Here is a 72089-nt window from a genome sequence, read left to right on the forward strand (position 1 = left end):
GGTATCCTCTCAATGAGCACTAAGCCTTGAGAGTGTGGTCAGCCAAACAAATAATGTTTTAAATCAATTAATATATCAATCAAAAATAAAATGAACTTAGGTAATTTTTTAGTTTTCAAATGTTGTACTTTAGAGAGTTCAAAATAGAGATTTCATACACAAGTTTTCAGTGACGGTGCCAAGTCTTCTGATACCTCTTGAAAAGTCCTACTAAATTTGTGTATTGCACCCAGTCAGTGCTCACGTGCATACCCTAGCATGCCTTTTTTAATTCATGCCACAAATTGTCACATAAATCTATAACAAAATAAGCTAGTACATCTATCAAAGTCGCAACAAAGGGACCATATATAGCAACAGAAAGTTCAAGTTATTTCCCAAACTCAACAAAAACTTAAGTGTACCTGCTCAGATCTTCAAGCCAACTGAACAACACAAAGTTCAAGTTACTTCCCAAACTTAACAAAAACTAAAATGCATCTACTTCGATCTGCAAGCCATGGACTCCATCATACATGGCATAGACTACGTGCTATGAGATCCCCACACATCATCCGCACACAAGAGTAGGTGGAGATTCATGCATAAAAATATATCACCTTAGCACACAAGCCTTAACAGATAAAACCATCAAACTGAATTTCTCTCACACCTCCAAAGGTGAAGGGCAGACTCAACTTTGACAAAGGCTAGCACCAAAGAGAACGCCCACACCAAAAGGAGATGCAAACCATTGACAACTAGAACGTCAAAGTTGGTGAGAGAACCCTTAAGTACATATTCATTAACAAGTTCAGCTAGAATACCTATGAAGTTGCAAGAAGCGGGACCAAGCCTCATAGAGTTAATATACAAGGAGTTAAGTTTCACAAAACCCTAATTAACTAGACCCCCCATTACATTCTGCTTCCAATTTTAACTGTGGTCCAATGTCTCACTCAAATACTTAAAATGGAGACTGCTCCTATGCTTCTCAAAAGCTTCACCTTACTTGAAAAGAGGAGAGACATAGGCGTGGACCATTCAGCTTCACATTACTGATTGGATTCATTCCTCTCCAGAGCTGCAATGTTCATCAAATCAGAAAGAGAGTTAAATATTGCTTTTCGATAATAAAAGGTAAATCTTAATGTAAATTAACAAGCACGGACAAGGATTCCAAGACTTGTGAAATGATCTAAAGACGTCAAAAGATGTTGGATAGCATGCTATGCAACAGGCTGGCTCTGCAGCATGAATGCTTGGGCAGAGATTGTAGAGATGCCAGAGGGTGAATTTGTGTATGTGCACATCTTCACCCCTCATCAGACTCTTTTGGCTTCTGAGAGAGAGAGAGAGAGAGAGATGAATTCAGGAATCAACTCTTGTGCCTCTAGCTGCCCAGCCATGCACAGGCTGTTGCTGCCCCTCCATATGTAAGTAATTTGTATCCATGCCTCCTCATGTGGGCATGGGGGACCGTGGCCGGATGACAGCAATGGTCTTCGGCCGTGGGACTCTTATTAGAGTCCATACTGGGATGGCGCCAGCCTGGTCCTCTGTTCAGTAAGGACAAAGCCACCCAGTGCCTTTTTATCCTCATGTCTTTTTTTGAATGGGAGGGCTTCTGCAACACAAAAGCTCACAAGGAGTTGTTGCCTTGTTGACCTACCAGCTACATCACAATGCGAAGGTGCTTTCGTTTACTTGCTTGCTTTGCTACACAGTTAAGAGCACCTGATAACTGCTGCATTTATGCATGTGATGAATTCCTGTCACATTTGTGATTTATTCCTTGTTGATCCTGCCCTACAAATAGGCTGTGTGAACTACATCTTGCTATACAAAGTCTTCTTTTGCTAGCGCAGAGGGGTAGTTTTAGGAAAGTAAAGCTTTTCTTTGGTCACCTACCTAATCAATTCCAAAATTAGATCTGATGGATTTCTTAATTTTGTAGGGCTGTCCAAAAAATTCTGCACCAATGCATTTGCGTAGCAATGCATGCATGAAAACACTTGGACTAAGAACCTCTTTCACAACAGAGGATCATAGAAAGTAGAAGCATCATCAAGAGCATAGATGAAGTGTCGTAATCTATGTTTTTCCCTTATGATCATGTTATTTTATGCAAATATACTAAAATGTGTCCACGGATACTTCTTATGGAGATGTTCCTACAGCGAAGGATAGTGGGCTAGTTTCGCTCACTGCATCTTAGGAGTTTGTTTCTCCTGTTGCCTTGCCTTCAGTTTCTGTGCATACTTCTCCTTGTCAGGTTGATATCTCGGGTAATGTTTTTGAGGAAGACAGTGGGCTATCTTTGTTCAAAGCTTCTGAGGGAGATTTGTCTCCTATTGCTTCGCTTTTGCTACTCATCCTTCTCTAAGATCCTCCCATAGATCAACCCTAATATATAGCCCAAAACAAGATTAGTACAAACCAAATAGAAGGGGTGCAGGCAAGCTCACCACCAAACAATAGGTTCGCGAGTCACCCCAAAGCCAGGAGCTGAGGTTCTAGTACCATAGATCCATGCCACTCAGCCCAGGCGTCCCCTACCACCAAAGCCTATCAATAGGGACCCTTGGCAAGACTACCCATGAGCCGCCATGTCCATGACACGAGTAAGCCTCTTGGTCCAGGTCTAGACCATAATGAATCAATAATAACCCAAGACTGAGGGCAAGCCAGGTCCTAATACAAGCACACCAGTATCGTGTGTGGACCTGGAACACTAGGGACGCATTTGCTTCTCTCCAATGAGCGACAAGGAATTGTTGGAAGTCTATCCACGGGAGGGTTGTCATCCCGAATGCACAACTTGATCCATGATTTAGCTTCTCATCAGCTGCACCGGATGTACACATCCCATTCCAGCATTGCATAATTGCCCTCATGGTGTGGATTCTCCTTACGTAAGGATTTCAAATCTAAACTATACGACACTCTTGCTATTTGTACAATGGTTGCAAATGGAAAATCACTAGTGAGGATTAGTGGGAGGTGATCTCCATAAAAGTGTGGCCATGAATTATGGATAGATTTTACAAGTTCACACGCTTCAACGCCCCTTTGCTCTAACAAAGGGTGAAAGCCATAGCACATTAACACCTCATTAGAGTATACCAAAGAATTATATAGTAAACATCTAAGAGGGTGATGTTCCCCTCCCAAAAAGCCATAGCTGCGGATTCTGCTTACATTGTGAAGGATTTCAAATTTAATCTACAATAATCCTCACTACAGGAAACACACTTGTTATTTCTACTATGGTTGCTTATGGAAATCATGAGTAAAGATTAGTAGGAGGTGATCCCCATTGAACTGTGGCCATGAATCATGTATATGTTTTACAAGTTCACCAGCTGCACGTGACACAACATGGCCTTGGAAGTATTAGTGCATGGTGCAGTAAAGCAACTTAGCATTGTGTAGGGTGGGCATGATGCCACATTTCTTGGGTTTGAAAGTATTGGTGCGTGAAGCAACATGGTATTGCAAGTATTGCTGCATAACGCAACATGGCTTTGAAGTATCTGGGGGGCAAGATGCAACATAAAACTTGAACTTACTGTTGTACTGCAGTAGCTTCTCGATAAGGTCAACATGAGTCATGAGCATTCTCCTGCAGCAGTACCGAACAAGCCCCAACGCATCCAGGGCATCCCTGTTCTTGGCAGAAAAAACACAGAAACCAATTGGCTCAAATATTGCTTGCTGATTCTGCCATTTTCCAAAATGTCATCTAACAATGTATTGACTACATACCGTTCACAAAACCCTGAAATGCAGAGCTTTCCCCCAAGTTCATAACAAACGGGACTGCCCTATAAAACCCTAACCCTTCAATAATCCTAAAACCCTAACGGTAGAATGTTTTGAACGAAAGGTTACCCTTCAGAGTAATCAGCTTGGAGAAGATCCAGGTATGTGTCCCATTTATTCCCAATCACCTGCAACGAACAGAAGACACAATTTGGTTTTGATTCTAAAAGCTCATAACCAGGCTAAGAAGGGCACACAGCTTCGGAGGGAAACCCTAAAACCTTCCGGCATAAACGAAACATGAAAAAAAAACTAAAAACTTGTAAGAAAAGCAAGCAAGACATCATTCTGATACTGGTTCTAATTCTGGAAAGTTACCTTGCCGCAGGTGAAACAGCGCACGGGTATAATCATGGCTGGCTGGCTGGCTCGCGCGCTCTCTCTCTCTCTCCAAACAGAAAGACCTAACAATACAATGCTCCCTTTTGTACGTGGGCGACCGACCTCATGTAATGGGTGGGCTCTTGATTCAGATCAAAGCCCAAATGAGAATTCAGGGCATCATAAAAGGTTTAGGGTAGAGGGGCCAATTTCGAGAACATTTCCAAGCATAAAGGCAACATCTCGGCTTTTTTTTTTATAAATCTGTGCACTAATTCCTAGTTGATGAGAGGACTCCTCTCACGGCCCCGCATGCCCTTTTACAAACCGTAACCTCGAGCATATCAATCAAACACCTTAACAACTGAGCTACCACCCGATGATGCAAACTTGTAATGTTGCTCGGGGGTGTGGTGTTTGTAACATCTTGGCTAAAGTAGTTTAACAACAAGTGGATGCTCAAGAGAATGAAAGACCCAATGAGTCATCGGGTCCGAAGCATGAGAAGCAATGAAGGAAGGAAAGAGTAAGTCCTCGCATCTCAACATTGATGTGACTGGAGAACAGGTAAGTCTCAGGCCATGATACCACCGACAAGTACTACCAACAACGGGAGGCTACTAAAGCATGCCTTAAAGGTTTGGGTACCTCTCACCTTGGTAGCAGTGGCACTAAGTGCTTTCGTACATACTTTATAACTTTCCATCTCTTTCTTTATATAATATACTTAATAATGTATGTATGAATTATGATCTAGATCTATCATATATATTAAATATTCTTCCTTGATTGTTTGTAGAGGGAGGTAGTGGAGCGTGGCGATATCCAAGAAAAGTGTGACTTCGCATGGTCTTATGAAACTACATCATTGTTTAAGAAGATGAAGCGAGAAGGACACGAGCTCAATTGGACCCATATCATCAACTATATAAGTATATAACATTGTCAAGCATATAACTTATGGTTTTTTAGCACAAAACTCATGGCTTCATTTATGCACGAAGTTCCAAAGAGGATGCACTAGGCATGATGATCATGACGAGTAGCTAGTATATAGGCTCTCTTTTTTTTTGTCTTTGCTCCTCTTTTTTTTTTGTCTTTGCTCCTCTTTTTTGTAAGAGCTATTCCCATATTTCTTATAAAAGTGCTATATTTTTTTGTAAGAGATCAGCTCATGTTTTTTTGTAAGACAATGATGTAAAAACTTTGCACACATATTAGTAATAAAATTGATAATCTTTTGTACATTCTTTATCTTTTTTATGTTAAACTATCTATTTTTAACCTGATGTGTCTATATCTAAAGTACTTGGCTAGGTATTGTGGGGAGAATGGGACAGGTTGGGCCAACCTGTTTCATTCTACCTAAATGGTTTTTCTTCTAATGTCAGTATATGTGTTGTATTAACCACCATTGATATATGCATTAGTATATGCATTGGTATGTACTAATGTGTATACCGATGCTTTGATATAAACCAGAGCTAGTATATGTGTCGATATGTACGTACATCATTGTGCACTAAATATATTAATATTTATAATGGAATCACCCACGATATTAACATAATTTGTCATAATGTAAAGGCAATCTAGGCATCCTTGAATGATCAAGCAAAGAGGGTAGAATAATACTTTTAAGAGGGCTTAAAACATATTCTCATAATAGAGGAACCTACAACTATAAAGCAAGATAAGTTTTAATTTGGGTGGAAGCCACATGAACATTTCATAGTCAAGAAAGATAGGGGGCTAGTAAACCTTACGAGATTCCCCTTCCATATTATAAATGTAACAAAGGTAGAGGGCTAGTAGTGTAGGGTTATTAGTGCATGCCACCAGTTGGTTTAGGGTTTAACCAAGCCTCAAATTCATGGGATAGAGGAACCTACAACTATAAAGCAAGATAAGTTTTAATTTGGGTGGAAGCCACATGAACATTTCATAGTCAAGAAAGATAGGGGGCTAGTAAACCTTACGAGATTCCCCTTCCATATTATAAATGTAACAAAGGTAGAGGGCTAGTAGTGTAGGGTTATTAGTGCATGCCACCAGTTGGTTTAGGGTTTAACCAAGCCTCAAATTCATGGGATAGATTACTCAATGGTTGCTCTCTTTAATCAAGGAATACGGTCTTTCTTGTTGAGCCTCATGGAGCCGCTTAATAGATCCACTTGTTGAGAATTAACAAGAGAAAATGATTGAGTAGTGTTGTGAATTAGTCATCTAGATGAATCAACTACATTTCTTTTCTAGGGGATTTTTTGACTAATCCTTGGGGAGCCGCCAGGATAGCCAAATGGTAGAGATAATTGTAAGAGAGACCATGTATATGAAGAATTACTTGCCTCCTTAGAAAAGACTTTCATTGACCATTTAGTTTAAAAGGATGGGGTAGGGGTTTTACACGTGTAGGGCCATAATTGGGCATGATAAGAGTGTGGTCTATAGGTCCTTAAACTTCCTGAATTGTATAGCTCTCACGTGATTTTATGACAACACTATCTGCATGTGTGTAAGGAACTCTATGTTAGACAACGGGTTATTGATATCTTCTTTTATGTACGAGTGATTGAGTCCTCTCATTATGTTAGGATTTGGTATCTCAATTTTAGGTTGTGTAACTATCCCTACATAGAGCCTTCCAAAATTGGGCTCTAAGGGCATACCCTCTTAAGCAAGTTCCTAGGCTTATGTAATTGCATTCTTAAATATTTTGCTATAATTTTGTTAGTTCTAGAGATCATAATCTTTCATTGTTTCTCCATTCAGCATTGACTAGCCTTGCTTTGCAAAGTGAGAATTTACGTTCGTAGCTTTGTCTCCCTGATTTTATCTTCTAACTCCATTTCCATCGTGGTCCTAAGAGCACTGGCATCGTCCCTCCTAATGTGTGGAGTGAAAATGCATTTGTTTAGAGGTACTTACAAGTGTCTATCCTTGCACCAATATGGTTAGACCATAGTTAGATGATCCTCATATTTAGCTTCTTCACTCATTATTCATTAATCTATTTCTTATTTCTCGACCATAGTTAGATGATCCTCTTATTTAGCTTCTTCTGGTTGTAAGCCAAATAAAACCTTTTGGCATAGTTCAAAAGACTATTAGATCTTATCCATTTACTCCTCATTTTTTAGAGTGTTCTCTATGGATTCCTTGCTTATAGTTTCAATAGCTTCTAGTTATCTCCAAGAAAACACACTCAATTAGGTGCTTGTTGTTGCTACAAAGAGTGATCAAATCGGACACACTGTTGATAGGAGGATCTTGGGTGGTTCAATGCACAATCTTTCGAAGTGAGATCACCACCAATCACCCTCCCAAATTTTGAGCGCATAAGAATTGGTCTCCAGGCCAAAGTCCAATCCACACTTTTTTAAGGCTTTAATATTTTTTGATTTTCACTCTTTTAAGGTTTTTATGGGCACTTTATTATTTTTTTAATTTTCACTCTTTTAAGTTTTTCATGGGTGTGAAAAACTATTTGGCTTTTCAAGGGCATGAAAATTTGTCTGGTTTTTAAATGGGGGTGATAATCTTATGACTTTTTCACGGTGTAAACTTAAGCTTGAAAATTTTATTTTCTCAATGTAAGAAGTATGCACTCCCACAATCCAAATATGATCCTAAAATTTTATTTTCTCAATGTAAGAAGTATGCACTCCCACGATCCAAATATGATCCTTAAATTGAGTTTTTCATGATGCAAAAAATGATAAATTTTTAAGATTTAATTTGGATATTTAAAATGATACACACTAATGTTCTTGGATTCACACCGATGGTTTTGGTGTCAAAGTTTCCTTAAAGATATTAATTTTTTCACAAATGTGACAAATTGTAAGTTTTCTCATGGATGTGAAAAAACAGTCTTCTAGTTTTTCACGAGCTTAAGTATCTTAGATTCCTTTAAGATAAGGATAAAAGGGTAAGATGAGATAAAAGTGGTTTTGGTGAAGTGAGTGTTTTTTTAGCTCCAAGAGAGGTGGTTCTCCACCCTTATTTACCTTGGTACCGAGGACTAAAAACAGAGTAAAAACGCTCATAGTCTTTAAGCTTGTGAATAAAATGCTCATAGTCTTTAAGCTTGTGAATAAAACCTTCAATTTTCCTTTCTTCCTTTGATTTCTTCCACAAATTAATATAGCATGTGCTCTAAACGACTAGCATAAGAATTTGCATCTAGGTAATTGTGGAATCAATTTCTCAAGCTTATGAATTAATCAACCATTTAATATAATGTAGTTTCAACAAATTCAACATAAATAAAAATACTTAGCTCTATACCACCACACTATTAATGGGTGCAATCTTCCCCCCTCACGTGTGTGGCCTATCCCCAGACACGAGTATTTTTGTATTTTTTATTCTAATAATAAGCCACATCCTCTAAAATATACAAAAAGTGTGCTTTTCTTTGCACGGCACTCTCTTTTGCCCAAAATAGAGAGTTTTGTCTCAATATCAATCACTTGTTGAGGGTATGATAAAAGATTTTCATGCTTTACAAAATATACAAGGTTAAATGTTTCCCAAAGTCCATGCTTTTAGAATGAATAAAGAGGTGTGCATAAGCTTGCACATATTTATAAAGCTTATTCAAGCTTTTTTTAAATTGTTCCAAAATAATAATTTATACGCATCCACCTCAATCTTCCACGTCCTCATCTACAAAATATCCAACACATAATTTGGTAGAGTGAACGATAAGATAAAATAATAACAGGTAAGATTTAAAGAAAGTAATACCTGCTCACATTAAATTATGGTAGTACAAATGTATCCCATAGATCTACCCACAACTTAGTGGAGTTCACTATGACAAAACCACTATTATCTCTTCTCATAGTTGTGTTTAGACCATTGGTGACCACTTTAAACCATTGCAAATCCAGAACGAACATGGAAAACTGTCTAAATCTAATACTAATTATGTCTTGTATAGTTTCATAAAAATCAAGATTGGAGAGAATAACATTTGAGCCGCTAGTACTAGTGCGAACTAGAGATGATTCCTTTTGTGGACAACTAGACCATGGAGAGATGCCATTTGATGCATCTATCTTGTCACTTGGTCTCCTGTGACCATGGGGAGATGCCATCTAATGCATCTATCATGTCACTTGGTCTCCCAGACCCTAGGCAGATAATATCTGATGCATCTATCATGTCCTTGGTCTCCCATACAATGTGGAGATGCCATCTCATGCATTTGTCATGTCACTTGACCCAGAACTGGTGCTATTATCCGTATCTTAACCATAAGACACAATGGTCCTGAACTCGTTTTCTAGTCCAAATTTTGCAATATCCCTGGCATATAACTCATATGCATCACATTCGTCTAGATGACACCACCTATTCAACTCATCAAACACTACATCCCTACCAGTGTAGAACATCCTCCGTGTGGGTTGTAGCATATGTAGCCCTCGTATCTAATGAAGATACACTTGTCGACAATTTGGATCATAATCCATCTATACTTGGTGATACGTTTTGATAGCTTTCTGACACCCTAACATGGCGGGCCATTCATCCTAGATCTAAAACACTTCGTTTTAGGAAATGAAGTAGTGTCACATTTAGCACGTTAGGCCCACCACCTAACCATGGCCAAGGTCCCTAGTTCAGGGGCTAAATCAATTCAATATTTCCAATTCGTCTAGATAGGGTCAAAGACCACATGAAATAATACTCTCAATGTAAGTATTACCTCCACATGACTATCTTGGCCTAGGTTACAAGCTGAAAATGGCTACTTATCACTGCATAGTAGTCAACCGTTGCGCGATTGCTGCCACCATTGCCGAGGTCCCTAGTTCGAGGGCTCGCCAAATCCGATCCCACAAGATGTTTCAAATCCATCTAGATAGGGTTAAAGACTACATAAATCAATACTCTTAGCCCAGGTCTCACCTCCATGTGACCTTCTTGGATTAGGTTTCAGACAAGCCAAAAATGGTTACTTGTCTCATTGTCGATTACCACTACGGCTAAGGTCCCTAGTTTGGGGGCTCACTAAATCTGATCCCCATGAGCTATTTTAGATCCATGCATATAAGATCAAATATCACATAAAACACTACTCTCGGCCCATGTCTCACCTTCATGGCCTAGGTTTTAGACAAGCTAAAATTGGCTACTTGTCATTGTTGGGCCCGTCGATTGCCACCATGGTTGAGGTCCCTAGTTGAGAGGGCTCACCAAATCCGATCCTGATGAACCTTTTTTCAAATATGTTTGGACAGGATCAAAGACCACATAAAATACTGCTTATAACTGAGGTCTCAACTCTACGTGACCTTTCTGGCCTAGGTTTCAGACAAGCTGAAAATGGCTACTTTGTCACTGCCGAGGACAACCGCCATCGTGGCCGAGGTCCTTAGTTTGGGGGTTTGCCGAACCCTGATCCAACTAAGCTATTTTGAATCCATCTATATAGAGTCAAAGACCATATAAAAGACTATTCTCGGCATAGGTGTTACCTTCTTGGCCTAGGTTTTTGTGCATATAACATGTTTGTGTATATCTCCTTCTTGCAGGGACCATTTTTTAACATATAGCATGTGTGTGTGCATGCAATGTTCCACAATAATTGCTCATGGTACATTCGGATGTTTTGGACAGTTTTCTCCTTTACAAGAGGAAGAGAGCAAAATGGTCTTAGCACTTGACTGCATGAACATGTATGGATGCACACACCTAAACTACTTATGTATTGTGCCCTTATATGCAAAGGTACAGGATCGGCGAAGACGACGATCAAACAAGTCTAATGAAGCACTTTTCAAAGGAAGGCATGGAGAAAATTTATGTGGAGCTACAACAGGAGAAAAAGTCCCACAAGCACGCCTTGTGGACTTTATCGATGGGACTTCTGATGCATGTTATATATATAAGGTGAGTGTAAAATTGTCATTAATAATGTAAACAATTATATCCATCATGTATAATTCTTGTGTAAACCTTCACAAGATGACTTTGGAAGATTGAGAGTTCAAATTAAAGTGTTGGTTGAGGACCACTGCCAAGCTGTGTGCTAGAGATAAAGGATGAGCTTCGTAAGATATGGGGTAAATAAGGATGTTGTCCAACTGATTGGAGAACAATCCCCCTTGACTTAGACCTCCTCCACTAAGTAGATTCTTGACAATGAGAGTCTATATTGTAATACCTTTTTCAAGTTTCTAATTTTTTTATTCTTGCACAACAATAACATTAATCATTCCTAGGCACTTACCTCTATGTGGCAACATACGCATGATTGTGGGTTGTATGGGAGGTAGCTTCATTAATTAAGCACTCCTAGATACCTAGGACTTCCTAGATCGAGTCCCACCTTTCAAAAGACCAGAAGATGAAGGAAAGCTCCAAGAAAGGTGCACTTTGGTGTGGGCGGACCTTCTAAACTCTTTGCTTCCTTTTCCAAACACACATCAAGTGCCCGTCGCTCGCTATGGCCTAGAGGTACCTTGCAAAGGGAGGATTTTTTGTGACAACATGTGCGATAGAGAAAGTCCATCATGCCATTGACCATACACAGTCTGCTAGATTTTTGAGACTCCATATCCTCATGTTGATTATTCAAGGAGGGCATAAATTTTGATAAACCTATGATAGATCCCTTAAGAAGGTATGAATGCAACAACCAATCAATAATCCATGGTTTGTATCTTGCTTTAGAGATGTGTAATGGATAAATAATCATTGTTCCATGTACATAGCTTGTCATGTGTTTCACAGGGCAGGTGGTCTAAACTAGAATGTGAGATGGCATATCGATTATGTGAAGATGGAACACACAACCCATTTTTAGACTTTATCTGGGAAACTCCAGAGGGTAGCAAGATGCTTCTCTTGATGAAATAGGGATTTTAGAAACCATTGCGAGAGGAGGCATAGAAAGGCATCTAAACTTTTGCAGGTATGTTTCTTGTTGTGCCAATTGATTTCTTTTATCGTAGCAAACTTATATTGTCCCAATCATCTTTTATACAGTGCCCTTGTTGTTTCCATGTGCACAAACAAAAACAAGGACGTGGTCATTGATTGTTTTGTGGGAGGAGTCACCGAGCATGGCTTGTGTGTGCACCGAGATCCCAACAAATCTAGGGTGCCATTGCATTAGCATCTAGTGCAATCTAGTGTGTCATCCTCTTGAGCTCCATTGGATCACGATTCCTCGTGTAAGAGTCACCGTTCTCTATACCAAGTTTCCATGAAATCAATATCTTACGACTCTCTTTCTGGTCCAGGTATTGTGACACATATTGAAAGAGAGAGAAGTTATAGGTTATGACAAATATTAATATCTTCTTCTTTTCCCGTGTTGCAGGTGCAATGATCATGGTTCCAATCATTCTCAAGTCTCCAATGGTTCCTAGTGTTCTTAGGCTCCTCGTTGGTCAATATCCAACACTACTGCCTCGTCTCACAAGGTCATTCACAAAGAGGGCAAAAATCATGAGTGGAGCAATGGGTACACACACTATAGTAGGCACGCCATACCTCCTCGGTGGTACCATAGCCAAAGCCATAGCCTCAGCTTGGGGGGGACCATGGGGGCCATCATAGAAGGAGCCATCACCATAGCCACATCTATAGTCGAAGCCACATTCACAATCATAGTCATACGAGCTATAGATATTACCATAGCCATAGCCATCGCAGACAAAGCAATAGCCATAAGAGATGGAGCTGTTGTCATAGCCAATGCTATCATAGCCATAGCAGATGAAGCCATGGTAACCACCATCGTGGCCATGATCACACCTATTCCAGTAGCCGCAGCTGCTGCCACACAATTTTGAGGTCGACTAGAGGATCACATCGATCCATGTGAGAAAAAGAGCAACAAGGTTTCTAGTGGGAGGAGAAGCCAAAGAGCTAGGCCTTTTTGTCTTTGGTTGTGTTTGAAATTTGTATATATCTGACATCACATTATGTTTTGTGCTCATTTACAACCTATCTAAAGCTACATAATTAGGGAGTTGAATGTTCCTTTGTCTTGCATCCCAAAAATAGTAGCATTGTCTATGTGTATAGTTTTGTGCAGATGCGTGGAGTAGTCAAAATACAAATATATCTATTTTGAGATTTCAATATGAGCATGAAACTTGGTTGCACATGCACATGTAAGCATATTTTGTCAACTTTTTTGTTTATTTTGATTTATCTTCAACCTATACTAACGGGTGGGGGGAGGGGAACCTCCTACAGGTCTTGCTAGTACAACTAAGTGCAAGAGACTAGGGTTGGCCACTCAAAGCATGGAGTGACAATATGGGTGTAGGTCATCATTCTAGGGCAATAGCCAAGAAAGGCCATGAAAGCTTGGGCAAGAGCACCAAGAAGACATGAAATAAAGTGAATATGATCAAAAAGGGTACAATGTCCATGAGCCCTATGCCTCATATAGCCCAAGGCCCCTAAAAGTACACATGTAAATGTCCCTAAGCCAAGTGCCTAGGCCCCTTTCCCCATGTCCATGTGCACCCAAGCCCACTTCATTGCAAACCCCCTCCTACAATGATTTCGTCCTCGAAATAGAAGGGTGGTCATGCCCAAAGAAAAGAAATATATAAGTGGCTATGTACAAAAGCCAAAAATCACATCCATGAATGAATGTAGCGGAAGACCTGTGTATGAATCATATGACCCCCCGGGGTCAAATGGAAAGGATAGAGGGTTCCCGTCAATGATGAGGCTATCCATGCAACCTCCTGGATCAAAAGGAAATCCGAGGCATGAAAAATCCAAGGCAATGATCCCATGATAATTTGGTGCAGGTGGAGAGGATAATGCCTTTTGAACAGATTATAATTGATTTCTAATGCACCTTCTGAAAATCTTTTTGAACTTCTGTTTCGGGGGAATTTATTTTAATAAGAAGAGATATTTTTCCATCCAAAAATATCTACAAATTGAATAACCTCTCTCTAAAACATTTTCTCTCTCTAGGCCAAAACAGGGTAAAACACGATCTTTCTTTTATTTCAAAGAGGGAAATAATTATAAGATCAGAAGGGGAGGTTCTTACACCTGCACACCTCAAAAGCCAGAGGGAGGAATCTTACATCCCCTATGTAGGGAGATGCCACATATTAGTTATTGATATAGGAAGATGCCACATATTAGTTATTGATATCATTGGATAAGCCGGAGGGAGGAATCTTACATCCCCTATGTAGGGAGATGCCACATATTAGTTATTGATATCATTGGATAAGCTTAGATGCTATTTTTCGTCCTCGACAGTTAAAAAGTTATTCCCACCTGGTAGTTTGATGTCCGCCGTAATACTGATGAAATTGGGTAAAACCTTACAAATGGCATCTACTAGGTACATAGAAGCTAGTACAAAGGGCTTGAGTCATTTGGATAGGTGTAAGTTTTCAATGGCACATAAGTGAGTACAGTCGGCTAGAAGATAAAATCTATCGTCGTGGCTAAATAGATGTCCACACCTGGTAAACAATAAGACTTCTTGCATATCAATTAGCTATAAGCATCTTACATTGTGTTCTTCATATGCAAGACTAATCACGGATCAAACCTGAAGTTAAACGGACATGTCTAGCATGTTTAATAGGAGTGTTGACATATGCTCCAGGCATAGATTTGTAACTTACATGCTACTGTCTCTTCAGATGTCCACGCCTGCTACTTTAAGGATGCAAACGGAGTCAACTTGGTATGAGGCCTGATTGCAGTGTTCCAAACATCATGTAGTTACCCTATGTCAAATCTTCACAAGATTTTAATGGCTATTCACTACTTATTTTCTCAACCCTTTGTGTGCTTATGCTGTCATATCAATCTGACTTGCAATTTTTTCCAAACTTTTCCCACACCTTTGGGCAACCATGCAATACCTTTTAAAAAAAATGACAATTGCATTTAATATAGTGGATTTCTAGGAAAAATGTTAGGTACCCTTGAACTGGTTAAGCCACATAATTTGAAGGGGGTTGAGAAAGAGAATTATGCTTGTGAGAGTTTCTCATTCTTCCACGTGTTGGGTACGCATGTGGGGTTGTATGTTGAATTCACCTGGTGTAGGTCGCCATAAAGAAAGGGAGGTCTGAGGCTACAATAAGGAGCTTGTGGGGGGAGAGGGACTTGAGGGAGGATACTAATGATAAGTGAGGGAGAGATTTGCCATTGGACCAAGTAATGAAGAGGGTCTCCAAAGAGATCCAATGAAGACGAGCAAGACCTTCCTTGATGCTGTTAGAGACAGAGAATTATGCATGTGAGAGAGTTTCTCATTCTTCCACGTGTTGGGTATGCATGTGGGGTTGTAAGTTGAATCCACCTGGTGTAGGTCGCCATGAAGAAAGGGAGGTTTGAGGCTACAATGAGGAGCTTGTGGGGGGATAGAGACTTGAGGGAGGATACTAATGATAGGTGAGGGAGGGATTTGCCATTGGACCAAGTAATGAAGAGGGTCTCCAAAGAGATGGAGGTCTCGAATAAGGGGCCAATGAAGACGAGCATGACCTTCCTTGATGCTCTTAGAGATAATGATGTTGCGAGTCAGCATATTGCCTTGGCAAAGTAACACAATAAAAACAATACATAAAATATACCAAAAGCACAAGTTCTTACCCTTCAAGGACACCTTTCATTCAGTAATCCTTGAATGATTTTGAGTCATGGACTTGCCAATGAGTGTGCCAAAAAACCTTCCTATAGCAAGCCTAGGGCGAATTGAACCCCCAATCTTAGTGTAATGAAGTAGTCTTGGGTGCACATGCACATGGGGAATGGGGCCTAGGCACTTGGGCTTATGGACATTTACATGTGTACTTTTAGGGGTCTTGGGCTATATGAGGCATAGGGCTCATGGACATTGTACCCTTTTTTATCATATTCACTTTATAGACATTCATGGACATTGTACCCTTTTATCATGTCTTGGGCTATATGAGGCATAGGGCTCATGGACATTGTACCCTTTTTTATTATATTCACTTTATAGACATTCATATATGAGGCATAGGGCTCATGGACATTGTACCCTTTTTTATCATATTCACTTTATAGACATTCATATATGAGGCATAGGGCTCATGGACATTGTACCCTTTTTTATCATATTCACTTTATGGACATTGTACCCTTTTATCATGTCTTGGGCTATATGAGGCATAGGGCTCATGGACATTGTACTCTTTTTTATCATATTCACTTTATAGACATTCATGTCTTCTTGGTGCTCTTGCCCAAGCTTTCAGGGCCTTTCTTGGCTATTTCCCTAGGATGGCGACCTACACCCATGTTGTCACTCCATGCTTTGAGTGGCCAACCCTAGTCTCTTTGCATTGGTATCAGAGCTCAGGTAGTGTATCACAAGCAGCCAGTTATAATGGCTCAGGTAGTGTATCGCAAGCAGAAAGTTAATGGCTCAGGTAGTGTATCACAAGCAGCCAGTTATAATGGCTCATGTAGTGTATCACAAGCAGCCAGTTATAATGGCTCAGGTAGTGTATCACAAGTAGCAGCAATATCTCAACTGTAGTGATGGTCTGCTCAAACAACGAAGTGAATGGCTTTACTCGAGATGGTGATCAGTTACATTGACATACTACCTGCCAAAACGAGCTGCTGCCAACAACCTAGAGTCACTTACGTCTCCCCACATGCTCCACTACAAGCAGTGCATGATCACCATGAGTGTGATGTAATATGATGGAGATAATCAAGCATGAGGCATGGAGCGAAACGGATCTTCTGCAATAGCGCAAACAACAAAAATAGTAACACGGCGGCAAGCAACCCTCTAACCCTCTCAGCAATCATCTAATCCTCTCTCTCGAACTGCAAGTCCCAGCAATGAACGGGTAAGGTGGTGTTGAGAAACACCTAGGAAAAAGAGATGGTTATTTAACCACCAAAGCCATAAAGGGTACGCCCTTGACACTTGAGCGCATAGATGACATCCATGGCGATCACGGTTTTGCGACGGGCGTGCTTTGTGTAAGTCACGGCATCCCTGATCACATTCTCCAAGAAGATCTTGAGCACACAACGGGTAAGGTGGTGTAGTGGGAACACAAGCATACCTTTGATTGTCAGTAGCGTAGAAGCCAAGGCATTCTACAACGCTCAATAGACACTGTCTTTGCACAACACAAAAATACTAGTTGGCCAAGTGTGAATTGTTTACCAGCATTAGAAAAGGTGTCCACGACCTGTATCATATAGTCGGCCAGCACCAATAATCACAGATGTAGTCGGCCAAGACAAGTGTCCTCCTGCCACCACAGGGCTGCCACCCAAGCCACAGAAAAATGGGAAAAAATGGGGGGAAAATACGGGGAGGATGATGCTAAACTTCGTCGGGGGGAGAAGTATGCTAACTACTCCATTGACGACGGGTACTTACTCTACAAGGGTAGGGTGTGTGTACCAACTATTGGTGACTTTCGAGCATGCATTCTTAGAGAAAGTCATGATAGTCCAAGTGCTGGTCATCCCGGGATACAAAAGACCTATGCACTAGTCAAACGACAATTTTATTGGCCTAGTTTGTTCAAGGATGTCCAGACTTATGTGCTGCAATGCAATAAGTGTCAGGTCAATAAGCATGAAAGGCTAAAGGTTGGGGGCTTGCTCCATCCTTTAAGCATTCCTCAAGAAAAATGGGAAAGCATTTCCATGGATTTCATCACCGGTTTACCCACGACAAGTCAAGGGAATGACTCGGTCTAGGTAGTGGTTGGATAGGTTAACCAAGATGGCAAAACTTATTGCCACCAAGAAAACGGTAAAAACGCCAGAGTTGGCAAAACTCTTTATTGAACATCTCTACAAGCTATATGGCTTGCCCGCAGATATAGTGTCGGATAGAGATAGAAAGTTCAACAGTCATTTTTGGAGGGAAGTCTTTAAAAAGTTGGATACATTACAAACCATCCCCTCCTACAATGATTTTGTCCTCAAAATCAAAGGGTGGCCGTGCAAAACAAACCAAAACAATTGACCCACAACATGTGGAGTCATATACCATAGTAAGTGCCAATAATCAATGATCCTGTGTAATAAGTCGAGTCGCCACCAACATCAAATGGAAAACCTTGAATATCAATGCACGAGCAATATCAACATCTCCAAGTCCAGCCTCTTGGATCAAATGGAAAACTCCATGGAACCAACTCCGAAACTATAAAACATGATGTCGCCTAGGTCAAAAAGATGATATAGTCATGCATCCTCAATCATCACATAATGTCCTGGATCAAATAGAAGTCCAAAGAACCACTGGTCCATATGCACACATGCATAACCACATGTACTGAAGGAAGCTCCATCCAATAATCTACCAAAATTATGATCCACATGACCGCCGAGATCAAATAGAAAATGTAAGGGGCCATCATCTATGATGAAGATAGTCATGTGCTTGCCATCAAAATTACATTCCAAATGGCACAAAGCACATCCAAAATGAATGCCCCACCTGCATAAACCATCCTCCCATGTCAACATCTACAAAGTCCAAAGATACACACCTCATCTTTATAGGCATAGATGTGATCATCCAAATACGCATGCTCACAGTACATATGGAAATCTCCACCATCAAGCATAGAGCAAATATCATCATAGTGGGTATCTCCATCATCAAAACTATCATCACATATTCCACCATCTAGCATAGAACATGCATCATCATAGACAACCCCATCCTCATGATAGGTGGTAGTACAATGATAATATGGCAAACCCTCCATAGGTATGAATCTCTCTATGTCATCCTCTATGCAATGAGCATAGCACCTATCAATGTCCCATGTACAAGGAGAATCACCATACACATCATGAAAAAAAGAAGCATCTCCAATAGCTATATATGTAAGGCATCACTATAATGCACGACACTCTGATGCATGTCAAATCATCATGTGCATAACCATCACCACATGTGTAATCTACCCACGTGTCCAAGGTACAATGCTTACGACCAACGTAAGCATGATCCTCATCAATACTAGACTCCGATAAATTCCACACGCGGTGTGGGATTCTTGAGCACATTTAGGGGTGTTTCTACACTTTCGGGCTTTAGCGGGACGACATGGGTATCCATTATTACCTCTACCTTGCCTACGATCGCCATGCTACCCACCATCATCGTCGTCGACATCACTATGCCTCCATCCCAAACGTTGATCGTGCGGCATCTTCTCATAACCTATCACTTTGGCTTTATGCCCATCATCTTGATTTACCATTTCATGTGAGGAGATGCATATCATTTGCCGAGTTCATACATACATTTGGCACATCGTGGCTTCGACCTCTAGATCCTTCTTCACCGACATCATGCTATGATGGCACATCATATTCATGTCACTTATGGATGTTTAAGCTTGAGATGTTATTGCCTAGCCAATTTAGACATTTATTTGATGAGGGGAATGTCCGTGCCAGATCATCCAGACGTTCTACATCATATGGTGATTTTGTTGAGCATCTATGTGTGACAGTTTTATGTCAAGAATGCTGGGAAAGCATTTTGACCGTCTTGTGTATGACATCGTGGAGACCTATCTGTTAAAGTTGCAACTGCTGTGATCGAGAGTCATCGAAGGACGTCTCGCATAGCAAACTCCCAATTTTTAATTTAAAAAAATGAGATATTTCATCTCTCCTCTCTCCTCTTTCAAACTAGATCAGAAAAGTGAGCCAAAATGGATCAAACTGAAGCTGGAAGCCTCTAGATCCCAGTTGGACTTGGTTAGTGGCCTCCCTACAATAAATTTCAGTTATTATGATCAAGTTATAATAGTTAAAGTAACTCACAGGGAAATTCTTATTCTATGGGAAAGAATCAACGGCTGTGCCTCACTTAAGGGAAAAAAAGCGATGATCTCTATGAACTAAGTGCAAGTCGTTTCCTTGATTCGGCCATGTGACCCGTGGGTTCAGTTGGAATACAAAGGATAGTTAAGGCTCTTGACCCTGTTAGATAAATTCTTGGTATTAGAAGATTTTCCTAGAGGAATTGCCTGTGCTTTATGGTGGGTGAGGAAAGTTTTTTCGGTCTCGGTTTCAGAAGAACTGTCGGACTAGTCCCTTGCCCGAACATTTGTGGGTGAGGCCCTGAGTGGGAAGCTCTGCCCTGTACACAAGAGGTTGCTACTTCTGCTACTAGCACTCTAGAGTTCGTCGATGCGCAGAGAGGGAAGGGGTCTCACAGAACACCTAACTGGGATCTCATCTTTCATGTGCACATTGATGCCTCTAATTTTACAATTTGATGTATCCTAGCACACCCAGAGGAACACAAATTGGACTATCCTATTAGTTTTGCAAGTCGGCAAACTAGATGAGGCTGAAATCGATTACACCACCATCATTGAGAGTGAAGGGTTAGCAATGGTTTGTGGTGTAAAGAAATTTTGGCATTACCTTCTTGGTAACAAATTTGTTTTCTATGTATTGATCACATCACGCCTTGTTGTATAGTAATAAATAAACCATGCTCCACACGGGAAGGATCACAAGGTGGTTGTTGATTCTTCTTGAGTTTGATTTTACAGGAGTTGTGAGGCCTGGCAAGAAACATGTCATGGCAGATCATCTATCCCACATACCTAATGGCGAAGCACCAATCGGGGTTAATTATGAGTTACCAGATGCTACACTATTCAAGGTTGAGGCTATTCGAGAATGGAGTGAGAAAATTGTTAAGATTTTAGCTAATGGTTTTTCAAAAGGATAGGAACTAAGGAAAGATTTAGCAAGAAAGTTACTAAAAGAGAGTGCACCTTACCAACTTATTTCCAGAACTCTTTATAGACAAGGTAAGGATGACATACTAAGACGCTGCCCCTAGTAGGGGAGGTTGAATACTTATACATCATCAAACAAGCACACCAAGGGGTAGCTCGTGTGAACACTTTGCATGTGATATTGTGGCAAGAAAAATATTCCAATCGTGGTACTGGTGGCCCACACTCTTCAAAGTTTATGTACTATTATCAAGGGATGTGATGTGCAACGTTGTTCCAAGCCACAAAAGAAGGACATGATGCCACCTACATCCTGTCAGAGGAGTCAACCAACCTTTTGAAAAATGGGGCTTAGATTTCATTGGCCCTATTAGTCCTGCTGTACGTGCCACAGATTATGTAACCAAATGGGCTAAAGCAAGAGCTTCACAAAAAGTGGATGCCATGTGACAACTGCTAGGTTTCTCTATGAGACCATCATTACATGATTTGGATATCCAAATCATTACATGATTTGGATATCCATTTGAGCTAGTGAGTGATCAAGGTTAGCATTTCATCAATGTTGTAATAAAAAATCTCACTAACACATTCATGATCACTCATCATCACCTTGCCATAAGTTAATGCATATTATCCATAGGCAAATGGCCAATAAGAGAGCACCCCCACAACAAGATTCAGTACTGACGAAGTCTGTTGAAGCTTGACACATTGACTTGGAATCTAAGCTCACAATAGCTTTATGGTCCTATTGCACATCATACAAAGTTGCATTTGGTTTCACACCTTCTAAGATGGTGTATGGACTTGAGGCAGTAATGCCTTGGGAGTTCATGATCCCTAGCTTAAGGGTAGCCATAAAAGTGAAAATCTTGATGGTGGTAATGAATTGGTTGACAAGTTATTTGTTTTAGAAAAATTCATGAAGGAGAGACAAATTGCAATGCAAAACATGCTGATAGAAAAGGACTTAAGAAAGAAGTGGTTTGACCAAAATCTCAAGGACAAGGAGATCAAGGTAGGAGATCTTGTACTCATGTATGGGGTCCATAGTGAAAAGAAAAAGCTTAAATATACTGGAAAGGGACCATTTAAGGTTTGTGAAGTTATTCCATAAGGTACTATACGTGTTGAAACTCTTAACGGAGTTAAAACTTTTGGTTTCCTTAATGGCAGTAAGATTAAAAAAATACTATAGACCTCTTACCAAAGAATCCTTATGTGCTTCTCATGACAAGAAAAGTCACCAAGGAAAGGGTAGCTTAAAAGAAGACCCAATCCCAAGAGGAAGCAAGAGAAAGATGAGCCAAACATAAAAAATGTGAAGTCCATCCTTCGTCTTTGTTATTTCTCTATTTTTCTGAGACTGTGATAAATATAAACTTCTCCCTCATCACCTTCCCTGATTATCTTAGGATAGTCACATTCTACAAGCTGTTATTGTTTTCTTGCTTAATTATTATCAAAGCAAACCTTACACCTGTTGCACAAGCCTTTGTGTGGGAGAGGTTGAAGGGGACACAAAGGAGCACATAGCACGTCTATGAACATCCATTCAATTGCCTAGCCCTTATGGGTGGTAAAGTTCTTTATGATGCATTACTTGATACGTGGCTAGTCACAATCTAATTTACTTCAATGCATGGAACCAGTTCGGAAAACCCCAACTCGTAGATACCTAAAGGTGAAAGGTATCCATGGTAGAAACACAAAGGTTCTTGGGCTATAACAAATAGAGATATACTAAAGCTACAAAGTGGCAACCCAAATCTACCTTGAAATGGGTTCCCAAGATTTCTCAATCCATACCACCTCAACTGACTAAGAAAGGAGGACCTCAACACAAGAATTGACATAGAAAGTCCAAGTTACAAGTTACCCCAAAATGGATCCCCAAATTCTTATTGAAAGCTCAAGGCTACTACGAGGCTAACCATTGTATTTGGATACCAAACATAAAATTATACCACTAGTCTCACTGCCGCCACATACAAATTCCCAAACATCCTCACATCAATGATGGATAAAGGCTTTAATAGCTCAAATGCCAACGAAGGAAAAGCTATTGTTGTAAAAGAACCTTCACCACCAATGCCCAAAAAAGTCAAGCTCCCAAAGAGAAACCCTATCACATGAGACATGGTGATTGATGGTGAAGCCTCTATTACATAACTAAAGGTTATAACCAAGCCCCAACCCCATTGGTTTCCCTAGAGCAACCCACCATGCAAGTGTCAACTCCATTGCCCATCCATAGTGGCAAACCCATAAGTTCCATCCAGTCTTACGAGAAGCTTTACCGCCATTACTAAAGGTGCTCCTAGCCAACAAACATTGATGGAGAAAAGTTGGAAGGGATGGTTACAAAAAACCTACAATACCTTTGTGAGGTCAAGGTATGATAGAAAGTAGGAAGGGGGACCTATGCTAATATCATTAACCCTCCACGTTTCTCTCCGACAAGGTTCATGTCTATATCAAGAGGGAGTCTATTGGAAAAAGCTAACCCATTGACAATATAGCTTGAACCAACATTGTACAGTAATATAGCAACTATACACATACTAAAAATCTAACTAACCATACAATTTAAAAAAGTAAAAAATAATTTTAAAAAAGATGATGAGAAGGAGCACATATCAAATAAAATAATGAAGTATGACTCTGTTGTGATTACAGGCTATGAGCATGGACTATTCATGGACCGACATGAGTGACCCTATCCTGAATCCAGATTTCCAGGAATGGTACTATCAATGGTAGCTAAGTATTCCTCCTTTCTAGACCCACGCACACTATTTTTATACACCACTAGGGGAGAGATGTTGTGGAGCGACCTTTGTGGACCCTTTCTATCTATAGTTCTATCCCCTTGCACCATGCCTTACCTGTAGGCATCACATGTTGTACGTAGCATCCTACTTATGTTGGCAGTGCAGAACGTTTTTTAGGCACTATGGGACATGACTATTTTCGCAGTCCATGGTAGAAGAGACACCATAATGACACATTTACGTGAGTGTATGTTACCCACTGGGAGGACCCTATCAAAATAGAACTATACAAGAACATCTTGTAGATCAGTGGAGAAGGGCAAGAACTTATGGACTTACACCGCCATTTTTTGGAGTAATATGTCCAACTCATTGTCCCTTCTGGAGTATGTGAGTGATTTTCGAGATAGCTTAGCTCATGGTAGCTACTTAGCTCACTTACCTATAGTATCCATGCCATCACAATAAGGATGCACTCAGACCCTTGCCTAGTATACCAGAGGACATATATTTATAAAGCACACCCAAGTGAGGATAAAAATCACCCTAGTGATGAGTGAAGAATTGAAGCATGCTTACGAACTATGGTTATCTAACAATGAGCTTGATAGATGAGTATTGAATTATAGGTTATTGAGGTGTAGTCGTGTAGACCAGATCCATAATTACAACATGAGGTGGACATGCAACCTCAATATGGATAGGATTTTTCTCATTACCTAGGTGTATTCTAACCCATCCTCACCTTTTGCCATTGTTTCAATCTTTTTATGATTCTCCATTTAGTGTTCGTTTGAGTGCTTACCTACATTCTTAGGTAATTGGTCTATCATTTTTCTAGTTATTACTTGAATAACCATTTAGGCTTTGGTCCTAATTCAATCTTCCCTGAAATTGACCTTAGAGTATGCCAAAGGAGGGGAATGTCAATAGTACAAGCATAAATGTGCGAGCGTTGCAAGCGGTGGATTTTAATATTGGCATAATATTCAATTTTCATTAGGTATATTTCCTAAGGAAACATATTGTTTGAGCACTGCCAAACATAATATGGGAGTATTCATATAGACCTTATTGCACATAAAGGGCAACAAATTATACATTTTCCATCCAATGAGCATTACCCTATCAAACTTACTAGGGACTAGCATTGGCATTGTGATAAACCACATCAGTATTGCTCTCTTAAATCTATGTGAGTGAGCAAAAATATGAAACAAAGCTAGACAACACTTATTTCATAGTATTATGCCTTTACAACTCATACATTATCCATACAATTAGCATTCATTTACCAAGCCAGCAAGAGACATGCATTCCAACCATCTCCAATTATAATAATGAAAACTCACATACATTTTTCTTTAGTTAATTCTTTGTGTGGGAAATAAAGCAAAATAAAGACAATGACCATTATCTAACCATTCCCAATCATAATGATGAAAATCCACATAGGACTCTTACGACTAATTCTATGAGTAGTCATCAAAATAAAACATAGCGACACTTAATTCAGTATTGTGTCATGTCTTTATGAATCATACATTCTCCATATCCAAGCTAGCAAGAGACATGCATTCCAATCCAATCATTTTCTTATATAATGTATCATGTCTTTTCCAATCATACATTTATTCTCAAATTATAATGATGAAATCCCATAAAATTGGTAGTCTCTAAATTCTATGTGTTAATAAAATGAAAGAAAGAAGGACAATTGTAACATTAATATGGTTTATCCATCTAGCTACTAGAAAGAGACACACATTCTATCAATTCTAAATCACAATGATGAAATCCCACAAATGTTTCCTTGTATTTATTGTATAGCAAGCATTGAAATGAAAGAAATGAAAATATTATTTACTTAAATATAGAATCTTGTCATACTAATGGTATAAAATAAGTCAATTAACTCTAGAAAGTCACATAAAACCATGCCATAAAATGATCAAACATATGTTTCAAAAAATCTAGAAAACTTGATACAACTAGGGAAACCAAAATGCCTCTCAAGGTCTATGTGAGGCACGTATCCATGCTAGAATCTAAACAACATCCACCTTTCATCAATAAGCATGCATCTTTTTCCATCCTATTGCTCCACTGGCATACGATCATATGAAGGATCCAAGATTATATGCCTTGCCATTTGCTCCGTATAATAAGGCAACTCACTATAATTGGGTACGGTATAAGAACAAGCACTACACATCAAAAGTCAAGATAGTCTACTTACTAGTCAAGAGGTGCATCATCCACAACAAATTGATCTTCATCATTGCTAGCAAAAGTCACCTCCATGCTAGCCACTTGTATGGTACCACAATAATTCTCTACAAAAGGAGTAAGATAGCCCCACATATCTCTTTGTCATTGTTAATGAGCATATAACCACGCTTTGTGTGCATAGAGGCTTTTAGCATAGGCCCCGTACCACCTCCAATATCCAAAACAGTACCTATTTGTTGTTGGACACAATGCATCCAACAAAAACAATAACATAAGAGAGTCACTCCGCTCAAGGGGACCTCACCATCCTCCAAGCTTACCATTATGATGTGCCCTCATAGATGAAGGCATATAACTGGTAAGTATCTCTGCATCAAGATTTTGTTGAAGTAGTTATCCCCCTATACACATAGTACCAATAGCTATTGGTTTCTTATAACAAAAAACCCATGCAAAGAATGAATATTAGTGTACCTTTTTTTCCCTCTCATGCTCATAAGGGGGACACATGCTAGCCTTGTGCAAAGCTAATGCAAAGAATGTAGTCATCTACACTAATTTTTTTAAAAAATTTATACATGACAAGAAAATAATGTATACCTAACCAATATGGTAGATAGCATGCCTTGAACACATAAGTATACTGTAGATGTTCCATATGGCTCTGAGCAATCCAAGATAAACCATCAACCCTACATGTGAAGCCATAAGCTCCACTAATGTGATAGATGAAAGTGGACAAAATATAAGAATCCAACCCATGTCATCCATGACTATGGAAGCCACCAAAAGTGAGAACTTGACATGGTCCTGAGTGAGTTGATTTCATGCCGGTATGTCTTCTACCACCATAATGTTATTACCTACACAAGGGCATGCTTCTTAAATTTAGAAAGAGATGAATGTGATGAATTGAGAGAACAATTTACAAAGAGTACCTATTGGAAGATCTATCACACTTAAATCAACACTCTAAGCACAAGGTTTTGAGTTGCAAATTTTCTCACCCTTGCGTAAGCTCATGTAGAACTCTCACATCACTGCAAATCCCTTTTTGAAATTTCTATCAATAAACTCTTTTCCTAGTAGTGAAATAAAATCATAGTTCCACACCTTCACCTCTTGTAATAATGTGGCCTTTTTCTCTAGTGCACCAAAGGTAGCCAATGGAGCATAGATAATAGAGCCCTGGCCAATCCTTTTATGGGAAAGAGAAAGATCACTAGAAGATCTTGTGTCTACACAAGACAAAGTAAATTCATTTAACACTAAAAGAAAATTGAAGCATGCCATGATAGAACAAATAGGACATATTATTAGGAAGTTGTATAGCAGTAAACTTACCCTTCATATAGAAACATATTTTGTGCTTGATGGTGGACGACCCCTTTCTTGCCTTGTTCTTTGACATCTTGACCTTCTTTGTCCTTGAGAGCTTTTAGTTCTTCCTCCATTTTCTTCCTTTGCTCCTCGGTCATCTCTCTAGAAGAACCCGACTCTGATTTGCATTCACCCTTGAGGTGCCTAAGATAATTATCTTTCTCCTCTTCTAAGCACTCCTCTTTCTTCATATCAAGCCACCAAGGGCAGTGCTTCTTCTCCCAATCGATAAGAAAGAAGCCTCCATTGACTGGATTATTCTCCCTAAATATGATTGAAGTGTGTATACAATATGAGATCACTATCCATGCTTTGCAAATATCCAGCAAGCATGGAATTCTCTTTGATATGAGATACATCAAAAACCTACCATAGCAAAGCAAAAAGAAAAGTTTCACCAAAAGTAACATATGAGACTATCGACATAACTACTTTTAGCATATTTACATACACCAATTAGCAAACTGATAGTTACTTGTAGACCAATCTACGAGATGAGTTCTTCAAATCCACATGCTTGGCAGGTGGAGTTCCCACATTCATCTCCTTTTGAAATGCATAAAATAAGACACTTTGTATGTACTCACCACATCAGTAAAATATGCCTCCAAAGTTGCACCACTAGGTAGGTCCACTTTATTGGCACCCCTTGTAGAATCTAAGACTTGTTTTGTAAAAGCCTTTTTTGCATCTTTAAATAGTTGATTCATCCATACCTCATTTTTCGACCAAGGAATATAGTGATGGTCCCCAAAGGCATACCATAGCTCAATCGAAAATTCTCATCTTGCCCCAACATTTTTAATACCCTTAGTTTTAGCTCCATTGAATAACAAGCAGAAGAAATAGAATACAACTTTTCGATGGGTAATCTTAAACCTATCATCCTTGAATGGAAGCTTCTATAAAATCTCAAACCACTCCACTCCATTTTTTAGGATTAACTATCGAGAGATTCTAGCTTTGAAATAATCAAAATAAATACTAGTTAATACACAAAAGTCTCCAAAGAAGAGAACACATATAATACTTTACAAATATGGTGAAACATGACAATTAGAATTTACTCTTGTCATCTTTTTATTGTAAGTCTTGATGACATTTGTCCTTGCATTATTTGTTGCTTAGATGAGCTCATCTTTGGCTAAAATGGAAGCTTCTATAAAATCTCAAACCACTCCACTCCATTTTTTAGGATTAACTATCGAGAGATTCTAGCTTTGAAATAATCAAAATAAATACTAGTTAATACACAAAAGTCTCCAAAGAAGAGAACACATATAATACTTTACAAATATGGTGAAACATGACAATTAGAATTTACTCTTGTCATCTTTTTATTGTAAGTCTTGATGACATTTGTCCTTGCATTATTTGTTGCTTAGATGAGCTCATCTTTGGCTAAATTGGGAGGTATCTTACTACAAGCAAACTCAAAATCCTTCTTCCACTTTCCCTACAATCCAAAGAAACACATAAAGACACATGCTTATGTGAAAAACTAATTATAGGGGATACAAGATCTATAAAGTTTACCCCTGGAAGCTATCTTTTTCCTCTTTCCTACTTGACACAACTGCAAAGAAAACGTTTTCCATACATAAAAAGCATGAGAACTATACACAACATCATAAACAAAAAAGACCATGAAAACCATACATACCTGGCCTCTCTTCATGGCTATGGGAGCCTGTTGTAGACCACAAAAGAAGCAAGAAATTTTTCCAACACCTATAATCACAACATGTAGTAAAAATGAGTCAATTGTGTTGGTGGAGGGACAGAGATGAAGGGGAAAAGAGATGGAGGAAAAGCAAGGGATTGGGCTCCACAAGACGGTTTCGCTGGAGAAACTGTATGGGAGAGGAGAAACCGTTGTTGCAAGGGATGGTAAGAATGCAGCTACAATATCCTCCATCAAGCACTTCAACAAGAGGTTGAGACAACTATAAGTCTGGACCCGACACAAATTCTCATCCGCCGATAGTCGCAAGGAAATCCTTCTTAGACGGACTCCACTCGTTCCACCTCACCATGAAATGGCAACACGTACATTTACACAAAGCCAAAAATGCCAAAGATGTAAAGCCTAAGAATCTGAGGGTTAAATCAAGTCTTGTAACCTAGCCATGTGAAGGCTTCATCTGGATGCACTCTTGTACACACATTTGTGTAAAGCCAAAATGCCAATGCCTTGTAACCCAGCCATGTGAAAGCTCCAGAGTTACCAGATTTTCTACAAGAATCTGGTCGAGATGGCATTTGTGGGCTTCTCCCTAGAGACGGTTTCGCCGATGAAATCGTCTATCACACTTCCATGTAGTAATGCACAGAGATAGAATGAACAAGCATAGAAGAGTGCATCCAGTCAGCATATCACAGAGTGTGGCCAGCTAGCACATCACAGAGTGTGTCTAACCATCTTCCCATACACTTGATAAGAAACGTGGTGCTCATGATAGATCAAGTGTGTGGAGGAGAGGGACTCACAAAATACAAGAATAATATCTTGCTTATTAAGTTGCTTATACATACAACTAGGCCTTGCTCTCATGCAAAATGCCTCATGGCCTCACCTTTAGATAGGTGAACAAGTGGACCTCAAGTCCATTCACACTCACACCCTTCTCTCACCCTTCTACTCAACCTTAGTCTCTTAATACCCCCCCTCAATACCAACTATGAAAAAATTGGAATAGGTGGTATTGGACATAGGTTGCCTTTATAACATTAGGCATACAAGGATGTCATGGTGGTGTGGTTATCTAGGATTTACAAATGTGTTTCTAGAGCCTTAGAGGCTAATACAATGTTGCCTTCTAAGTCTTTATTTGTTGTCGATGAAGATGTACACCTCGATGATGGTGCACCCACTCCTTGTGTTTGCTTGGCTTCTTGTAGATGACATGGTTGAGACATACATGCCATTCTTCCACCATATGCTTTCCACCTTAACCATTCTCACACAATGATCATAAGCAGGCTACCACCATTGCTTAAGTGGTTTGCTTTTAGATGGTCCTCCAACATGCTTTATGCTTCCTTGAATACCATATCTCCTCCATGAGTGATGAGGTAGATTTAAATGGGAAAGGGAAAGGGAGGGTCTTACCACTTGCCTTATGCATTGGTCAAGGGCAGTGTCTACTCCACAATTACAATAGCTTTTATGCATGTTAGTTACAAGATACCCATTAGGGTTTGAAGTTACAAGCTTAATGAGTAATTTGTTGAGGTAAGTGCTCAAACAAATAAGGTTTATCATCTTTGGCTCAAGAAAGGGAGGGCATGGTTCATAATGTTGCCAATGCCTCTTACAAAAGAAACGCCAAAAAATGCTTAAAATCATGACAACCAATAAGGTAGAGCACTTAGGGATTCTATGCTCATCCTTACAACTCGTCTTATGTGATGAAAAATCAGAATATGCAGCGGAATGAAGTGCCTTAGGCTTGGGAAACGAGAACATATGGCTTATGGCTTGCCTATGCCTCTTACAAACAAGGGCCTCAAGGGTAACACACATAAACATTGAAGATGAGCACTTAATGTACATGTGCCCACCTTTAAGAACACTCAAAAATCTGAGTTTTATGATAAAAAACCAGAATTCTTCAACCTCTTTAGCTTATGAGGTGAAGACAATTGGTTCATGGTTGCACCATTGCTCTTTGGAAGAAGCGGTGGACGATGAAGACTTGAATGTGGCACTTATGGTGTGTGCCCGGCCTCCATGTTGATGAAGAAGAGCCTCCGTAATGTAGATGACCTCCTCCTTTGACGGTTAAGACCACCTTAGTGTTTAGCAACACTTTAGTTGATGATTAATATCACCATTTGTGTGTATAAAACACAATTAGTGCTAAAAAGCACATTTTTAGTGTAAAATAACACTTATTTTGGTGATTAACTCACCATTAGTGTTTAATAACACTATGAGTGTTTAAAAACACTTTAAGATAACCTCTTTTTGTTGGATTAATAGAGTGATTAGTGTTAAACAACATAATTAGTGCTTAGAAGCACACTTTAATCACTTTGAAAGCTTAAAACTTGATGTCGGTGTTGAAGCTTGACGGGTATGGGGTTTATGGCTACCTCATGTAGATGGAAAACACTTCAAAATCAAGATTAGGACCAGAAATACTAATGCACTCTCACACTTGAGTGATTAGTGGAAGGGATTAAGATGATTGAGCAAGAAACCAAAAAACTCAAGCTTTAATGGAAGCTTGAGGAAAGGAAGAAAGAGGCGACTGGTTTTTCGTCGATTCCCGGCGCATGCGTGGATAGTTTGAGCTTATATTGCAGCTGTGGAGTCCTCACACATTGGACTACCAAAGCCCTAAGAGCCCATCTCCAATAGTTGCTCACAGGCGCTGTATGGCTGTACGGCCAGCTTGCGTAGCAAAAAACAGCAGAAATCTCCTTCGTGGGCAATGCCGTCACAGCGCCAGCACAAATCAAGAAATTTACAGTACGTTTACATTCGCCTAGGCCTTATCTCCATCTTCCATGAAGTAATCTCCTCAAGATCTTGCCTCTACCGGCTGCTGGAAAGCCTCCAATGGAAGAGGGTTGAGCTCCACACAAGAAAGATGAGCAAAAAGTGGATAATTTTGACCTATTCTCTACACCACAAAGTTTGAACTCACCTAGGCTCTAGATACCATGATGAGAAACGTGGTGCTCATGATAGATCAAGTGTGTGGAGGAGAGGGACTCACAAAATACAAGAATAATATCTTGCTTATTAAGTTGCTTATACATACAACTAGGCCTTGCTCTCATGCAAAATGCCTCATGGCCTCACCTTTAAATAGGTGAACAAGTGGACCTCAAGTCCATTCACACTCACACCCTTCTCTCACCCTTCTACTCAACCTTAGTCTCTTAATAACACTTCCATACGGTAACACGCAGAGCTAGAATGAATAGCATAGAAGAGTGCGTCCAACTGGCATATCACAGAGTACGTCTAGCCATCATATCACAGAGTGTGTCCAGCGCATATCACAAAGTGCATCTAGTCGTCTTCCCGTACACGCAAGTGTACACTCCCTTGACGGTTTTGTCGGTGAAGCCGTTTAGGGAGAGGACTCTCTCTTGCAAACATGTTGAAGAAAACCCTCTTTTGCAAACATTTTGAAGAAAATGCCTCTTTTGCAAACATTTTGAAGAAAACGCAGACGACCAAACCAGAAAAAACACAGATGACCATACCTGTAGAAAATTCAGCAGAGACTTGAGATGGAGTAGACGGTTTCACCGATGAAATGGTGTGGGAGAGTATGGAGATCAATGAAGGAAGAACTAGTAGTGTGTCTGAAGAGATAAACTTAGGGTTCAAAAAAAAAAACCCTTTTGTAGTGGCTTGGTTTATAAATAGTTTACAAATGAACCTTAGTTTCAAATAGTTTATAATAATTAATATTAGTTGATCTACTTCAGTTTCATTAAATGGCTCTCTAAGTACTCATGCACATGCATGGCTCATTAATTGAGGATCATTACAAATGCAGTTTTCAAGGAGTGAGGTGAGTTTATTGCCAATAGGACTGCTATAACTTTTAAAATCCAAAATTATCTCCCAATTGAATTATGTTAGGATCTCCCAATTCAGGATCTCTAAACTGACTTTAAAACTTGAAGGTACAAAAGCTTAAAGATTTTGGGAGGTTATAGAACAAATTTTGAGATATACTTTAACGAATTATTTCTCAAATTTTAACTAAAGTTTTTCAAACACTAATCTCAAAACGTAGAACTTTTCATATTTTAGCCAAAGCACTACTTGAACTGCTTTATGCTCAGAAGGATTGGTTAGATTTTAAGTTTAGAGTGAGCAAGATGAATACTGCGGTGTTGATAAGAGCTCAAAGAGGAACTAGTTAAATAGAGCTTGCAAATGGAGAGGGAATTCTCGAGGTTTTTAGAGAGGAGTTGGCAACACTATTTGGATAGACAAAAGATAGTATTTGATTACATCAACTTGTATGTGTAGAATCAGGTGGCCTATCGTTGAGATGCCAATAATAAAGAGGGGAGATAAATAAATGTTTCACCTCAATGTACATTTTAGAAGATCCTATGTGGTGCATGGAGAAATACCAAGCAGCCAGATAACCACCATCAATGTTAAGGAGGAGCCATCCACTCACCCCTAGATTCAAAGAAGTCCACAAAAATCACAATAACTTTTGGTGAGGAGTCTTCTAGTATCACCATTGTAAACATATTGAGAAACCTTCCAGAAAAAAACTCTCTAAAAACAAGTTTCTCTTTGGTAAGAGAGATATGCCAATTAGAAGAGCTTCCGGCTAGGTATGATGGAAATATTCTATTTGAGTTACCATGTCTTCACCCAAAAAAAACAGTAACACTTTGATGACATGTCTGGACTGATTCTATCACAAGTAATGTGACAGGGTTTCCAGGTATTGTACGATACAGAAAGTATGGTGGTCATTTGCAATGCATGAATGCATTATGCACTGGATTATTAAGATCAAAACAAAGAAATGAGCTGCATTGGGTGGGTCGTTTGAGCTGCATTGGGTGGGTCGTTTGGCCAAAGTATGTCCCTCTAGTAGCAAAGCTGATAAATTTGAGTCTTTGAAATGCTTTTACTGCTTTTGTCCACCCACTTGTATTGTGAGTGCTCATGCAAGCTTATCTTTTGTTTTTCAAATGAGATTACTTGTGAAGGAGTCAATAGGAGGATTATACATTTGGGCTATCACATGAAACCTGTTGTTGAAGGAGTGACTAGACGAGCTTTGGTTGAGGTTCAGAGTAGATTTAAAGAGATGGTGTCAAAAGATTTTAGTGGCAGACCAAGATCAATGTAACAAAAGTTAGCTAAGGAGTTGGTGATGCAGTTAACACTATTTGGGAAGCATAAGGATGATGCCAAACCTTTAGAAAAAGAAATCAGTGACTTTCTAGTAAAGTTGGAACCTATATTAGATAAGCGATGACTATCAAGGTGGAGAAAGGAAGCCCAAGTTGAGGAAGGTTAGTCCGAGTGGGAGATTATGATGCTATTTTCCAGCTCAGCATGGTGTTTCTGGGACAATTGGAATTCTCAGGGTTTAATAGGTGCCATGTGTTTAAGATGTTCACTCAAGGCCCTAGAAATGGTGCAGGGCTTGTTAACAAAATGAGAATAGGAGGTGAGCTAGGTAGCTCCTTGATTTATTTTGGTTATGTGAAGAGGATGCACGACTCGACTACAATGGCTTGCCATGTCTACAATCCATATGTTCAAGAAATGCAAACCATAGATATTGGTGATTTTAAGGTCAAGGATACAGAAGCTTAGTGTGACATACCCATCTTCACTAATAAAGAAATGTCCATGTAATAGATAAATTTATGAGTTTTTATAGTATAAAAATCAATGATTTTATTATTTGAGTCATTTCTACTTAGAACCTTCAAATTCTAAGCCCAAATTTAGAATCTGCGCGCAATTTTACCCTAATATAGAATTTTACAGCATTCAAAACGGACACCGGATCAAGCTTATACGCAAATTTCAGTCATTCTAGTTAAAAAGCGACGACCTTTAAACCTTAATAAACGCACGATCGGGCGTCCGATTGACGAACGGTCTGAACCCCAATGACCAGGAGAACCTCTCGGACAAAAATTTTTTTTGCCCCTTGGGGCGGCCCGGTATGCAAATCGAGGCGGGCGTCCCAAATTTAGGGACCCGCCCCAAAATTTAGACCATACACACTTACCGGGTGCCCGTACGATGGTAGCACAAGAACCAAAGGATGGCCGCCCACTGTAGTCCACATGTACAGCTACGTGGACACCCATGCTGCCCCAGACCATATAAGGTACATGCATACCACTCCTTTTCCTGATAACCGACACCGTACCTTTCCCCTAGACCCATGCAGGCCATTGATCCATAGCCTTTGATGGTACACCGTCCTTTTGTACTTGCTTTGCGTAACGCCCGCACTCGTACCCCACAGCTATACAAACCCTCGAGGTGCTCCACAGGCAACACGCATTTCTGCGCAGCGTATGCCCTGTTGTACCGCCGTCCGTACCGCTGTCTGTCCGTGTGCAGTGTACTTGTTGTAGTACAGCCACCCCTCTCACACCCCCTCATTTGCCTCTTTTCAGATAAGGCAATTTTCCTCTATCCCCCTCTTGCTAGGAGGCAGTGTCCTTAACTCTTCTCCCCCCTCCCCCCCCTTTCCTCCCCATGTGAAGAGACTTACAGCAGCCCTCAGTCCTTCTCCCCTTTAGCAAAACGTTTTTGTCTTAAGGACATCTCACAATTCCCCCCCATTTGCGCAGACTTTAATAAGAGGTTTTTGCCTTAAGAAAGGGTTCATGCGCTATAGTCTTTTGCTTATACGGAGAGCAAACGATCTCAGAATTGAGATCTGATTGAAGCGTTTTGATCACGACAGCAAGCCCTACAAGACGACGTCCAAGATGGCCCCTTCCCAAAAACGTCAGAATATTACCTCGAGAGGAGCGCGCAACAACGAGATTAGGGAAGATGCTCCCGATGCGGCTCCAACCCTCCCTTTTCAAGCTCCTCAAGGAAATGGTGCCTAGGTTAGCTTGGTTATATTTTAAAGAAGAGTTTAAATTTATATTAGTGCTAATAAATGTGTATCTTTTCCTTTTAAAATAATGACATAAAATTGTATGAAGTTAGGAATTGTGTGATGCTGTATTCAATAAATTGTGTGATGCTGTATTCAATAAATTGCATTGAAATTGTTAACTTTAAAGAGTGCAAGTTTTTCCTGGCTTCAACGCTAACTTCGTTCCGTGCTTGTGTAGCCGCAGATGACGTCGTTAGCAAAGCCCGAGAACGGCCCAAGGTATCCCTCATACCATTGGGAGAATAAGGTTCACCGATTGAGGCGAGAGATTATGATGCTGCCTAGTTCTGAGGGCCCAGGCTAGTGCGGTGAATAAGCCCACTCTAGTGTGCAGACATCCCTCTGAGGGACGGGAGGATCGAGCGATGGAGCTTGAGAGGGAGACAGGCCGGCTTGAGTCCTCTCGCTAGCAGCGACCGACGATGAGGTGTATGGTCTCGTAGGGTTTTGCCCAGCATGTAGAGGGGCTGGAAGGCTGAATTCTAGATCATCGACAGTATAAAGGAAAAGAATAAGAGAGCCGGTTTGGCTTGTATGGAATTGATTCATGTATAAACTTTATATATATATATCTTGTCTTTGGCATGATTGTATTGTGTAAAAAGGCTATTTTAACAAACCTTGTGAAAAGGGCCTTAATTAAGGAACGTGTTTATTTATGTCAAACAATGTGGTAGGATTAATTAGAAAACAAATTGACGCGTGAGTAGGGTGGAAAGTGGGAGGATGGAATGCCCCGATGGCACCATCCTACGGACGGGTGGACCCGATTAGTCGAGTAGCTTTCCAATAGATTAAGTGAAAGCCCTATGCTAGATAAATAGGTTCTTGGGCAACTCTATTCTAGAAGACTAGGTTAGCAGCTATGCCTTGCATGGATGAGGAAAAAAGCATTGCCTCTAGAAATCAAGTCTAGTAGTTGCCCAATTTATGATCAATTACCCTATGGGTGATTTGACTTTTAGAAGATAACGCTTCCCCTGGGGGATAGGATTAGGTCTCACCTATGAATCATATCCTTGAATCTCTACATGGTCAAGGTGTCGATAAATAGAAAATTTTCTCCAAGTTAAGACTTAGTAGACTATCTTAAGTGCTTCTCCTATTTTAGAAGGAGGAAACCTTACAATTGGTATTAGAGTCGATCTTAGATCCTAGGAATTACCTTGAAATGATTGTTTTACCTAACATAATGCTAATTAATAAAAACATCCTACTAAAATAAACAAGTTGAATTGATGTTTGAATGATTGTAGGAAGAGGAAGATGCCTACTCAAAGTTTCTAGTTTTCCAATGCATCTTCGAGACTGCTAGTAGTCACTCCTCAAAATTTGAGTTCCGTGACACCATGGTGCAGATACTAGAGAAGATGTATCTCCCTCATTTCTCTCGTATTGAAAGAGGATGGGGTAGAGATTTCTGGAGTCGTGGGCCGAGATATTTCTTCATCTGAGTAGATCGAATTGGGAACCTTACCACCGACCTAAAGCGGATTCGTTGGATTGAAAAGTTGAAGATGATCCATTTATTTTGGTTCGTCTCGGTACCCCCAGGGCTGACACCTCTGTGACTATAGATGGGATTCGCATACCTCAGGATCGTTGGGTGTATGACCAAGTGATGCAGATCTTACCTGCTGATAGAGTAGCTGTGTTGGGACCTACCCCTGGCAGTTGCTAGGACCGCCTATATTATAAGTGAAGAACCGACCTTGGAAATGGCTGAAGAAGAGCGCGCCACCGTCCATGCGGCAGTAGAACACCAAGGTCCGAATAAACAATTTGGTGTAATCCAAACCCTAGCCACTCATTACAGTAAGCCATTTCAGCTTTTGATTGATTGTGGCAGTACCCATTCATTTCTTTCTCCTAGATGTTTGCAAAAATTAAACTTGAGTCAAATAACAGCTAGAAGAATGACTGTAGAGTTAGCCAGTGGGAAAGAAGTAGTATCTCGCCACTCTATATGAAACCTTGATTTTGAGCTGGGTAATGAGCAAACTCATGGCCACTTTAGAGTCTTGCCATTAGGAATTTATGATGGAATCCTTGGGATGGATTGGTTAATTGCAAACAAAGCTAGCATTCATTGTAACCAGGGGAGTATCAGTTTTGAAAATGAGCATGGCTAAGTAATATCTGTTCAGGGGATAACAGGAAAACCTAAATCCAGGGTAGTCAAGGCAAAACATCTTCTCAAGGGAACACGTAAGGGTCAGCAAGTTTTCTTAGTCAAGCTCAACAAAGCCATTGAACCTAGTATGGAGACAGAAACCTCTTGGCTCCAAGAATTCTTTGACATCTTCCCTGACGAGCTTACAGGGCTACCGCCTCCTCGAGAAGTTGATCATGAAATCGAGGTGATCCCTGGAGCTCAACCCGTCTCAAAAACACCCTATAAAATGTCCCTTCCTGAAGCCATTGAACTTAAAGAGCAACTTTCCCAACTCATTGAGCAAGGATTTGTACGCCCTAGTGGCTCTCCTTGGGGGGCACCTGTTCTTTTCCAAAAAAAGAAGGACGGAACTCTCTGCCTCTGTATAGATTATCGAGGGCTAAATCAAGTCACTGTCAAGAATAAGTATCTTATCCCTCACATCGACGAGCTTCTTGACAGGCTTCATGGGACCAAAGTCTTCTCAAAAATAGATTTGAGGTATGGTTACTATCAGATCAAAGTCAAGGAAGCAGATATACCCAAGACAGCCTTCAATACCCGTTATGGCCACTATGAGTTTACTATAATGTCATTCGGGTTTACCAATGCTCCTGCAATCTTCAACCGCCTAATGCAAGATATATTCCGTCCTTACTCGGATGAATTTGTGCTTGTTTTCTTTAATGACATCTTAATCTACTCCAAATCAATGGAAGAGCATGTGCGTAGAGTTCTGCAATTGTTGCGCAGACACAAACTCTATGCCAAGAAGAGCAAATGTATCTTCTTTACTCATCAAATTGAGTATCTTGGATTCATCGTCTCCAAAGATGGCATTTCAGTAGACCCCGCCAAGGTCAAAGATATTTTGGAGTGGCCACCCCCTAAATCAGTTCCTGAAGTTTGTGGGTTTTTGGGAATCACGGGATGGTATAGGATTTTTATCAAAGATTATGCCTTGGTAGCTGCACCTTTGACGGATCTTCTTAAGAAGGATTGCAAAATAGTGTACCTGCCAATCCATCAAAATAGTTTTGATCAGCTCAAGGTCATTATTACTTCTGTCTCCCAGTCCCGAAACTTCCTGATTTCACCAAGGAATTTGAAGTGGTTACTGATGCCAATAGTCTAGCACTTGGTGGTGTCTTAGGCCAAGAAGGAAGACCAGTCGCTTATACTTTCCGCAAGCTGAAGCAGTATGAAGTAAATTATGCCACCCATAATTTGGAGCTCTTAGCAATTGTTCATTGCCTCAAATTATGGAGACATTATCTCTTGGGGGGCAAATTCTAGCTTGTAACTGACCACAAAAGTCTAAAGTGGATCTTCACCCAGCCTAACCTCAACATGTGGCAAAGGAGATGGATTGAGATTCTACAAGAATATGACTTCGACATCCAATTCCGCCCTGGGAAAGAGAATGTGGTAGCAGATGCACTTAGCTGCAAATCTTTCTTGAGTGCAATTTCAATGCCAAATAATCCCATATTGGTCAAGGTGGAAGAAGTCTCATCTCATGATCTAGATTATCAGAGGATGATGAAGTTAGTAGAAGAAGGGAGAAATTCAGAGAAAGAGAAGAATCTAATCAAGGGATACTCCACTCATGAAGGAAGCCTCTACTTCAATCACAAGCTATGTATTCCTAAGAATCCTGCTTTAAAGAAACTAATCCTCCATGCAGCTCATGATAGTCCTGCTCTGTAGGACACCCAGGCTATGCAAAAACATTAAATGCTGTAAGAAGGATCTTTCATTGGTGGGCAGGCTTGAAAAAGGATGTCCTTCGGTACTTGAAGCAATGTCTCTCATGCCAAAGGATCAAAGCTGAAAGGGTCAAGATGCCTGGAAAACTTCAACCCTTGGATATTCCCCAAATGAAGTGGGAGTGCATTAGTATGGATTTTGTCACAAGTCTCCCCACTGTTCAAGGAGGATATGACTCCATTCTGGTAGTAGTGGACTTACTTACCAAAGTAGCTCACCTTATACTAGTGAAGAAGACCTTCAAAGCCTCTGATATTGCTCGAATATTCATCAAGGAAGTCCTCAAACTTCATGGTCTCCCAAAAAGGATAGTAAGTGACCAGGATTCTGACTTCACTTCAAAGTTATGACAATCCTTATTTCAAGCCCTGGGAACTCAACTTTGCTTTAGCACAGCTTTATCATCCAGAGACCGATGGCCAGACTGAGAGAGTCAATCAAGTAATTGAAGACATTCTCAGAGCATATTGTGGACGGGAACCAAGAAGGTGGATTCAATATCTTCCTCTGGTAGAATTTGCCTACAATGCATATTATCATCAGAGCATAGGAATGTCACCATTCAAAGCACTCTATGGGCAAGAATGATTGTCTCCTCTAAATTTCTCTGATCCGACCATAAGAGTTGAGGCATCCAGGAAAATGCTCGAAGAGATGGAGGAACAAACCAAGGCAATCCAAAAGGATATTAAAGCTGCCCAAGATCGACAATATCTTCCTCTGGTAGAATTTGCCTACAATGCATATTATCATCAGAGCATAGGAATGTCACCATTCAAAGCACTCTATGGGCAAGAATGATTGTCTCCTCTAAATTTCTCTGATCCGACCATAAGAGTTGAGGCATCCAGGAAAATGCTCGAAGAGATGGAGGAACAAACCAAGGCAATCCAAAAGGATATTAAAGCTGCCCAAGATCGACAAAAGCATTATGCTGACACCAAGAGGTCTGAAAGGATCTTCACAAGGAAGGAGACATAGTTCTTCTATGAGTGCGACCCAAACAAAGTTCTATATCACTTGGAAAATATAAGAAGCTCAGCCCTAGGTATTGTGGTCCCTATACAGTTATCAAGTGTCTAGGTAAAAGTGCCTATAAACTCCAACTCCCAGCCCATATCAAAGTCCACAATGTATTTCATGTAAGTTTGTTAAAACCATATGTATCCAGTCTCGATCATATTCTTGATGATGAACAAGTTGTAATCCCTACTCAAGGAGTCCTTGAATTACAGCCCAGTAGCATCATAGATTCTAGGGAAAGGCAACTCCGAAATAGAACTCTTGTAGAACATCTAGTACAGTGGAAAGATTACCCTGAACAGGATGCAACTTGGGAAGATGAAGCTACACTCTTAAAGGATTATCCCCAATTCATGATGAGATGAGGACATCTCGATTTCTTCAAGGGGGGAAGGATGTAACATACCCATCTTCACTAATAAAGAAATGTCCATGTAAAATAGATAAATTTATGAGTTTTTATGGTATAAAAATTAATGATTTTATTATTTGAGTCATTTCTACTTAGAATCTTCAAATTTTGAGTCCAAATTTGGAATCTACGTGTAATTTTACCCTAGTATAGAATTTTACAGCATCCAAAATGGACACCGGATCAAGCTTATACATAAATTTCAGTCATTTTAGTTAAAAAGCGACAACCTTTAAACCTTAATAAATGCACGACCAGGCATCCGACGGTCTGAACCCCAACGACCAGCAGAACCTCCTGGACAAAAAAAAATTTCGCCCCCCGGGGCGGTCCAGCACACAAATCGAGACGGGTGTCCCAAATTTGGGGACCTCGCCCAAAAATTTAGACCGTACACACTTACCAGGGTGCTCGTACGATGGCCGCACAAGAACCAAAGGACGACCGCCCACTGTGTGGTCCACACGTACAGGTACGTGGACACCCATGTTGTCCCGGACTAGATAAGGTACATGCGTACCACTCCTTTCTCTGATAACCGACACCGTACCTTTCCCCTAGACCCATGCAGGCCACTGATCCATAGCCTTTGATGGTACATCGTCCTTTTGTACTTGCTTTACACAGCCGTATGCCCTGTTGTACCGCCGTCTGTCCCTGGCAGTGTACTTGCTGTAGTACAGCCGCCCCTTGCAGCCACCCCTCTCACACCCCCTCATTTGCCTCTTTTCAGATAAGGCAATTTTCCTCTATCCCCCTCTTGCCCCAATCCCCCCCCGTGTGAAGAGACTTACAGCAGCCCTCAGCTCTTCTCCCCTTTAGCAAAATGTTTTTGTCTTAAAGACATCTCACAAATCCCCCCCCCATTTGCGTAGACTTTAATAAGAGGTTTTTGCCTTAAGAAAAGGGTTCATGCGCTATAGTCTTTTGCTCATACGGTGTGCAAACGATCTCAGAATTGAGATCCGAGTGAAGCGTTTCGACCGCGAGACAGCGAGCCCTACAAGACGACGTCCAAGATGGCCCTTTCTCGAAAACGTCAGAATATTGCCTCATGAGGAGCGCGCAACAACGAGATTAGGGAAGATGCTCCCGATGCGGACCCTCCCTTTTCAAGCTCCTCAAGGAAACGGTGGCCAGGTTGGCTTGGTTATATTTTAAAGAAGATATATTTTTTATATTAGTGCTAATAAATGTGTATCTTTTCCTTTTAAAATAATGACATAAAATTGTATGAAGTTTCGAATTGAGTGATGCTGTATTCAATAAATTGCATTGAAATTGTTATCTTTAAAGAGTGCAAGTTTTTCTTGGCTTCAACGCTAACTCTTTCTCCTATTTTAGAAGGGGGGAACCTTACACTTAGACCCTGTTTTAGAACCTTCTTAATAGTGTGATGAAGAAGGAGGGATACAAGAAGCCACAATTTAGAGGATTCGTGGGGCTAATGAGGCCTAGGCAAATTGGCGTCGTGCAGTGAGGACGGCCTACAATGGTGGCCCTAAGAATGTGATGATGGGTTACGAAAGATCTTGGTTGTTTCATTGGGAACAAAGCTTACAATACCACTACAAAAAATGCATTCCACCACACAACCAAGACGAGTTTAAATCAAGATGCTGGCAGTGGAAGTCGGTGCCATCAGAAGAAGCTGTTGAGATGGAATTAGATTCTTTACGGGCTTGGTTGAGACAAGGACATGCTGAGAAGACAAAACTATCCATGTTAGAGACATGGCTAGTTTGGCGGCATGCTAGAGTGGCACATTGGGGTGAATACATGATCAAGGTATGAATGGTGGCTTGGTAATAGTAATTTCTAGAATTTGTACACTTGTAGACTAAAAAATGTGGACTTATTATACTTGTTTATAAAGATAAACAGGAAATGGAGACCAATGAGAAGTTTTTGGTGCCAAGAACAAACTTAGTAGAGTCTGTGTATGGTAGCTGGTTGGCATCAAATGATGGAGTAAACTATATCTCTTTGTATAATGCTTGTCAAGGTGATCTTATGACAACCCTTTTGCAACAATCAAAATATGACTCGTTTCTCAAAGGTGGGCACAAAGGGTGTGGGGGGCTAGGTATTTAGAAAATTAAAAAAATAGGAGCCTCAATGTCTTCAATATGCCACTTGGACCAAGCAGCATCATAGACCTTAGCAATGAGGCAATAGTAAAGTTGAATGTTGCAAAAGAAGATTGTACACAGATGGTGATGCACGAATAGTGAGAAGAAAGCGAGAAGGAAGCATCAATACTCCCATCAAGGATGGAGACTCACATCATCCGGAGTATGAGTATGTGAGTCAAAGGGTAAGACAACCCAAGCCATCCCAAAGAGAGAAACAAAAGAGATTAGAGACTGAAATTGACATTAACCCAACTAGGTGGGCTATTCAAAGGACCAATCTAGGAAGTGAGGCTAGATGTCAAGGATGCCTGCACAATAAGTGAAATAGTGCAATGAGTTGATTGATAAAAAAGGAAGAGTTGGATTATTGGGTGTCCCAGCTCCTTGTTTTCAAGGCCTTGTTCAAGTTGCATTAGGTGTCGATAAGATCAAATATGTATGGCTCTATGGGAATGACATTGATCATACTCGAGAACCAACAAACATTGATTGGAAAGACCAGCGCCATCCTGCAGTTTGGCCAATTTCAAGGGGATGCTCCGACTCAATGAGATGGATGCTTTGTGGGATGCAGGCTTTGATCTACTAGAGTGTGAAATTGCACATGAATCAGAAGAAAGGGGAGATAAGGATTCATTGTTGTGATTGCCTAACCCACAACAATGAAATGGGTTAGGCAATCACAACAATGAAATGGATGTTCGTCCATTACAATGAGATGGAAAGCCAGTGGTTATGTTTAGGGTTGAACTTAGAAGGAGACGGAGGCAAGGATGAGAAAGGTAAATGAGATGACTTGTACAATCAATGATTGCTGTTGATTTTATTGTGTCAATAGTACAAAGTCAAGTGCAAAGAAAAACATATAGTGTGGTTATCTCCAAGTTTCCTTCCTGCACTTGTGAGGACTTTCAAATGTGGGTTTGTGGTGGAAAGAGGTACATGCCCTACAAGAATATTTTCTTTGTCTTCATAAAACATCTTGAACTACATGCAGATTAGCAAAAGTTTTTTCATCAACCTACATTAACGAAGAGAGGGCTTCATCAAGCATGCGGTTGGTGTATTGAGATGCAGGATGGAGAAAGCAATGGTCTTTTGCATTGTGTGACGTTCAAAAGTTTTGGGATTGTAGATTAGCTATCTTTTGTTAAGTGCAAAAGCTAGAATAAACTAGAGACTACATATCACATATGTTTTGATAGTTTTATTAGACAAATTTTGTCTACAGACACCTTGTTTTGGCCATGAAGCATATGTCTTTTAACAACTGCAGTAGGTACATTTTGCCTTCCCACATCTTGTTGGCACTTCAAATGATCTATCTTTTGATGATTGTACTAGATAAATTCGGTGTGGGCATAAATGTTAGGATTAAGGATCAAAAAGGCAAACAAGATGACTTGCACAATGACCATGTTGATTTTACCATGTCAACAATAGTAGGAAGTCAGGTGCAGGGAAAAACATATAGGGTGGTTATGTCCAAATTTCCCTCTTGCACTTGAGAGGATTGTAAATGTGAGATCCCCCTTCGAGGCGTTGGCGGCAGAAGCAGTGTCAGCCTCCCACGCGGGGCTGGGATCCACACTTGGGGCCTCGCCCGCGGATGTCCGGACAAGGGACTAGCCCGATGGTTCCTCCGAAACTGAGCTCGAAAAAACTTCCCTCGCCCGAAAGGCACGGGTGACTCTGCCATGGGAAAATCTTCTAATGGGGGAATTAATCTAATGAGTCAAAGTCTTAACTAGTTAAACTGATCTGACCGAGCCTGAAGTCATATGGTCAGATCAAAGAAGAGACTTGCACTTGGTCCATAGAATCACCACTTTTTTCCTACTTTAAACGAGGCATAGCCCCGCTGATTTCCTCCCACAGAACAAGGGTCCTCTCAGGACTTAATCTAACTAACGCAACTAATCGTATCTTACTTGTTTCATAGGAATCCCCCGATCCAGCCTATGGGTTAGCCCTAGCCAACCACCCGACCACTGTATTGGTGGGATTCCTTTATGAAGATTTGGTTATGTTTTGCCCGGGTACCGAGGAAAAGAGTTCCCAGGCCCCCTAGCCAGCGTTTCATGCAAAAATTAAGGTAGGCATTCCACATACACACCCAATATGAAATTGCCATTTATAACAGATTCGGCTATCCTTAAAACAATCCTTCAATGAAAATCATAATATTATTGATCATCATCCTCCAAAGTTCTGAGTCCATTACATTACAAAATGTGTCCTCTGGACTCTCTGTTAAAGACCAGTTGGCCAACCAATCAGATCCAATATCAAAATTTGATTTTCACAAAATTTTTTCTTTTTAGTCCATCCGAATCTTCCTCGACGCATGCATGGGTGTCCTAGCAACTGCGAGCCCATGCATCACCTGGTCAGAACCCTCTAGGATCCTCCTTAGGTGTCCTAGCACTTCACTCAAGGACTGCCTCGTCGGTCCTCGCCCATCGTATCGGAAGTGCACCATTTTAACCATACCAAGGCTGGTCAAGACCACGGCAGGCTTTGTCACGCGAGCAACTTCCCTTGACAAATCCCTGCCAGCTGTTGCAATGAACCTCCTCTTAGTAAAACACAAGCCAAATGCTTCCTCCAACATTCTAGCATAAAAAAGTCCTTTAAATGAAAAACAGAGGTTCTATGCAAGTAAAATTTCCAATTTGAGATTGGTTCCATAAAACCCCTTTTTCCTTTATTTCCCAATTTCACAATGAGAATCCTTGATCTCTCATCAGGGTAATCTACCCATCATTTGACTGATTGTCCAACTAGATTCTTGGTGATTTTGGTCAAAGGAAAACTAGTTTAATTCAATGGTAGTCTATTCTTTGTATTTAGGAACTGGAATTGGTCACGAAGTTTTTGCTTGATTCAGATCGAGAGATGGACAAGTAGGTTTACTGTCCATTCCTCTCGTAGTCTAACCAAAATCATTCGGTTTAGTTCTAACAAGGATTTTCTTCAGATAAATATCTAATTTTGGGTAAATACCAATTTAGTCATGTAACCACATAAAATATCTAAAGATATTCTTGCTACCATTTAATTTCTCAACCTTAATTCCCTAGGTGGAATCATGGTGAAAATTCCTCTTTTGTCATTAAAAATTAATTCAAATCTTTCTCTACTTAAATATCATAAAAATTCTTCTTTTAATTAAATATAATTATCTATTTTTTAAATCAGCTTAAAATTCCCCTTTTTCTCATTTAATGAGTATAATCTAAATGTCATTGGAATTCCTATTTTATCATAAAATAAGTTTATGTAAAATTTCTCTTTAAATTAAATAAAAATATTCAATATTCCAAATATACCAAGAATTCTCTTTTTCCATTTAAATGATTGAATTCCAAATATGATGGGAATTCCTCTTTCATCATTTAAATTTATTCATGCATAAGATAATTTTAACTAAAATTTCTCTTAAAAATTAAATAAAAATATCCATTAATTCTATTATACTAAGAATTTCACTTTTGTCATTTAAGTGATTGAATTACAAATATGATGGAAATTTCTCATCATTTAAATTTATTCATGCCTAAAAATAAATTTAACTAAAATTTCTCTTTAATTTTAAATAAAAATATTCATTATTTTAATATACCTATTTTTCTCTTTCTCCATTGAAATACATGGATATCCATTATCATGGGAATTTCTCTTTTATCATAAAATTGAGTTTATTAAAAATTTCTCTTTTTCTCTAATGGAATGACCATTCTTTGGGGGGGAGAGAGATATACTTAAAAAAATCCTAATTTAGCATAAATGTAAACCTTTTTGTGATAATTCATTAGAACTCTTTGGAGAGCTTCATTTGCATTGAAAAACCATTCATTTGTATTGAAAAACCATTCCTTTGAATACTTCTCAAGCTTGAGAGGGGTTGAGAAGTGAAAAACATTTAGAAGATTAAAGAAAAAACCATAAAGTCACATCTTACCTCTTGTTTTGCTTGCTTCTCTATTCTCAAAAGAGGCCCCCAACCAATTAATTGGTTAGTATGTTGAGAGGAAAGCTCCAAGGAAGGTTGAAGAGAGAGAGAGAAACTCCAATCTCTCCAAATTGTAGAGGATTTTTAGGGGATAATAGAAAATATGCTTATTCTAATGTAATATTGACATGGTCTAGTTCAGATGAGAATACAAAAGAATTAGGGTCTATTTATAGGTGAGGGAGGCCACTAACTGAGTCCAACTACATTCTAGAATTTTTCAACTTCAGTTTAGCTGAATTTGGACAAGATTTGGACCAGTTTGGCTCCCTTTTTGATCCAATATGATCCAAGAGAGAGGAGAGATAAAAATATCTTAATATTTTTGAATTTAAAACTCATTCACATGTGTGAAATATACGCCTCCTTGAAGTCTCCCCCGTTCCTTACCAAGGTGTCAAAATTGTATGATTACTCCAAAATATCTTAATTTTTTAGTAATATCTCATAGTTTTTAACTAATAAATCTTGTACTCAGTCAACTCTTCATCTTATGTGGACATTTACTCATTTTTGGGTATTTTCTTTTATTCATTGGATTTATCATCTCAACACTTGGATTAAATTCAAAAAAATATTTTTTTAAATGTGATACAAGTGGTTGCGATATGTATTGTTTTGCAAAGCTGAACCAACAACCGATGCAGCTTGCATAAAAGAAGTATTGAAATCCATGCAATAAAAGGATTTGAAAGAAGCTTTGATTAAAGGCATATTGCCAATGAGAGAAAGGATTCATGATGCATTACATGATCATTATAGTAGTCCATAGAAGGCAAGTTTGGCTAGTTAGGACTGAAGGTTGTGTTTTTTCCCCAATGTTGGCATCTAAACACCCTGACCACTTGAGATACAGTGATTAGATGAAACGAATATTAGTTATGAATTCAAGTGGATCATGATGAGATTTTTTTAAGAATGCACCGGGGCGAGTGCAACTTGCCTTGTAGGCATACTAGTAAGGAGGGGGAGGAGAAGAGTAGGCAAGGGAAGGCCTGGCATAAGAGGGAGGAGAGGAGTCATAGACGGGAGCAGGCTCCTCATAGACTAGTGGTCCATAGGAACCCTCATCTCATGCTATCGATGGAGTGATTGTGTGCATGCCATGTTATGAGTTTGGAAATAGACTTACATAGAAGCATGTGTTGAATGTGGGGTATGACAGAAAATTCATCAACACCTTTTAAAGTGAGTTGTGGCCACTTAGGTGGAAAAGAGAGTGCCACATGTAAAGTTGGATGGTTGGCTCTCTATATTAGAAGCCTCATTGTATGGTTCATAATATCATATGCAATAGAGTATATTGAGTGTGCTACTCTCTCTCTAGCAATGGCTTTCTTGGTGTGGTTCAACCTACCTTAATCTTTATGCTTAATGTATGTTGCTAATCACCATGATTAATCCCATATTAGGACTCTTAACTTTAAGTGTATCTTTACCTAATATGAGACAATGGCATTGGATGTAGTTACTTCATGATTATGATTTTAGCATTGAATATTGCCCAAGGAACGAGGATGTGGTGGCGCTTTGAACCACAAGGGATCTATTGCTGCTATGTCGATTTCTCAAAGCTCTCTTACTGATGCAATCCATGAAGCTATGGATCAAGATAAGTTTTTCTCTACTATATTTCCACACCATTGCCAAGGCTAAACTTTCTAACAAAGAAAAGCGCTTGGTAAAGCACTCAGGGGGGTTCACCTAAAAATATATAACTATATCATGTGAGTTTAAATGAAGGGGTTTTTAATTCAAAATTTTAAGATAAATTTATAGAAATACATTTATAGAAGGGGGTTTTATAATCGATTTTGAAAAAAAAACTTATAAGTCCATAAAGAAAAAGGGGTCATTTTATTCATGAAAATTTCACAGCAGGTAAGGGGTTTTTAAAATACTCCTTGAACGTACGTGATACATAGGGTTTCTTAGTAGTGCACCCCCCAAGGTATAGAACTACCATATGGTTAATGGTATTATTTATTTCAAGCAAAGGCTATGTGTACGCACTAATAAGGTTCTCAAGATTTAGATTCTTTCTGAGGCTCATGATGATCCCATCCAGGTTTCAACAAAACTTATTCATCTCTTTGCCAAAGCTTCTTTTGGCCAAGGATGAAGTGTGATGTGTTACCATATGTAGTAACAAAATGCTTTTTTTGTCAATGGATCAAATTAGAGCGCATCTATTATCTTGATGGATAAGTCGTGCGAGAAGCCTATGGTTGCATGTGGCGAAGAGATTGTGGGGAAAAATAGAGGGTGAAAAGAAAACCAAGGAAAGAAGGGGTAAAAAGAGGAGGCATGAAAGAAAATAAAGAAAGGAAATGAAAAGGGAGGAGGGGGGCAACATATAAAAGCAAGGGGAATAGCCATGATTGAGCTAGATGGTGGAGATTAGATCCTTGAGGGCTTAGGCCCACCATTTATTTTATGTTCATTAACGAACTAAGTGGCCTTGTGATGGGTGTATAGGTTGGCACTCTAGGAAGTGGGATTCTTCCTATCCATAGGGCAGAGTGGGTCGGAAGGGTGGCCTCCATTAGTTGGGGGCTTCCACCTTCTAGTTGGCAAGGCCTATTCATCGAGGCTTGGCAATTATTTTGTTCCAATTATTTTACATGTCTTTAGTTGTTTTCCTTTGCCATATGTTGTGGTTATTCATTAAGATCAGTAGAGACTCTTTTGTTGTTACATATGTGCTTGTAACTCTCTTATTCACGGATGGTACTGGGCTGCTAGACGTCCATTTAGCAGTCTATTAGGGTGATATGGTATTCTAGCCGGCTCTTGATAGTTGAGGAAAGTTCATATGATGTGTGGGATGTGTGGATTGATGTGAATGGATGTGAATGGATGTGGAATGACGTGGGATAATGTGAATGAATGTGAAAATGATGTGGGATGATGTGAATGAATGTGGAAATGGGAATCATGTGCGAAGATGTGAATGAATGTGAAAATGATGTGGGATGATGTGAATGAATGTGGAAATGGGAATCACGTGCGAAGATGTGAATGGATGTGGGATGATGTGAATAATGTGGAATAATGTCGAATGATAAGGATGATGAGAAATGATGAGGAATGATGCGAAGTAATGAGAAATGATGAGGAATGATGTGAAATGATGGAATGATACAGAAAGATAAGAATTTTGTTTGGAAACTGTATTTGCATATGAAACCTATTTTTTAAAGATTGTTTTATGTCAAGAATGTTGGGGAAGCATTTTGACTATCTTGTAGAATGAGGTCGTTGGTTGGGGACCTAAGTGGAAAATGTTGCAATAGCTTGACGGAGAGTCAAAGAAGGACGTCTCGCATGGCAAGGTCGACCGAGGTCTTAACTAGCCTCGGTTCAGTTAAAATGGTGAGCTTTCGATATGGTGGATGAGGGGAAAAGGAAGCGGCCTATGAGTGAAGTGCTAGGTCCCCTGCAAAAAGGAGCCTAGAGGGTGCTGACCATACGGTGCTCGCTCTGCCCCCAAGATACCCACGTGTGCGACGAGGAAGAAAATGAGTTGGAGTTGTTTTCTAAACACGGACATGGATTTGGTTGATTTGCCTTGCTGGTCTTCAACAGATGAGTTCATGGCTCTTTTTAATAAATGGATCTTGTTGGTTGATCTAGCTGATCTTCAACGGAGAGTCCATATGGATTTTATGAGATTATACTCCTAGGTACTATGAGCTAGGAACTATTGAAAAGGCCCCTGAGTGACCAGGTGGTGAGCGTTCTTGCCGATGATGCCATAGGTATGCCGAGGAAGGAATGAATAGAATATGGATTTTATGAAAAAAATCTTGATTATACTCTTGGGTACTATAAGCTAGGAACTATTCATTAGGAAGTGAATGGGGTCTTCTTGGGCCCTTTAATTTGCCCAAGCCTAATCAAGGTGATTAAGGAATAGCCAAATGGGAGGTTGCCATGTGGACTGAAATGTTGGGTTTTTAAGAGAGGTGTAAGAGTGGTCAAAGGGTGCACTTTTTCCCCAAAAAGGAGAAGGGGCAATTTTACAATTTTCGGACCTCCATAACTTCTACATACAAGCTCCGATTTGAGCGAAGATTACAGATCCGTGATCTACACATCAAGAGCTTTCCATAGATATGTTACATGATATGGTTTTATCCGCTAGATTTTAAATTCTATTTTTCCCCCAAAATTCAAATTCGAATAAAGTAGCCGTTTTGAAGCTTCTAATTAGAAAATGTTTCTTCTTAAGAGAAAAGGTTTGACTCCCTTAAACTGCCAAATAAAAGGGCCCAAGAAGCCTTCCATTGAGGTCCTAATGTGAAAAGGCCCTTGAGTGAAGTACTAGGTGAGCCTAGAGGGAGTGACCAGGTGGTGAGCGTTCTGGTTGCCGATGATGCCATAGGTACGCCGAGGAAGGAATGATTGGAATTGGATTTATGGTTGAAAAGTGGAAAAGTTGAAACTTGGACCTTGGAAATGGAATATTGAGGATTATGATATGGTTTTATTGCAATTTTGTTTGGAAACAGTTGAATCTAAGCAAAAGCAATTTCATATTGGGTGTGTATGTGGTGTGTCTATTTAATTTTTGCATGAGAGCCATATAGGGGGCCTGGGAACTCTTTTCCTTGGTACTACCCGAGACAAAATATAACCAAATTTTTATAATGGATCCTATCAATACAGTGGTTGGGCGGTTGGCTAACCCATGGGATTGGATGGGGTTAGGCTAGATTGATGGATTCCTATGATAAAATTTGATTCTGTTCAAGTTACGATAGTTGAAGTAAGTCATAGGATAATCCTTGTTCTATGGAAAAGAATCAACGGCTGTGCCTCTTTTGATGGGGAAAAAGAGTTGGTCTCAAGTGCAAGTTCCTCCTTTGATCCGGCCATGTGACCCGCGGGTTTGGTTAGAATACAAAGTAAGGCTCTTCACTACATTAGAAGATTTTCCTAGAGGAATCGCCTATGCTTTCTCGACGAGGGAAGTTTTTTCTGGGTTCGGTTTTGGAAGAACCGAGGGATTAGTCTCTTGTTCGGACATTTGTGGGTGAGGCCCCGAGTGGGAAGATCTGCCCTGCACATGAGGTTGCTACTTCCGCTGCCAGCACTCCAGAGTTTGATGCGCAGAGAGGGTAGGGATCTCACAATTACAATGTTTGACCGCCCATTTACAATTGGGGGCCCAAAACTAGTCTTTGTAGTTTCTCTAGCTCTATGTATAACTATTCCTCACATGACCAGCGTTACATAAGCTGTAAGCTCGTCGGTCATCCCATGTCTCTTATAAAATGAGCACTTTGCGTGGTTACAAAAGATATAATAAAAAGAGTGTATCCACGTAAAAGGTAATGTTAATTGGAGTGGTTAACATACCCCCTCCCTAATGCAGGTCGGTCCTTGGAGCTGGCCGCATCTATCTGCACAGTAGATCAAATAAGTGTGGATGAAATCTTGGTGCGAGGTTGGAGCAGGGGGGGCTCGATGGAAGACCTTGTAGCTCATCCAGAAGTTGGTCTCCACCATATCTTTGAAATTCTGTAAACACCAGGCAGGCATCCACATGATGCATTAGTAGTAGCCGAGCTTGGGGGTGGGCCCTTTGTTGATGTTGAAGGCCAAACCCTACGTGCCTTCAAAGTTATGGTCCCAATCAGGAAATGATTCCGTAGCATGATGATCAAATTGAAAAAGAAAATTGTGGCGATCACGACTGGATCTGGGACTTGGTCATATCGGTGGATGAATTCGTGCAAGTGCCAGGCCATGATTTCTTTAGTGCAAGGGTGCTGTACTGACGGGGGAGCGAACCAAGGGAAGTTGAATTTAAGTTTGGGGTTTTGCTTATGCTCCTCGTGGAAGACATTCACACCCATCGTCGGTGAATAGGGAGATAATTTGGGCTGATCCGGGTCTCATAGATAAAAGGCTTGAGTAGGAAAGGGTGCCTCCAGGCTGGCTGCTCGCCCATGAGTTCGAATGTGATGGGGCGAGCAGTGGGGCGGGTGGCTGGTGGTATCCTCCACGTGTCCTTGGGGGTGGTGATGGTGGGGGTGGGGGAAAAGAGGGTCATGGGGGTGGGGGTGGCAAATTTCCATGGCCATCATCTCCTCCATCGTTGTCGTCTCGGGCCAGGCCAGCTTCAACAACATCTATGGGGCCATGGGCATGGAAAAAGGCCACTGTAGTAGCAGCTTCATCAACGATGAAGTATAGTGGGAAGGCAACATGTGTGTCATCAAACTGGCAAATGCAAGTTGCTACCATAACTTGCAGCTGCTCAAAACATCAGTGGTACAAAACAAGCAAGCCTTTGGCAGAGTAAGGGGGGAGAGCGTCTACTCGAAGGGAAAGATAAGCATTGTTCACGACATGCCAGCTAACATCCTGTAAATAGTGCAGCACCCGTGTGGAGATCTGAGAGGGGTAGGGATAAGGGCATAGGCCGTTTGGGATAGATAAGCCAAATCGCAAGAGCTGACACTAGCGAGTCAAGGTAGCCTAGAGAGGATGTTGGGGGAGCTCATAAAAATCATGGGGGTGGTGGAAAGAAAGAAGGCCTTGTGGAAAAATAAATGGGGGATGAGGATAATGGTCGAGATGGGAGGTACGTAAAGTTGTGCGAGAGAGGAGCTCATCGAGGTAAAGGTTGTAATGGAGAAGGTTGCGGACACTTTGGAAATGGAGGTCGATGAGTTGGTAGGGTGTTTATGGGGGGAGGGGTAAGAGTGAGAGCTTTGTGTGGCAGTATCCATTAGGGCATCCACTTTGCGGTTGAGGGTGCTGGAAGAGGCAGCAGAGGGGGTGGATGGGGTTGCGTGGGCTAGGCTTCAGCATCACCAAGGTGCTCCTCTAGAGCTAGGTCAATAGCCTCAAAAATCTCTTGGTGCCGCAAAAAATCTCTTTGGGTGTGGGCAAGGGTGTCTTCCGCTTCCTGGGCTCGATTCTAGGCGTCTTGGTGTAGGCTCTCGATGATGATCAGCTCATGATGCGCCCGTTGAGCAGCTTCATGGGCCTGAGTTAATTTCTATTGGAGGTCTGTGATGCGGGCGAGGGCATGCCTCACCTGCTGCATTGTCTGCTCATCAAATTTTGCCTGGAGCTGCATGTACAATAGGTTGGTCTGGTATAGGTCCTCATACACTTGGCGCTCTTGGGCCTTGCCCAGCAGCATCTCCACTGAGAAACTTGCGCCACCTCCTGTTGATGGTAAATGCAATCAGTCATTTATGTTATGAGCTCTCTGGCCATGTGGGAGAATCCAAGAGTGAAGTTAGGCATGTCTTTGTGGGCCACCATGAACACTTTTTGCATATGCCTGACTGGAACAGAAACTTCCTGAGCACGCCCAACAGAGAGTGTTCACGATATTCTGGGGGGGAAGAAGGGCCTGCCTCTATGTTTGAAGGAATGTCGGTGAAGCAGGTGTCTCAAATAAATTCTTGTTGAAAAAATCTTGCTTCTGGCACTCTTCCTCCTCTTCAGCAACCTTCCTGGTTGCTTCTGCAACGCAGAAGCTGCCGACTCTTCTTGTGTTGCTGGGTGGTGTTGAAAGATGTGATCTACATTAGTTGGAGGCAAATTACCTTAGGTGGGTGGTTTTAATACTTTGTAAGCTATGGGACTATGATATGATTAATCATAGTGGTCCAAGGTGATCTTAGCTATCTTAGGAACGTTTTTGGATATGTGGAGGAGGATGATCTTGTGGATGCAAGTGGCATGCCCACTTGATCCAGGCCCCCCCCTTGGCTTGGTGTATAAATACCTCCACACCCTATGTGGGTTGACACTTCTTGTTGTAGCCTTTGTGGTGTACTTCTTTGGAGAGCAATAGAGAAGTGAGTAGTGTACTCTAGTCTGTCTTTTGCTTATGCAAACTTCATTCTCTTGTGTGAGTAGTCATCTATTCTCTATGCTTGTTCTCTTGTGTGAATAGATTGGGAATACTCCTTGTTAACATTTATGTTGTCTCTTGTAATCAAGGAGTCTTATATTTGTGATTATCTCATACTCTAGTGTGAGAGAGGGAAACACATTCTACATTAGGAGAGGAAGCTCGTGTGTATTTGAGTGATTTTCTGTAAAGCATTCACTTGTGAGGAAGGAGAGAGAGAGAGAGAGGTCTCTCTAAATCTATGAAATCAAATCATTGTGATCTCATATGATGAACTTCCTACAAATTTGAGTGAAGAGAGGGAGCATTTCTGTGTGAGCAAGAGCACGAGGGAAAGAGAGATTTGTGTGTGTAAAGCTTTTTTTTGTCAAGAATCTGGGTGAGCTAGGAAGACTAAAGTCATCTTCAGGACCAAGTGAGCTCTATGTAAGCCATCTAGCAGGCGACTGTGTGAACACTTGCTGTAATAACAATCGGTCAGAGAATCTTTGTGATCAACCAAGCAGTAGAAACCAGATCGAATACCTTTGAGTGAAAGGTATTACTTAAAGCATATCATCTTCTCCATAGCATAGTGGGTGAGAAAACCTGAGGGGGCCACGTTTGGTGTATGGTAGCCACTTCTCGTGCAAGGTGGCCATGAGACTGCAAAACTCTTGACGGCCGACTTCTGTGCGATATTAGCAACTGACAAGCCAGCTTCTGTGTGATATTAGCACCTGACGGCTAGCTTCAAACAAGGCGGTGTGTATGGCGGTGAGCTGTACCCTGGGTGACTACATTAGAGAGAAGTAGCAAGTGGAGCAGTGTGCTATCTTGGGCGACCTCATCAAGGCGGCAACCGGCAGCCTGTAACGCTGAGTTGACCGGTTCAATTCCAGATGGGTTTTTTTTTTCTATTCTTGGTCTTTTTTGAAAGTAAACCTTAGTTGGCCACCATTAAATGGCCTCGTCATCAATATTCCTTTGAGGAATTGGTTTGTGTGGTGTAAATTCATTTTCTTTTCATTTGAGTTCACACTCTTTGAGAGTGGAAAAACAAGAAAAGATTGTAAGTAAAAAGAAAAAAAAAGAATAAAAAGAGAGAAAAATCATTGTACAAGGTCCTCTTTGTATAAAGGACTTTCATGGAGAGGATAGATGGCTTCCTCATGTGAATCCACAAGTGTGGTAAAACCAAAAGAGAGATCTAGGAGCAAGCACTTAAAAAATAAAAGAGTCTTCTCACTAAGGGGAAGAAAGTTCCATCGTATTATAGTGTAGCTAGGTCTTCGAGATTCATGATTTTTCAAGTGAAAATTTGGAGTTGTATGGTGAGGGAGACTTCTTTGTGAAGAAAGAAGAGTAGTAGTACTCTTATCTTCTTTTGTACAAACCCTTATCGATAAAGGGTTCAAAGAGGGGAGTTTTCTCATTTTTTAGAAATGGGGAGAAATGGAAATGAGTATTTTAAAAAAGGAGATAGGTTTGATGGATCTAAGTATCACACTTGGGCCATCAAGATGCAAATGGCTTTGACAGATAAAGAGCTTCAGAGAATTGTGAATGGGACTGAGAGGAAAATGCAAGGAATCTTGATATGGTTACAAAATGGGAAAGCAATGATGCAAAGGCTCTCTCATACATTATCAATGGCTTGAGTGATAACCAAATGCATCAAGTCAGTTCCTCCCCTACCTCTAATGATGCTTGGCTAAGGTTAAGAGCAAATTTTGGTCAAGTAAATGCTGCATCTCATCTTTGCTTAAGAAAGAAATTATACAGGTTGGAGAAAGAGGATAAGACCACAGTGGCTTCTCACATTAATGACATAAGGTGTCTAATAGACCAACTTACTGGAGCTGGTGTGGTAGTTCAAGAAGAAGAGGCAATTTTTATATTACTTGTATGCTTGCAACATATGAGCAATGTGTTAGTGCCATTGCAAATCAACCTAATCTAACTCTTGCCACTGTATCATCTTCACTCATTCTTGAGGAGACAAGATTGTAAGGAAGGAAAGCCTCTACTTCGACTACTTCTCCTGCCAGTGATACAACAAACACTCAGCACACTCAAGTGAGACAACTCTTTTGATGGATGGTTAAAAGAAAAATTCAAGATTGCGAGGTCTTGTTTCTACTGCAAAAATAAGGGCCACATCATCAAGGACTGCTACAAGAAGAAGACAGATGAAGCGAATGAAGCTAAAGGCAAGAAAGAAGAACCTGCAAAGCGTGAAGCAAATTGTGTAGACACCTTATTCTAAAGGTATACTATTTGATCTTCATTATTGTTATTCGACAATTGTATCTGTGTGATAGCTAGTGGGAAAATTTACTTTTGTGTTTTTCACTTTGTGTGCAAGTCTTGGTCTACACACCCTATGAGGTATGTATGTAGATCAAGAGAGGGTGTTGAAAGATGTGATCTACATTAGTTGTAGGCACATTACCTTAGGTGGGTGGTTTTATTACGTTGTTGTAAGCTACTCTACGGGACTATGATCTGATTAATCATAGTGGTCCAAGGTGATCTTAACTATCTTAAGAACATTTTTGGATATGTGGAGGAGGATGATCTTGTGGATGCAAGTGGCATGCCCACTTGATCTAGGTGCCCCCCCTTGGCTTGGTGTATAAATACCTCCACACCCCATGTGGCATTAGGGAAAATTTGGACTCAAAAAGGGGCCTTGTAAGAGATCCCTTGGGATGGTGATGTGGACAAAGCAAGCCAATAAATCCACATATAATATTGGAGGGCACGTGCGTCGTCTTTGAGTTCTTTATTCCATTAACTGACATGTAGGGTGTTTTTTAATTCAAAACAATGCATCTTGAGTATAGTTTTTTATTCCCACTATGGTGCCTTATTTTATTGAAAAAAGACATCACTCTCTTTCTTCATTACACTTTTGAATGTAACGAAGCCAACTCTGCTAACCGAACTTAGTCCCTGCAACCCATCATCTTGCATTGTCTCCCTCATTGTCTTCCCGATTGCACAACCACTACCACTCCAAATCCGAGTTTTTTTGAGCGGGAGGTTTTTGATTTTCTCTTCTTCTCAAGGCGGCAAGTTTTGAAAAAGGATGGAAAAGTATTTGTTCTTCATGCGCCATACCTGCTTGTGCATGAATAACAATCCCATTTCTTACCTTTTTCAAGTGAGGGTTGTGCTTACAAGTACTCTGTACATTTTGGTTCATCCAGGATACCAACAAGTTTGTTTGATGGACAAGGAGGTATTATTTAGTGATGTTGTCTTTTGGTTTTAATGAAGCAATCTTCTTCACGGGAGATAAGTGTAATATCTTAGGTTTTTTTTTGGTTAAAGTGTGAGTTCATTATGCTTTTTGGTGTTGTTAAAGCACAGAACAATGCAATGGAACCTGTGCAGCAAAAGAGGAAAAAGGTGGACATCCACTTCCAAGTAGAACCCGATTATGCTCCCTGCTGTAAGAGAAATTGGTCTAGGCCAGCATGCGAAGCCCGCATTACTGAGCTTCGAAATGAAGGAAAGAAAAATATGGACCTTTGGTTGGATGGTAGTATTTACCCACCAGATCCAACCTCCTCTCAATCTCCATCATTCTTTGGGTTGACAAGTTTCTTCAAGTTTGTGTGTGAGGGTGAAAATGGATTGCTTGGGTATTGCAAAAGACTGTTTGGCCAATGTCAAAGTATCTTTGAAAGACATTTGAGTGATAGAGATGCCAGGATAAAAATGCTTGAAGGTGCAAATTTTTACTTGGCATCGATCACAACAGCTTTGCAAGCTTCAAACGAGGACAAGGCAAAAGTTTGTGCTGGGTTACAAAAAGAGTTTGATCATTTGCAGCAGACTATTTGTAAGATGCAGGACACTATAAAGGAGAAGAATGAAATTTTGGTAGTTCGAGAAATCAACAATTTCACATTGGAGAGTGAGAATGCACACCTTCGAAAACAACTTGAAAAGTTCAACAGAAAATTGCAATATTTGAAAGACACGCCATTAGGTGCTCGATTACGCAAGAGAAAGATCAAACCATTGGAAGAACTCAATGTTGGAGGTGGCCAATGGAAGCGTCGTGTAAAAGCTTGCAGGTATTGGGATCTATAATTTCTTTGAGCTTAAATTTCTTTGAGCACTCACTTTCATTTTCATCTTTAGTTCCTTTCTTGGAGATGGGGGATTGGGTGTGGGGGTGGTATAGTTAGATGAATGGTGGACTGAAATAGCTATCGTTGTTGCTTCAGGATGGTCACAGATGTTGTGGGTCCAAAAGAGCAAGGTTTTGATATATTTGGCAAAGTTCTGACAAAAGACATCGTGGAGTCAGCAATTCAGCATCCTAAGTTTGCAAGACTTCGATCAGACATAGCAAAGCAATCCTTGCAAGAGGTGAGTGAAGCATTCACGCCTGCAGATGCACAAGGTATATGTGACATGGCTGGTATAAGCACAAAGTCTTACAGGATGTTGTTTAATAAAGTAAAAGAGGGTTTCAATTGCAAGCTTGGAAAAAAGACAGCAATTCCCATTCCAAAACCATTTCACGTAAACAAAGCTCGAAATATTCTCAACTTGGGAATGGTCGAACTTGTTGGAGAGCCTTGTCACGTGTCTAGCACATTGACAGTGACTAAAAAGAGCGGGGAACAGAAAATTATAGAGCTTACAGAGTTCAACAATTTCATCATGGATGTTCGGAAATTACAAATGGCTATGGTGAAATTTTATGACATCAGTGTACATGAGTGCAATGGAAGGCTGAAATTTGTTTTGAAACTTGATGAGAGTGAGGTGATCAAAGGACAGAAGCTGGAAAGGGTTAGCATTACTTTAATGAATAGAGCTTTGGATGCAAGTATCAGTAATGCTGATGAGAAGCACTTTAGTGTACAATCCGAAAATGAGATTTGGTGGCTGGCTGCATTTGAGGTGACGTGCTATCCATTTTTAAATAAAGAATATTATGTTGCTATCCTCTTGTTATGATGTTGTAGACAATCTAACAGTTGTTGTTAATAGGTTCCAACAGAGACCCATGAAATTCTGAAGTGGTACTTCAACCAGACTGAGCTTCCTTCCACTATCCAGCAGCAGTCGAATGGCGAAAAGCTTTATGTAGAAGGATATGGTGAATATGAGGTTGAATGGCACCTGGCTGCAGATCTTAAAACCTTGAAATGCATGTTTGGTATTTCCCAAGGAGCAATGGCCAAGTATCCTTGCCTGTATTGTATGACCGAACGAGGTGTCTCCAAAGGAGGAAAAGAGAGAGAATGGAAATGCCCAAATGCAATCAGTAATAGGCGTGAACCCCCAAATCGTGATGCTCCAGGAGTGGATCCTACTTGGGATCCAATTCTTCCTATCCCTTTGATCAGAGTTCATATTTGTGTTTTGCATGCGCTGGTTAGAATAATTGAGAAACTAGTCTACATGTACATCGAATTTTCATGGAATATGAAACCAGCAGTAGAGAGTGAAAGAACTATTAAAAAAATAGAGCAAGTGCTTTCAGATGCAGGTTTACATTGTGGTCAAGTGAAGATTGAGAAGGACTTGAGAAGATCAGGGAAGACCGGAAATGTTCCTAGCAAACCATGTTTTGGAGGTGCAAAAGCTAGAAAGTTCTTATCTAATCATACCCAGAGAGGTCATCTGGGTACAGATTTTGAGGTGTGGAGGAAGCTTCATGCAGCTGTACCTGACCGAGGCTCTTCAGGACAAGCAAGGGTGGCAAAGGCCAAAGCGTGGTTGGCACTTGATCGCCTAGCACCTTTGTTGCAAAAAGCAAGGTTTGAAGATGGGGATGTTAAGAAATTTGAGGCAGTTGTGACAGAGTTCTACACTAGCTATGAAAAGGCATGGGGTGCGACAAACTTGACACAATACATGGTTATTACTTGAAAACCTACAGCTTTGAGTATTTTTTGTTGTTCAAAAAATATTGTACGATACTAAATGTCTTGTTGTTGTTGAGCATTTGTAGCACATTTTGCATGCACATGGAACCTTTTTTGCGGAAGAGTTTGGAAGCCTTGGGATTTGGTCTACCCAAGGCATGGAAAGATCTCATTGGCAAGCACGTTGTGCCTATCAAAGGGCCACTCAACATGGAGGAGGAATAAAGAAAAGTAATCCCATGAAGCAACTATGTCAGTGGTGGTATAGGCGGATTCAAGTGAGGGCTCGTGTGAAGATCAAACATGCTGAATCAGGTGTGTCATGTGCAATAAGAAAGGTTCAGGCTGAACGGAGACGTTCAATATATGTCTCCTCACAGGGAAAGCAGAATCATGCTGAATGGCTAAGACAACGACAAAGACAGGGCAGAGTGTGGAAGAAAATTGATCATTGAAATATATATTGTAAAACAATGATGTAACTGTGAAAGATTTTAAAAGAACAAGAGCTTTCATCTATGTCCCATATAAATGTTTCCAATATATATACATTTCATAGTTTGCAATGGTAAACAAGAAGAGTATTGAGAAATATGACGAAACTTCTTAGCAACTGGAACAATCTAAATTTGTTAATCTGGAACAGAGACTTCCCCCAGCCGAGCCTTTTTTGTTGACGTTTCTGCATCATCTTCTTCATCCTCTATTAATGGCACAAGAGAGACCATTGGTCTTGCTGTTCTAAGAAGATGCTTCTTCCCGCAATCACTCAACAGATTGGGATCTGTGATTCCACATGCCAACCCGTAAGCAGCATATGTTAAATAATATTTACATCTTAACGAATATACTCCAGGTCCCTCTCCAAAAATTCAAACAGCTGCTTGCCGCTCCAGAAGTATTGCCTTGTTTGCATTCAGCCTTACGTGGTAGCCACCTAAATACCTGGATAAAGTCTTTATCGCCATCAGAGGAAAACTGGCGTTGTCCTTGGAGTAGCTAGCGTGAAATATCACAATTTGAGGGAATTTTAGGCGGTGTATATATGTTCCTAGTGTCGAATCGTGGCCCAATCCCGCCATACGCTTGCCTGAAGCACGTTTGAGGAATGTGTCTTCATATATTTCCAACTGAAAAAATAAAGGAGCATTAGCCAGAAACAACATCACCAAACATTTCAGGACAAAGTTGATAAAGCCAAATCCACAACAAAAAAAAACTAACCTCTTGGTTCTCATCTGCTTCAAGCAAGGCGTCTTGCCATAAATTAGTGCTCGAACTAGGAACGTTTTTCGCTGACTTATTTGGCACATCCCTACACCCTCCCATGTTGGTGATATTCAATCTGTCCCTTGCTTCTTGTAGCTCTTCCTCTGTGGCATCTTTTCCTTCATATCTCAGGGCATCAGCATAGATCATATTTAGTGTTGCTGCACAGCAGAAAGGAACTCGGTGTCTTTCACATGGCTATCCACTAGCAGGTACTTGTCTATCCCATCATCATCTACAAAATTGTCGTCGACCTCCAGATTCTGGGCTATGAAAGCTATGCAATGATCCTCCCTTAAGTTAAATACGTGTTGTATGTCTGTCAGCAATATATACTCTGAATCTCCTACTTGGTAGGAGGGGAGTAATGACGTTGGAATGGGGGAGGAGTCATCTGATTCAATAACAAGCTGACCTACATCACTGTTTTGTTCTCTAACTGCCTCAATATCAACCACCGAACTAAGCTTCCTCTCTTCTTCAACATTGAACTCCTCAATGACATGAGGAGTGTCCTCCTCTTCAGTAGCATCTTCAACGGTGGGACTTGCCTGACGATAAATCGTGTCTTCACTTTCAATTTTTGCAAGCGGCTCTGTACATTCTTCATCTGTTAATTGCACGTTCATGTGCAAGAAGCATAAGAAGGCGTAGGAATATTCCATCAAGCGGCACTTTCTTTTGTGAAAAGGGCAAAGCAAGGCTCTCTTCTTGTCACATGGCACCTTGTGCCAATCCCTGTTTAACCTCTGCTTCTTCTCCGGCGAAACCTTGAGATTAAAATGAATGTGACTTTTCCCATCAATCATCATTGGTTCTTCATTTGTGAGCTCGTCAAACTCTTGCTTTGCCTCTTCGAAGTATCCATGATGGCTAGACAATGTATCCTCCAGAGAAAAATCACTATTGAACATCAACGAAATTGCAGGGTGCAAATCATGATGTCGACATTTGTACAGGAAGTCATATAATAGAGTTGCAGGAGTTTCTTTGATCTCTTCGTCCACATCAAATTCGACTTGAACTTGCGCCATGGCTGAATTCAAGTCTGTAGAAAAGACATGGAAAATATTAGTTCAGGCAATGAATCAAGAGACAGTCGATCTTAAACAACAAATCTCTGTGTGGTGTAAATGGATTCAACATAACGCGAGAGGAGATGCCAGAGGAATCCAGGTATTCCTCCTTGCGTTGTAGTGAATCTATTTTCCCTAACGCAAATAAAATTACAGCTAAGTCAAGGACCTCTTCTCGCATTATGGTGAATCGATTCACCATAATGCGAGGAGGAGTATTGTGCTTCCTATGGGACCTTCGCTCGCGTTGTGGTGAATTGATTCACCGCAATATGACGACTTTATCATCCTTTGGCAACGCCTCTAACGTTATGGTGAATTAAAAATAAAGATAGTTCTCCAGTACCCATACTGAGAGAGGAGGTGTCAAACGAATTAAAATACTCTACTTCGCAGTCAATTCACCATAAGGCGAGGAGTCATAGGTTTTCAATTCACCTTAACGCGATGAAAAGACAAAGCAAGTAGTTCTCCTCGACTGAAACCAAAACAACGAAATAACAAAAGAAGAAAATGTAAATGGATTCAACATAACGCGAGAGGAGATGCCAGAGGAATCCAGGTATTCCTCCTCGCGTTGTAGTGAATCTATTTTCCCTAACGCAAATAAAATTGCAGCTAAGTCAAGGACCTCTTCTCGCGTTATGGTGAATCGATTCACCATAATGCGAGGAGGAGTATTGTGCTTCCTATGGGACCTTCGCTCGCGTTGTGGTGAATTGATTCACCGCAATATGACGACTTTATCATCCTTTGGCAACGCCTCTTACGTGCAACGCCTCTAACGTTATGTTGAATTAAAAATAAAGATAGTTCTCCAGTACCCATACTGAGAGAGGAGGTGTCAAACGAATTAAAATACTCTACTTCGCAGTCAATTCACCATAAGGCGAGGAGTCATAGGTTTTCAATTCACCTTAACGCGATGAAAAGACAAAGCAAGAAGTTCTCCACGACTGAAACCAAAACAACGAAATAACAAAAGAAGAAAAAAGCACAAAGGAGATAAAAATACCAGGAAAACGAATTGTATACAATCGTCGCAGGAGATGGAGATGAAGGAGGTTGGAGGTTTGTCTTTGACGTTGGATACAGGAGGATGATTGATGAAGGAGGGTTGGAGGAGATAGTCAGTCGTTGATGGAGATAAAGGCCGTTGGTGGGGAGATAAATGAGAATACGAACTCCAAAAGAGGCAATAAATGAGATGAGTATCCTAGAAAATCTGTTTTTAATGCTACGCAACACGTCAGCGCCGCGTTTTCACCCGCCATTCCATGAATGCCACGTGGCATCCCGCCGTGTACCTAGCACGTGTACAAGCTATAAAGTTTAATCAAAGCCCTTTTTAATGCTATACGACACGTTAGCGCCGCCTAGTCGCCCTGGCAGCCCGCCAGCACGTGTGTTCGCTCTAAAGACTAATCAAAGCCGTTAATCACGCCACCTTTTCGTCCTCTTATCGATTTTGCCTTGTCCGTCCTCCTGCTTGCCTCCAGCTGACTTCCGACTACCGCCACAGTACTGAACCGACTTTCCAACACCTGCACGACAGTCTCCATCCATTCACACGCAAGAAATGTAAGTTTTGTAAGTTTCTTGTATATTGCTTGTTTGTTTTGTTTTTTCTTCGACTGTTTGCCCTGTGCCATTGTTTATTCTTCGACTGTTTGCCTTCTGCCGTGGTGATTCGATTCACCTTAAAGCACACGACGGGCCATTAGAATCTCAATAAGCTCCATGTCTTATGGTGGATCGAATCACCATGGCAGAAGGCAAACGTAAGAGATTCGCGAAAATCGATTCACTATAACGCGAGGAGGATTGTTTTGCTTTGACTGGCCCTTAGACTCGCGTTATGGTGAATTCACCATAACGCATGACCAAAGGGCAAAGGATTCACGATAATCCACCTCTTATTGGTGTTAATTAAATCACCTCCTACACGACAGTCTCCATCCATTCCCACTCATAGAATGTGATGAAAGTGTATTACTTGATTGTTTTGTGTTTCTTGTATAATACTTGATTGTTTTGTTTTTCCTTCGACTGTTTGCCCCCTGCCGTTGTTTTCTCTTCGACTGTTTGCCCTCCGTCATGGTGATTCGATTCACCGTAAAGCAGACGACGAGTCATTAGAATCTCAATACTGCTCTATGTGTTATGGTGAATCGACTCACCAAACTGCAAGACGGAAAGGTAAGAGATTCGGGAGAACCCTCCTCCCGTTGTAGTAGATCGATTCACTATAACGCGAGGAGGATTGTTTTGATTTGACTGGCTCTTAGTCTCGCGTTATAGTGAATCAAATCACTTTAACGCAAGATCGAAGCTCAAAGAATGCACGATAATCCGCCTCTTATTGTTGTCAATGAATTCACCATAATGCGAGAAAAATTATTGTGTTTCTGTGGACCTTCATCTCTCGTTATGGTGAATGGATTCACCATAACGCGAGGAAGTGCATATTGCTTTCTTGGCCCCCCTCTCTCGCTTTATGGTGAATTGTTAATCGTGTACTACTGAATAGCAAAGTTTTCTGCTTTTTCTTGCGTTTTCAGATGGCTCGTGTAAGGCATACAGCTAGACCCATTGATAATGCAGCTCCCTCATCTACTGGGAAGAAGATGGGCGTTCTGAAAGCCTCAAGATCAAGAAAATCAAGCAGTCCTTCCCGATTGTCCAAAACGCAACCTAGACTCAGGCGTTTTGCAGAGCATTCGGCAGCCCTGCGAGAAATCAAAAAGTTTATGAAGCACCCGACAGCTGCTATTCCCAGATTGCCTTTCCAGAGGCTTGCCAGGAGAATTTGTGAGCAGAATGGAATTTTGTTTAGGTGGAAGGCATCGGCCTTGTTTTGCTTGCAAGAGACCACAGAAGATTGGATGATCGAATTTTTTTTGGATAGTTACGTTCTTGCTGCCCACGCACATAGGGTGACAGTAATGAACAAGGATTTTTTCAGCCTAATAGCCCTTCGTTTCAGATACGATAAGTCACTTAGACCAGTTACGTTTACTGATGAACGAATGTTACAAATTTTGGATGTCCGGCCTGTACAAAAAGTGAGAATTGAAGAGGTGACCGAGGGAGGTCCAGATCATGAGCATCAGACTCGGGCAAATTTAATGACAAGCGCTCAAAGGGAACATCAAGCTGCAATGCTTGCATTGCAAACAAAAAGGGAAAATGTTCGCGCACTCCACGCCATGAATCGGGAGGCGCTGCAATTTTTGTTGCCGGAGTTCTATGTACCCTTTAATATTAGAGGGCATAGATGTTATTTCCCGATTCATGCTGAAGAAATCAACATTTTGTTTGATCCCAAAACTGAAGTCAACGACAAAGTGCTCAGATGTGTTTTAAGGTATACTCTTTTCTCTGTCCTCCCACAATTTTTCATTCTTGGCTCTTAAAGTTGATGCCTCACTCTTGATATGTTTCCTTGTGAAGTTTTGTTATTTCGCTATTGCCCGAGGATGTACAGCAACGAGTGTTCCAGATTGATTCACTGGTCTCAACACTGTTGCTAGTAGAGTCAGTTCCGTACCTCGATGTGCTGAACTGGTTTCGGGAGGTCCAGTTGGACGATGCCTGAGTATTTTTTTTGGCATATCATGAAAAGTGAGTTTGTCTCTCTCTCTCTCTCTCTCTCTCTCTCTCTCTCTCTCTCTCTCTCTCGCATGATGTTTATAGGAATCACCGTACATGAGTTATATAGTGCTTCCTTTGGATTGAAACTAATAGAATTCTATTGTGCAGTTCCCATTGGAGTCTTCTACTAGTCGACGTGCAAGAAAATGTCATTTACCTTGCAAATTCGACATCTGGTGTCCATGGAAATGTTTTGCTGTAAGTAAAAATCATTAAGATACATATTATTGTTTGAGTTAGAAGTCCGGATTGATCAGGATAATGATTGGTCTCTGTTTACAGTGGAGTCAGGAAACTAATGGCAGCTTACGAGAGCCTCAGCATGGACATCGACACCCTGGATCGATCGACCATCCGTAGGGTTAGTGTCCCCAAACAAGAAGATGGCTACAGCTGTGGGTGGAGGGTTGCACTTAATGCAATGTTGCTGCTACGAAGCATTTTTCAGCTCCCTTCAGAGGATGTAAGCATTTTCAGCTCCCATACGCATTTGTGCGCTTGTTTATCTTCTTATATATTGTCATGTTGATCTTATTTATGCCTTGATGAATTGTGATGGCATTTTCCATCAATGTCTCGCTACGTGGACCTAGACGTCCAAACGTTTAGGGAGGAAACGATTGCGAAATTGATCGAGGTCGCTGAAGTTATGCCTCCAGACGGGCCAGTGGACTTCATCCCGCCCAATCCACGAGGGGGGATAGGCCCCCCTGAGCCTCTTACATGGGCTCCATACTTGGGAGAAGAGCCCTGGCTCCATCCTGAAGCCGATACCTATGGGTTCCAGCCATAAATAGTTTTTTCCTTCTTCCAACAAATGTACGTTTGTAAATATGCAGCTATACATGTATTGGAGGGAGAACATCAAATGTAAATACACTTATCATTTGAAAATCAGAGGATCAAATTTGCTACTGTGTTCCTTCACTGCTTGCTTTCTTACTTTAAGCCTTTTTTTGTGTACATAAAAATTCAATTGGGGAATTCTTGGCTTCATTACATTGTTTTAAACAATAAAGCATTACAAAAGCAATGTTCTGAATAGATAAGTTTATTGCATATGGAAAATACATTGTCACCGTATACATGGTCACATCATATATCTTCTAGTGCCTCCAATTCATGTGGGGCTGCAACATCTTTACAAATGATCTGATGCTCTCTTCTTTTACTTAGCTTCCGACCATCGAGCTTGAAGCAAAATTGATTTGGAGGATTCTGAATAGCTACTTCTAATTCCTTCCTAACATATTCGAGAGTCCAATTCTCTTCCACTTCCAATGTCAAAGATGGGTGACCCTGTCGAATCATAACTATATCTATCAAGCAAGAGTGGCTGCCATCTCTTGTATCTTGGTCCATGCTTTCCCAGTTGTTGTTGATCCATCGCCACCTTCTATAAGTAAATGACATGCACAGATGTTGCCTGGCAATATAGTATCTGATTCCAAAATATCATTAGGATAATTTTCCGAGTATAATCAAATAAGCGTTGTAACTGTTTCACAAAAATACATTTTAATGTTTTAACACTCACCGAAATGCAATGTCGGAGGTGTTCAATCGACATTCGATCAAATCATCTCCCTTTGATGATTTCACTCTCCAACCTTTGTCAAACAAATGATCAAGCCAGACTTCATCTACATCTTTGCACACAAAAGTTGTTCTAGTTTTTCTCAATTGTTTACAATCAGAAAATAAATGAACAAAGCATGCAATTGGAACAAACAAACTTAAGTGCACATTTCTTGCACCAATGCTAGGCTTCATAGCACATTTAATATCATTAAACATTTTGGTCCTGTATGACTCTATCACTTCTGTGTCAAGCAATGGCCACTCCGGACTATCAAGTGCGGGCAACGGAATACGTTCCAACTTTCCATGTCGACTCGATTGAGTGGGCAAGGTATAAAATGAGTCATAGAAATATGTTCTACTTCTTGCGAGATCACTTGGTGCACGACCTTCATATTGAAGTTCCCCCACCTCACCATGTACGACATTCAAGAACCCCGTCAAGCATTGTGCAGGCTCCCACTCCTGAAGGTTGGATGGGTACAAATCTGTGCAAGGCAGAAAAATGTATATCAATCACCTTATTTGCAACGTTGAAATACAAAACACAAGCACTTACAATGTGGTCTGTGTCTTGGAAGTCCTTCCAATGGTCCCACGTTGATCTCTTTTTGCATGAATACATGCTGGATCAACACTTCTTTGATAGTTTTCCCTCCTGGTGCCATCTTAAAGTCAAGGATCCTTCCTTTCCAATGTTTGGCCAAGTCTTCAGATGCCTTTCCCTTCACTCGGTAGTGGCCTTGTTTTCCTGGCTGCATAGTGACCCAAGAGTACTTCCTGTATACTTGGGGAATCCATTCTTCGTTCTCGTCTTTTATGTTATACAACACAACAGATGAGATACTGCTCCTTGCTCGTTTCAGTCCACTTTCGGGTGCCATGATAGAATAACAGACGTATGAGAAAGAAGAAGTAGCAGAAAGTGGATGACTGGGCTAACCGCTTTTGTGGATCAAGGAGGGAGGATGAAATGAGGGACGGTGTGTTCTTTTTGGGCGCCAAAGATGTTTCAAGATTCAAAAGTGGAACCAAGTTGAGGGAATAACCGGGAGAATGTGTATCTATCTATTCCAAGCATTCAAGCTTCATTAGTTCTAGGGGTGGTGGAAAGAATTTTTTAGTGCTCCACGTCTAACACAGGAATGTGGAAAACATTCTTTTATTGTGTTAGTTTCTGACAAAAAAACGGTTTTAAATATTTTAAGACAAGGTGATGGTTTTTTTTTAATATTTCATGAAGATAAGAGTTTCTCCACGTTTTGGGTGGGTTTGTACAGAGGTCCCACCACCGGTGAATCTCGTTCGTAGATTACATGTCACTCAATCTATGTGTCTATTATTATATTATTGTTGAAACAGCCCTCTTTTGAGTCCAGAATTTTCCTCGCTTTTGCTACATTTGTGTGACATCTCTCTCTCTCTCTCTCTCTCTCTCTCTCTCTCTCTCTCTCTCTCTTCACATGCAAAATAAAATTATTCTAATAAAATGATACATCCTAATCAAAAGAAAAATAAAATTATTCCAATAAAATGATACCCCATAACATTCTTACACATCCCATACATATCTGAAGTTAAACTTGAAACATGAGTTGTCCACTAAACTAATTGAGGGTAGGTCCATTCTTTGTGTTGACTAAACTAAATTAAATCGATGTATTGCGTCTTAATTGGATAAAAGAAAAGAATTATTAAAAGTAGTAATGTAATAGAGATCTTAAAAAAGTTTGATGTATAATTATCTCATTCAAAAAAGTTAACAAGAAACACATTAGAATTGTAAGATTCGTCCCTAGCTCCTAAAGATGTGTAAGTTCTCCTTTCAGTCCCTAGTGAGTCAGCCCCTTTTCATAATGCAAAAAGGTATTGTTTTCCCTTGTTTTTGGCCTAGAGAGAGAAAATATTCTAGAGAAAGGTAATAAAAATCTGAAATATTTTTGGATAACTATTTTCTTCCAGTCAATAGGAAGTGATTCCCTCAAACAGAATTTTAGTCTGAATTTTCTAAGTTGCATTAGTTTTGGACTCGGGTGAACCAAGGAGGCCCTAGTTCAAAGTTCTAAGCCTTATTAAATTATTTTGAATTTAAAAATGTGATATCCTTATCCAATAAGGTTGGAAAATTGTGAGACCCCTACCCTCGATGCGCAGCCCTCTCCGCCGAGGTGCTAGCAGTGGAAGTAGCAACCTCATGTGCAGGGCAGGGCTTGCCACTTGGGGCCTCGCCCATGAATGTCCGGACAAGAGGCTACTTCCCTTGCCTAGAAAGCATAGGCGATTCCACCAAGAAAAATCTTCTTACAAAAATTTTATCTAACGGGTCAAGGCCTTAACTATCCTTTCTATTCTGATCAAACCCGTAGGTCACATGGCCAGATCAAGGAAGGGACTTGCACTTGGCTCATAGAAATCATCGCTTTTTCCTCCCTTAAGCGAGACACAGCAGTTGATTCTTTCCCATAGAACAAGAATCTTCCTAAGACTTACTCTAGCTAGCGTAACTTTAGCGTAACTTGAATGTATCTAAATTTATTGTAGGAATCTTACCAATCTAGCCAACCGGCCCATGGGTTAGCCAACTGCCCAACCACTGAACTGGTGGGATCCCTTTTTATAAAAATTTGGTTGTGTTTGTCCCCGGGTACCAAGGAAAAGAGTTCCTAAGTTCCCTAGCCAGCACTCAAGCAAAATACAAAATAGACACACCACTTACACACCCAATATGAAATTGCCTTTCTCACAGATTCAACTATCTTTAAAACAGAATTGGAATGAAACCATAATGTTTCCATCATAGTCCTCGAAATTCCAGTCCATTGTTTTACAATCAAAATGCCATCCGGACTCTCCGTTGAAGACCAGCTAGTCAACCAATGAGATCCAATTTCAAGTTCCAGTTCACATAGATAATTCCTTGCCAGTCCATCCATATCTTCCTCGACATACGCATGGGTGTCCTAGTAGCCACCGCGAGCCCATGCATTGCCTGGTCAGAACCCTCTAGGATCCTCCTTAGGTGTCCTAGCACTTCACTCAGGGACCGCTTCGTTGGCCCTCACCCATCGTACCGGAAGGTGCACCAATTTAACTATGCCAAGGTTGGTCAAGGCCTTGGTAGGCTTTGCCGCGCGGGAGACGTCTTTCGATGATTCCCTGCCAGCTGTTGCAACATAACTCTCCTTAGATTAAACCATTAGCCAAATTCTTCCTCCAGCATTCTGGCGTGTAAGACAGTCCTTTTTCAAAAACAGAGTTTCTATGCAAGTAAGAAATTCCCCGTTGAGCTTGATTCCACAAGACCCTTTTTCTCAGAATCCATATTTTCTTA

At 40.5% G+C, this 72089-nt stretch overlaps 2 protein-coding genes across 2 annotated transcripts; both read right to left on the minus strand.

Moving 5' to 3' along the window:
- Positions 1–758: 758 nt before the first annotated feature.
- On the minus strand, positions 759–4365 carry LOC147635534 (DNA-directed RNA polymerase subunit 10-like protein). Its single transcript, XM_086802875.1, has 4 exons — positions 4123–4365; positions 3874–3932; positions 3552–3646; positions 759–1063 (listed from the first exon to the last, which is right to left on the minus strand). The coding sequence occupies exons 1-4, from the start codon at positions 4156–4158 to the stop codon at positions 1035–1037; spliced, it is 219 nt and encodes a 72-aa protein (XP_086659001.1). The 5' UTR covers positions 4159–4365; the 3' UTR covers positions 759–1034.
- A 24087-nt stretch (positions 4366–28452) lies between these two features.
- Positions 28453–54576, minus strand: LOC147635535 (uncharacterized). The gene is made up of 4 exons (XM_086802278.1): positions 54469–54576; positions 32486–32600; positions 28926–28993; positions 28453–28718 (listed from the first exon to the last, which is right to left on the minus strand). Exons 1-4 carry the CDS (start codon positions 54574–54576, stop codon positions 28644–28646), a joined length of 366 nt encoding a protein of 121 aa, XP_086658404.1. The 3' UTR covers positions 28453–28643.
- Between the last annotated feature and the right edge of the window lie 17513 nt (positions 54577–72089).

This window comes from Cibotium barometz, chromosome 9 (assembly GCF_041138505.1).
Source record: "Cibotium barometz isolate CiBa-2024 chromosome 9, ASM4113850v1, whole genome shotgun sequence".
NCBI lineage: Eukaryota > Viridiplantae > Streptophyta > Polypodiopsida > Cyatheales > Cibotiaceae > Cibotium > Cibotium barometz.

Bases quoted from the DNA above. Each gene is read 5' to 3' on its own strand.
- LOC147635534 (XM_086802875.1), bottom strand. From the start codon at position 4,158: ATGATTATACCCGTGCGCTGTTTCACCTGCGGCAAG. The intron at 3,933-4,122 runs GTAACTTTCCAG...TGTTCGTTGCAG, and splicing joins GCTGTTTCACCTGCGGCAAG to GTGATTGGGAATAAATGGGA. The intron at 3,647-3,873 runs GTAACCTTTCGT...TGCCAAGAACAG, and splicing joins CAAGCTGATTACTCTGAAGG to GGATGCCCTGGATGCGTTGG.
- LOC147635535 (XM_086802278.1), bottom strand. From the start codon at position 54,576: ATGCTGCTGGGCAAGGCCCAAGAGCGCCAAGTGTATGAGGACCTATAC. The intron at 28,994-32,485 runs GTATGGTCATCT...TTGTGATTATAG, and splicing joins CTCTGCTGAATTTTCTACAG to GTGTTGGAAAAATTTCTTGC. The intron at 28,719-28,925 runs GTATGTATGGTT...TTTGGATTGTAG, and splicing joins TAGCCATGAAGAGAGGCCAG to GGAAAGTGGAAGAAGGATTT.